A 72,089-nucleotide genomic window follows, 5' to 3' on the forward strand; every position below is an offset into this window, starting at 1 on the left:
AACACTGCGGTGACTAGTACAGATTACTGGTCTGGTACGGATTATCAAGAGAACACTGCGGTGACTAGTGCAAATTACTGGTCTGGTACGGATTATCAAGAGAACACTGTGGTGACTAGTACAGATTACTGGTCTGGTACGGATTATCAAGATTACACTGCGGTGACTAGTACAGATTACTGGTCTGGTACGGATTATCAAGAGAACACTGTGGTGACTAGTACAGATTACTGGTCTGGTACGGATTATCAAGAGAACACTGCGGTGACTAGCGCAGATTACTGGTCTGGTACGGATTATCAAGAGAACACTGCGGTGACTAGTGCAAATTACTGGTCTGGTACGGATTATCAAGAGAACACTGCGGTGACTAGTGCAGATTACTGGTCTGGTACGATTATCAAGAGAACACTGCGGTGACTAGTGCAGATTACTGGTCTGGTACGGATTATCAAGAGAACACTGCGGTGACTAGTGCAGATTACTGGTCTGGTACGGATTACCAAGAGAACACTGTGGTGACTAGTGCAGATTACTGGTCTGGTATACGGATTATCAAGAGAACACTGTGGTGACTAGTACAGATTACTGGTCTGGTACGGATTATCAAGAGAACACTGTGGTGACTAGTACAGATTACTGGTCTGGTACGGATTATCAAGAGAACACTGCGGTGACTAGTACAGATTACTGGTCTGGTACGGATTATCAAGAGAACACTGCGGTGACTAGTACAGATTACTGGTCTGGTACGGATTATCAAGAGAACACTGTGGTGACTAGTACAGATTACTGGTCTGGTACGGATTATCAAGAGAACACTGCGGTGACTAGCGCAGATTACTGGTCTGGTACGGATTATCAAGAGAACACTGCGGTGACTAGTACAGATTACTGGTCTGGTACGGATTATCAAGAGAACACTGCGGTGACTAGTGCAGATTACTGGTCTGGTACGGATTATCAAGAGAACACTGCGGTGACTAGTACAGATTACTGGTCTGGTACGGATTATCAAGAGAACACTGCGGTGACTAGTGCAGATTACTGGTCTGGTACGGATTATCAAGAGAACACTGCGATGACTAGTGCAGATTACTGGTCTGGTACGGATTATCAAGATTACACTGTGGTGTCTAGTACAGATTACTGGTCTGGTACGGATTATCAAGAGAACACTGCGGTGACTAGTACAGATAACTGGTCTGGTACGGATTATCAAGAGAACACTGTGGTGACTAGTACAGATTACTGGTCTGGTACGGATTACCAAGAGAACACTGCGGTGACTAGTACAGATTACTGGTCTGGTACGGATTACCAAGAGAACACTGCGGTGACTAGTACAGATTACTGGTCTGGTACGGATTATCAAGAGAACACTGCGGTGACTAGTACAGATAACTGGTCTGGTACGGATAATCAAGAGAACACTGTGGTGACTAGTACAGATTACTGGTCTGGTACGGATTATCAAGAGAACACTGTGCTGACTAGTACAGATTACTGGTCTGGTACGGATTATCAAGAGAACACTGCGGTGACTAGTGCAGATTACTGGTCTGGTACGGATTATCAAGAGAACACTGCGGTGACTAGTACAGATTACTGGTCTGGTACGGATTATCAAGAGAACACTGCGGTGACTAGTGCATATTACTGGTCTGGTACGGATTATCAAGAGAACACTGCGGTGACTAGTGCAGATTACTGGTCTGGTACGGATTATCAAGAGAACACTGCGGTGACTAGTACAGATTACTGGTCTGGTACGGATTATCAAGAGAACACTGCGGTGACTAGTACAGATTACTGGTCTGGTACGGATTATCAAGAGAACACTGTGGTGTCTAGTACATATTACTGGTCTGGTACGGATTATCAAGATTGCACTGTGGTGACTAGTACAGATTACTGGTCTGGTACGGATTATCAAGAGAACACTGTGGTGTCTAGTGCAGATTACTGGTCTGGATTGGTACAGATTACTAATCTGGTGGGCTCAGATAATCCACGGTATATGAAAATCCACAGAAGAATACTGACCATCATGGGGAAATCTCAGAATCAAAATAAGATACACTAGTGTTTTGCCAGATGAGAAGTTTATTTACTATTTTAATTCATTTTATAACAGTATCATTTATCTCTTTTAATTCCTTTTATAACTGTTTTAATTTCCCCTGCTTTTATTTTGTGTCTATTTTCTATGAAAAGCTCTATGAATTGCTATAGTGTGATTATTATAATTTTCTTTCTATGTAAAGCTTTTGAATAACGGTTTGAATTTTCCTTGCTTTTATTTTGTGATTCCTCTCTATGTAAAGCACTTTGAATTGCCATAGTGTGTGAAATGTGCTATATAAATACACTTGCCTTGCCTTTTTTTAATGGAGAAAAAAAAATGTCTCTCATATCCTTTGTTGTTGATGTCAAAGGCTGTGTGTCGAATCAAACTGTTTTAGTAAGTAGTGTAGTATTTATTTATAGGTCTTCTGAATATATTATGCATGTTATTCACACATTAACTGTGTTGAAAAATCTTGCCACTTCTTATGATAATCTTACTCTTTGTGATTTTAATATTTATTCCGGCTTCCCTTATAAACATTGTATTATGTAATTGACCTGAGTACTAACAATGAACATATGCATTTTTGTAAAACTAACATTAAAAAATATGAATAAATACTACATCAAATTAATTGCTCATTGTTAGTTAACGCATTGACGTTAATGTTAACACTTTACAATAAGGTTCATTAGTTAACATTAGTTAATGTATTAACTAACATGAACAACATTACAGTATTTATTAGTTGTTCACAAAAATTACAGCTGGTCATTGTTTGTTCATGTTAGTTCACAGTGCTTTAACTAATGTTAACAAATACAACCTTTGATTTTAACAATGTATTTGTAAATGCTGAAATCAATATTAACTAAGATTAATAAATGCTCAAGAAGTATTGATTAGTCTTAGTCTAACTAAGATAGTCACAACTAATGAACATTATTGTAAAGTGTCAGATTAAAAAAAAAAAAAAAAATTATTTTAGTATATGACATGACAAAATAAGATTCCATTATTCTTGCTTCTTCTAGAAATGATATTTCAACACACTTATAACTAGAGATAAATGTTAAGCATCTCATGTCAAAGTGATCTCATGTCACCTTTTTCACACAGGTGATTCTAACGGGCCTTTAATTACCGGCACAGTCACAGTACAGTCTCTTAACTCGGACCCACCTAATAGGTAAATGTAATTTCATATAGCGAGGATGAGTCACTTCAGTAACCCGTGTGTACAGAGACCCAAAATAACACAAGCCAGAGGGAACAGTTTAAACAGTTGCTTAGCAACCAATTACTTTCCGACAATTAAGGGTACTTATGATCTCTACATAAAATCTGGATAATGAGTGTGTTTAATATCCTATGGGAGCTGAACACACGTCTTAGTTTGGCTGCGGAGAAGAGCATGACGTGATGTTGTCTTTCTAAAAAGTGATTAATGAGTGTTAATGTCAAACGGTTGTTTCATGCACAGCCTGTGTTATTGGCTTCTGAACTTTGCAATTTACAGATCCGTTCAGTTCGTTGACCCGCCTCACATTCAGCCGGCTGGGAAGTTAGATATAGTTATTTTATGAGTAAACAACCCAATGATTAATCATGATTACCTTTCAGTGCTGTTCATATTACTCATATATGAGTTGCATTAATACAGCTCATAAAAGTGTAATGATTCCAATATTAAAGTAGTTTTACACAACGGTTACATTAAAGATCACAAGTTATTCTTGCTGGAAATGCAGTGACAACTATTTTTTATATGTTAAATAAGCTCGTCTCATTTGACCTTTTTCTCTTTTTGTTTTGACACAAAATAAAACATCAGATAATCCATAATAAATGAATGATATCATAATCAATAATAATAAATGGCCTCAGGGTGAAAGCAGATTTAACATTTATTCATGGTAAAACACGCCTGTGACGCAAATCAATTCAATTCCACATCAACACATCTAACGTTTCTTGGAAATCATAAAAAGCCCCACTTGATGTTCTTGTAATTTCATTTCTCATTTTGACCTGTTTTCAGTGTTTTCATCCCACTGTGTTTCTAAAGCAGCCCTTTCAGTGTCTCTCGCAGCATTAAAAAGACTTTAAAAACATTAACAACAATATTGATCTGACATCTTTTTGCTCAAAATCATGTTGAATCAGTGTTGTGCATTGCATTCAAACATAAAACTTAAATTGATTTGTTTGTGTTGAAAATGCATTGGTTTAAGTACATCTGTTTGTTTGTGTTTTTATCCCACATTTTCAACATTTCAAAATATTAAATAAATAAAATAATTGTATTACACTTTAATATAAGAAAGAAAGAAAGAAAGAAAGGAAGGAAGGAAGGAAGGAAGGAAGGAAGGAAGGAAGGAAGGAAGAAAGGAAGAAAGGAAGAAAGAAAGAAAGAAAGAAAGAAAGAAAGAAAGAAAGAAAATAGGTGCCCAATAAAGTTGTATTTTGTATTAATGTTTCATTTATGAAAACCAGGTATAAATCTCATCAAGTTAGTGATTTTAAGCATGTATTCCTTCAAGCATTAAACCTTTGATTTCCCCGAGCCGATCGCTCACCAAAACCCTCACAGTCATCATATTTACAGGCCATTTCAAGTTTGATTTTGATGAGACATAAAGCGCTGATATCTACAGTAAGTGGCTGAGTTGTTAACTTACTTTTAATTAGTCTTCCCATTAACGCAATCATTTCGTGCATTCAGACGGATTCACAAACGTGCATGAAAACAAGAGGCAGGATTTATCACACTAACCAATCATATCCAACCACAACCATTCGTGTCCAATCAGAGTGTGAGGAGGCATTGCCTCTTCTCACCAGACTTTCACTGCCTTTACCTCTGATATTCAAGCGTTGATTCTGCACTGGAGAAATCAGCATTATTTGATCTAATATATGCATATATACTGTATGCCTCCACAGGGCATCCAATCTATTCTCAAATTAGCTTCTTTAATGGGAACACATGGCTACTTTGTCAGAAACTGTCACTTAAATGCAAGATTTTCCGCTGCACGTAGAGCATTAAAGTGATGAAGGAAACTTCTTTGCTGAGGTCGACTGACTAAAAGTTCCTTTTCCAACCGCTAACAAGCCTTTTGTGTCCGGGGTCCCCGGGGACAGAATTATCCTCCCTACACACACCCCTACACACACCCCTGCACAGGCTCACTGAAAGCGCTCGGATCTGAGGAGGCCTAGTTTTGATGAATATATCCATCAGACAACTGCCACAATCTCTCGCCATCACATTTCCACCAGAGATCTCTGCCGGCCTTCATCACATTTTTTTTCTGCCAAAACTCATGTGTTGTTTTTGGAAGGAGCACTTTCTCTTTTTATTTCCCTCAGTGAGGTTCTGTTAGATCAAATAATGCTGATTTCTCCAGCGCAGAATACATAAATGCTATCTGTGGAATCAACACTTGAATATCATTTCAGTGAAGATAAATTAGGTTACAATGTGGTCCAACTTTAAAATCCATGTCAAATCAACCGAATTTCCAAACTTCCCCGGCTCAAATTTTTGATTGTGTCAATATATTTGTTCTGAAGAAAGACATAAATAGTGATGAAAACATATTAAATGTGATGCATTTATATGAGTAACCCAATATTTTGTAAAGGGGGGTCAAAATGACGAATTACAGGGGTGAAATGAAATTACAGGGGTGTAAAATGACGAATTACAGGGGTGAAATGAAATTACAGGGGTGTAAAATGACTTTAGAACGATGGCAGGCTCATTATTTTATTTTTACACAGAGGTCTATTAGTGAAATATGTCGACTTCAGCAATCTTTGTTGCGTTATATGCCAACAGTGGCCGTTAAAAAATGGGGCAAAAAGCACTTCTTTTCTTTTGGTATCTTCATTTTAAAGGCCCTCGATTGTTCAATCCCAGAGATATGGAGATCTTAATCCGGCTCCATCAGTAAATTGGTCAATTGAACTCATTTTCAGTGGCCAAAAACTAAATGTGGGTCACTTTGCACACAGCTCATACACTGTAAAATCAAATTAGTTGGATTTAAACCGATTGCCTTAAAACAAGTAAACAAGTAACAAGTAAACAAGTAAAGTGAATTAGTAATAGTATGTGGTACTGACAAATGCTTAGTTCGTATAGTTCACTTAAGAGTACTAGTAACTAAAAAAGACCTGTAGAGAGTACTTGTTAATTTACTTTAAATACAATATAATTGTTACCATTGTTGTGTTTTGCAGGCTGAATGTTGAAGTCTGTGTGACTCAAGCATGATCAATTGCAAGATTGTCACAAATATAGAGGGATTACATAAACCCAAGTTTCACAAGGTGTTTAAGTGTTAGTAACACAATTATAAAAGATCATATGTTATACATCATTCATTCATACATACATATACATGATGATAGATAGATAGAACTACAGAAGTGGAGGAAATGAGTGAAAAGTCCATTTAGATTTGTCCCGTCTCAAAAACCGCACTCAAACCAATCAATTAATCTTAACTTGGGTTTTCTGAGTAAACAAAGCATAGTACGTGAATAGTGCAGATTACTAGATTTTTACAAATAAGTTAAGACATTAAAGGGATAGTTCACCCAAAAATGAAAATTCTGTCAGTAATTACTCACCCTCATGTTGTTCCAACCGCGTAAGACCTTCGTTCATCTTCGGAACACAAATTAAGATATTTTTGATGAAATCTGAGCCTTGTCTCACTCCTCCATAGGCTTCTATGTGACCGAAACTTGCTGGCCCAGAAAAGTTATTAAAGAGATCGTTAATATAGTCCAAGTGACTCCAGTGGCTCAATCTTAAGTATATCAAGCGACGAGAATACTTTTTGTGCGCAAAAACAAACAAAAATAACGACTTTATTCTACTATTCATTTCCTTCTCTCTCGACCTCTAGTTGGTTCGCGTAGTGTTTTTGCGCAGCGCGTCTGTGTTACACGTCACCACGTAGGCTCACTATTGGCCGACGCCGGTCATGTGTGTGATGCGTGATGACGTGCAACACAGACGCGCAGCGCAAAAACACTACGAGGCCCAGAGAGAAGGAAATGAATAGTGGAATAAAGTCGTTATTTTTGTTTGTTTTTGCGCACAAAAAGTATTCTCGTCGCTTGATATACTTAAGATTGAGCCACTGGAGCCACTTGGACTATATTAACGATCTCTTTAATAACTTTTCTGGGCCAGCAAGTTTGGGCCACCTAGCAGCCTATGGAGGAGTGAGACAAGGCTCAGATTTCATCAAAAATATCTTAATTTGTGTTCCGAAGATGAACGAAGGTCTTACGCGGTTGGAACAACATGAGGGTGAGTAATTACTGACAGAATTTTCATTTTTGGGTGAACTATCCCTTTAAGTGAAGTTAGCTAAAAAGTGTTAGTTAGAATCACTATTGGATTTTACAGTGGACTATCTGAACAACAAATAATGTTGAAACTAGAAATGTATCTATTATTTCTTTTTTCTATCAACACAATTGCATGTAATACACCTGTCTGAGTGCCATACATTTTGATGTCTGAGTGCCAAACATAATGATTCTGCCATCTTACCTCATCTACAAAACAGTGAATTACTCAGTAAATATACATTCATTCAGCCTGATCTCATGAAAATGCGTCTCTATCGCACGCATTGTGTTTGTCGTGCAATTTATACGCAGATTTTTTTCCATCCTGATAAAGAAAAGAAAGAGAAGCTTAAGCCAGCTGGAGGTAGCTGGGACATTCAGTGTCAACTCAACTAGAAATTGATTTTGATATTGTTTTTTTTCTTGTGAAAGAAACACATACATATTTTTTGGCTTTCTTCTTCATTTGTGTGTTTCTTTCACAAGAAAAAAAAAAAAAAACAATATCAAAATATTAATATCAATACCTTCAGCTGGCTTAAGCTTTTCTTTATCGGGATATGGAAATATGCTTTAATAGAAAGCAAAAATCATTCTGCTCTCCTTATAGAAGATCTTCAGAGCTTGAAGCACAGAGCGTTAAAAATGATGTTAACTAATTTCTCAGTGAGCCATTAATGACTGATCATTATGAAAGATACTCGACTCCTATTTTCATTAATAATTTCTCAGAAGGGTTCATTATAGACACTTAGGGTTGTAAAAGCCGTGTTCGGATGTGCAGAACGTACATGTATCTGCTATTTCTGTTCTCCACTGTGAGTGAAGTGTTCTTATGAGTCTACGTTTTTAGATGAAAGAAATTGATTTTAATACAGCACAAGTAGTAGGACTTCAACCATGTGATGACCACAGCCTGTTACCATAGTTTCATATAATGGATTCAAACACTGGGTTATTTTACGGACTGTACATAGACTGTTTGCATGTGATATTATTAATCATATCAAATTTGTGCATATTAAGTACAAAGAACTCTGCTATTTTAAGTGTGTTCACATGTATTAGCATTTTCACGTGTTTCTCATAACGTGTGTATTACATATCACGTTTGCCATTTCCCCTAGAGTAAGTTCTCCTTCATTACTGTTTATTTTAAAGTTTAAATTGACTCTATTTCAGCTTATCAGACTTGCACATGCTGCACAGTCACTGCTGAAAAAAAAAAAAAAAAAAATTAAAAAAACCCTTAGACCAGTTTGTACCAAATTGTAAGATTGTCTTAAAGTGCCGGTCAGTTACTGTCACAAGCTTAACTCAGCAGTTATCACAGCTAAAATCAGCATTCGAGTTTGTCACCAACTAAACAAGCATATCCTTGTTTTTCCAAGCAGGGACACGGGTGAATAACTGAATAATCTTTGCAACAGTCATGAAAGTGTTTCTGTGAATGGTGAAAGCTCATATAGCTTTGATTGAGGAACAGATCCATTCATGGATAATCTTCCCCTCTGCCCTCAAATCTCATTTGCATGTGTTTTAAAATGCACAAACCAATGCAGTTTGGTCAAACCGGGCCAACATGCGATGCATCCAGGGGTGCAATTTACTAAATTGAACAAGTGCAAATGAGATGTGAGAGCTCTAATGCATTAAATATAGGCCTGTACCTGATTTCAGAAATCTAGTGAGTTGTACGGACTATGTTTGTGGAGCTTGGTGTTATAAATGTCCTTTTATACTTGTATTGTGGAAGACAGAAGCTCAACAGACACAACACATGTATTCTGTAAAACAGTTCGTGTGCATCAATGGTCTCTACAATCCACTTAAGTTGCGATGCTTTTGGGAAACACATCTCTGTTAGCCTGTATATGAATATGGCACTGATGTTTTCAGACGCTAATCACTGTTAGGATTATCCTACTTCTGGTACTTTATCGTTTTCTTCTTCTTGATAGCATTCAGATATTACAGTTGAATATGTACAGTACTTAAAGTAAGCAGATTAGTTAACTTCATATGTTGCTGCATGTCAGAGTCAGGTTATACTGCTGGTATACCGCCTTCTTCGACAAACAAATGAAATGAGAAAAGTTTTCCAGTTTGGTCATGTCATGCTTGACTCAAAGTCTGAAACATCCAGAGTAAACTTTCACCTATTAAATACAGTAGATGAGAAATCCACCAATAAAACCAGTGAACATCCTGTTGAACAAAGTACATACTGGCCGGTGTTACAAATCAAACTATTCAAAATGTATGTTTTTGGTAAGGGATTGTTGCAGGGATTATAGTTGAGAAAAGGCTTTGGCATTATGGAGAAAAAGCATTTTATAACACTTCTTCAACAAACATCCTTGCTTCTCAAATGAGAATAATCCTCCAGAGAATTCAAGGTGCAGCCGGCAGAGAGGAAGACTAAAATCATATTCATATTCATCCAAACCTGCTCCTGAAGAGAACATGTTGGGTTTGCAGGGAAAATCCGACTGGAATTGCGATATTCAAAAGTTTGGTGATGACTGTCTTTTCTCCTCACCTTACACTGACTCCAGCAACAAATCTGGGGCTTCATTTATAACCGTTGCGTCCGCACAACACAGGCCCTGACAGAGCCGTACGCCACTTCCGACGCATAAGTTGTGATTTATAAAAACAAATTTGACGGGAAAATGTGCGCACCTGCACGCAAACTCTGACCCATGCGTACGAACGTTTTGGAGACGGAGCAGTTTGGCGACACCGATGGTGAGCTGGAGTTAAATGTCTTTTTGGTCACTGTTAGACAGAAAATCTAAAAACATACAGAAAGATAATACAAAATATAATTTCACTCACCAAGCCTATCTCTTGAAGCAAATATCCATCCATTCTTAAATGTCCGCGCCAGCGAGCGCGCTGGCCGTTTAGTGAAACTGACGCAAATAACAGTTTAAATAAATAAAATAATGATTTAAACTATGTTTTACTTCTGATATAAACATTTAGATTAAATATGCCATTCAAATTAATGGAGTTTAACACTTAAACATGAAATCATTACTGAGAAGTTACAACATTTTTTTTATATTCAATCAATAGAAATATTTGTTGTGGATGCGATGTTTTTGAACACTTTTCCTGTGGCGTGCTTTAATGCTTTAACCACAGAGATAATTGCTTATCATGATAATACCAGATTGTCTGAGAAAATAGTTTCGTGCAAATAATGCTCAAGGCCTATCTGTTTCCATTAAACATATAAATCAATTAAAAATACAATTCGGCCAGTGGAAAAGATTGAGAAAACCTTTCTCTGAAATGTTTTTTTTTTACACTATTTGATTTATGTATTCAAAAACAAGGCAATATATAGGCAACTACTTGCTTTTTATTAATGTAATGTGTCTTGTACCGTTAAACATGTTATCACGTGGATGAATAATCATATGCAAATGATATGCAGATGAGGATATGCATAGTAAAACGTTGTAAGCTCCATATATGGTTATTTCGGGGTGGAGACGCATGTGCGCACAATCTTCCGCTGACTGGGGTTTATAAAGTGAATTCTGCGCAGGGTCTGGCGTACAAATGGTTTTATAAGTGTGGATATTTTTTTTTTGCGTACACCATTTTTGGCTTTCGGGCGCACATACACTTTTAGTAAGGATCCTACGCACAGTTTTATAAATGGGACCCCTGGTGACTTTTTGGATTGCTGGTTTACTTGTAGTCAGTCACTGTATCATACTTTTTTTTTTTTTTTTTTTTTGTCTGGCAGAGAATATGTAAATGAGAACTGCTTTATTGTACACTCAGCTTTACACTGTAGCTGTAAAAACAGATGTGAAGTGCAGACAGTTGATGCATAACATCATTTAGCAACTTTCCGAGGAGGCTATTTCTACTTTCCATTGAAAATAGTAGGCAACTGCATGAGGGTGAGTAGATGTTGACCAAATCATACTTTTTGGGAGAACTTTTACAGTGTTTTACAGTGTCCTTGTTGCATACTGTATGTTACATGTATTTACCATAGTAATAACAGTAAATTATGCATAATTACATGCAACTAACCCTCAACCAAATCCTAATCCTACCCTAACCCTATAGTAAGTACATGTAGTTAATTATTATTACTCAGTACTTAAATCTATAATTTGTAATGGAAATTTTTATTCTAGCCAGCTTATACCATACATGGTGTTAAAGAAACTGCAAGTTGCATATTATCTTCTTCCTTACTGCTGAAGAACGAGGTCAAAATGACATTTGCAGAAAGGACAGTTTGTTCTTTCTAAAAACAGATAAGCTCGCTTGCACTAAGAGCAAAGGTGTTGCATTGGAAAATCTATATTCAATTGTTTTAATGACATATGTGTGTAAGTGTGTGCGTATAGCCATGGGGTGTTAGACTAAGTGTGATGAGTTTTGTGTATATAAGCTGGGCAAAAAGGAGAAGTCGGGGCCCTTCTCATATCAGACTCTGACTGATGTGTGAACTGCCTTTCTTGCAAGAAATAAAGATCTTTATAACTTTTGAAATCTCCAGCTGTCTTCCAATTATCATTTAAAGTTGAGAAAGAATTTCCACGACAAATTACACTGTAACAGTGACACCTTAAAATAAAGTGTAACCAAATATTCAAAGTACCATCTGTTAATACATTAGTTAACATGTACTATGATATAAAGCTACATTATTTATTAACCTTTCTTAAGGTTAATTAATAAAAATGCAACTGTTTATTGTTTGTTCATGTTAATTCATGATGAATCAACTGTTACAATTTAGATTTAAAAACTAAAAAAACTAAATGTGTGCAATTTGATGCTGTTTGCTATCCCAGAAAATGATTGGTTGGCCTCATTGTATTTGCAAAGGCGGCATTACCCGGCTCCGTTCGCCTGGTTTTCGGATTAAGTGTTTAACGATCATGCTTACATGCAAAATGATAAGTTTGCGGCCTCTTCAATTTCTGACAATAAAAAAATCTGATACATCATTGTCCGAAAGATAAGCTTTGATCAAACACAAGCTGTTATTCATGCATTATTTTGCAATGTTAAAACAATTATAATAAAGAGGCCTCTGTATCTGCTCTTTATATAACCTCTATTCCTCAATTTCACCTCTGCATGTTTGACATGATTCATCCCCCTGTTATTTATCATATGCAACAGGAATGGCCATCAAGCATTTGTGAGTAATGGATTTGTCATAACCCAGCATGCCCGACTGCAGAGCGTGGGAGTGTGACACAGGCACTGAGGCCGTGTGTTTGTCAGCGTGTCAATGTGTCGACGGGACAGGGAGGTCAGGGTAGGTCTCTCGAAACCCGGCTGTACCTGTGAGTGACGACTGGCACTCGGGACGGGGTCACCACGGGGTCAGCGTACAGGACGGCTCAGGTACGAGTCTAGCGAAACCACTTGACCTAATTAGAGTGTCACACACAACTGCTTGTGAACACCAGTCACTGAAAGAGGTCGGAGAACTTCATTATTTAAGTATGAGATTGTAAGACTAATGTGACAGCACTGTCAGTCAGTTTCATTAGGCCTGGTTTATTCTCAAATGGCCCGATATACTCACAGCGAAGTCCATTCTGGTTCTTCACTCAGTGGTAAAAAGAAAGTCGAAATATGTGACCTTGAACCACAGAACCAGTCACATGGGTCAATTTTTTTAATAAATGAATAAATGAGCTTTCCATTGATGTGTGGTTTGTTAGGATAGGACAATATTTGGTCGAGATACAACTATTGAACATCTGGAATCTGAGGATGCAAAAAAATAAAAAAATAAAATGTAATTTAAAGTTGTGCATTTATGTTCCCGATTGTGCTGCATTCACTCACAAAAATAAATGTTTTATATATTTACAGTAAAAAAATTACAAAATATCTTCATGGAACATGATCTTTACTTAATATCCTCATGATTTTTGACATAAAAGAAAAATGGATAATTTTGACCCATACAATGTATTGTTGGCTATTGCCACAGATATACCCGTGCGACTCGTGACTGGTGACGTGATCCAGGGTCACATATGTGAGCAGAAGTATAATGTTAATCAACAATGTGAACGTTATCTTCCTAGACAGTAGAGATGCATGGTACTGAATTTCACCGCCGATACCAATACCCGATAACCGATAAAAAAGCATAATTCCCAGTTAATGCTGCAACCCTCTCAATTATACATTAGTAATATTAGAGGTTAAAATTACAGACTGAAACCAAACTATTATTAGGGGTTCAAGCATGAAATGCTGAAACCCTATTGTAATTGTAAGGATTCGTAAAACACATCGTGCAGGCCAAACCGTAAGGCCTAGAGACGTGAAACCTGGCCAGATGGTAGGCCTCAATTTGGGGACAACCTATCAGAGTATGACCCCGATTGGCCCATAGGTGGCACTACAGCAACCAAAAGTACAAAATCGCCCATAACTCTTTGACCGTTTGTCATAGACTCAAGTGTCTTACACAGTGTGTTACAGCACTGTGATCCCTGGCTCGAGGCGGACAAAATGGCTATCTCCAAATTCGATTTAGGCAGGAAAGATTTTCTTTTATGTCACATTTTGTCCAAAACCTACTTTTGCGAACTAGTCCTAGGTTTTTTGCCCGATTGGAACCAGACCAGTCTAGGACAATTCTCTGGACTCTCTAGATCAATAATTATCAAAAAAAAAGTTGAACTTTTGCATTTGGATGGCTGTAATAGGGTCATTTAGAAAAGGGGCGTGGCAAAATACACTAAAAAGCCTATAAATCCCAAATGAAAACTCAGAACGTCACAAAAATTGGTGAGCATATGTAACATAACATCATTAACAAGCATGCAAAACTTTATGGAGATCGGACGATAGGTGGCGCTATAACTGTTAAACAGTTTTAAAACCATGCATTTCCTATGGTACATTGCCTGTATTGGCTGTAAATGGTCTTTTCCATCTATTATGTCAGTGGTTACATGCTTGCTAAATACAACTTAATAACTTTTGATGCTTTTGTGCTTTAAGGCCTTAAAGGCTTTAAAGGCCTTAATTGTTTGAACCCCGATAAATGCTGCTTGCAACTTTAATATTAAATTGCTGTTGACTGCATTACACTGCAATACGAGTCATTATTTCTTTTTTTTGAATGCATGATTCTGATAACGTTAAGGTTTATCATACACACTATCAAAAGGAAAAGGTACAAAAGTTGTCAGTCTTTTTAAAAGGTATACTTTTTTTAAAATCTCATTTACCCCTAAAGGGTGCATTTCGGTTGCTTAAAGGTGCATATTATTACCTAAAGTGATGCTAACACACATGGACTAAAAAGCAACAAAAAATAATTAAATAAATAATTCCGTGCAGAAACATTGATCTCTTAAATTAGCAAAGTCCCACTCGAACAGCACTTGAATAATAAAACCACAGTTTCAGCCTTCGAGTAGTGGACTTCAAACCCTGCTCACTCCTACACAGCTCCTCTTTCTGTGACTGAACTAATATGAATATGCTTATGTGACCTGTCCAGCCTTCTCTATGGATCATTAGTCATCAGATCCTCTACTTCAGGTGTCATGATGGCCACGGGCTTTCTGACGGCAAATTTAACTGAGTTAAGAGCTGCTAAAGTCATGTTTCAATTTAATTTGGAAAGTGATGTCTGAGTGGGTGGGTTATTTACTCTGCAATTAGTCTATCCATTTCATCCAGTCCCAGGCATTCACGCCGGTGTACGAGCAGTTTGTGAGCATGAGAGGTGGGCAGGATGATCAGCCAGACATTACACAATAAACACAATGAACAGAGACACCGCCACATTCATCATTTCTCTCCACATTCATCTGAACAAGAGCTCAAGGGGAGATAAATACCTCCTTCCAAAACCTTTTATGATGGTGAACCCTGTTCCATGTGACCTTGCAAGTGAAGCAATTGTCATTACACAAAGTTTTGCCAGAGTCCGTCTACGGAGAGCCTGGCCACTCCCTATTAAGTCCTATTGTACCAAATTTTGGTTGTAGTTCCACCAGAGTTCCACTGGGGGCGTTCGCCCATGAGTGCAGACTGAATGGGAGTCTATGGGGCTAGACGGCTAAATGTGTCTCTTTCACCCGATTGCCGTTGAGAAATCTCAGATTCGATTGTAGGTTTTGCAAGTTCAACATGGGTTATAGGTCGAAAGTTGAATGAACGAGTACTTATGTCCTTTAGATTTCTTACAGGTTGAGTTGTTGTTGCCCATAACACGCTAGCATTCTGCTAATGAACGCTGATTGGTCAGTGAAGGACTGATTACGACCAGAGATACCGAAGCTATAGATTGTGAAATTAAACATTTCTCGTTGTTAGTGTGTTTTTTTATTATTTTTGACATATTTGACATCAACATATTTGAGCTTCAAACAACTACATTCTCGAATGAGAAACTCTTAAAACTACATTTCGTGACACAATAACAGGCGTATTTAAAAATTTCGCGGTCTTTCTCCTCTGCTATTGACGCAACTTGAGATTTTAAATATTAGCTATAGAATATATACAATTTACATATACAATATACAGTTTCATTTAATCATACCTTGCATATAGCAGCGGGATTTAGCATTCTACATAAAGTTACCACATAATAACACTAAAACAGCTCACGTCAGCTACAAGTTTTCGCGAGAACAGATTTAGATCAGGCATACTACTGGCATACGAATGGGGTCCTAAGCTCGGACTCATCTCTTCAATAGGACTCATTCGTTCACCACACCGGCCCACATCTGGTGTGTGTGGAATCCACATGTACCAGATGTGCGCCGGATCTGGGCTGAAACTATGTTGCTGTCTGGGATATCAGTTGCTAAAATGGAGACGGGTTCTGTACAGAGATTCCATGTGTTAGTTGTGTCATGTGCATTTTGAGTTCAAATGTTTTTTACAGTTTCTATGCATGGAAGCATGGTGTCCATTGTTTTCACCTTTTTTTGCTGTTTTGAGTACACTGGACAAAATTTTTTTTTTTTTTTTTTTTTTTTTTTTACTAGTCCCAGACTAAAATGGATGTTGAGCTGTTTTAACTGAAAGCAACTTGCAATAAGATATCTTAAATATGCCAGTGCCATTGTTTTGTCTCAATATGCACACCATGTTTTTCTTTTTCTTTTTTCAACTCTTTTTTTTTTTTCACAAACATTCATGTTTTGACCTTTTGTTTTATGAAGAGTACAAAGAAACACTATTGAAGCTCTGGGTTTTAAAACATGTTTTGTCCTTTACATTTGTTTATTTGTACGGGAAATAGTTGACAATACAGTCCTTTATGTGGAACAATATGCTTTTATTTGTTGGGTTGAAATTGTTAGGAGAATAAGCCACAAGTTAAATGCACTTTAATTTTAGTGCAGGCTACATAAAAAAGTAAGTTCACCTTACGTTTGTAATGATATTTCAGCTAAACGTTGTAAGTCCCCAGATTAGTTGGGTCAATTATCTCAACAAAACTTAAAGTTGAAATATTAAGTAAATTCAACTTAACTGAGTCAAAGCAAAAATATAACTCAAAAAGTTAAGTTGAGCGAACAATCAAAGGTTGCAGTATATGTGGCTTGAGAATATAAGTATATGGGTCAGATAATATCTACAGCATCTCAAAAGCCTCATTTTCTATCTGGGACAGACACGACTTGAGTTTGACAGAAAGGCCCTTTATGCCTCACACACACACACACACACACACAAAAGTTTTTACATTCGTTTAACTATGTTACGGGTCTGTCTTGGTTTTTGCTTTAGTCTGTGGCAAGGTGGCATGAAATTGTTTCTGCACAGCATGGGATTCATTTTTACCCTGACTTGACGACAGAACTACAGTATGTGTCCTGTCGTGGCTTTGCTTTGGGTATTTTTAGGCATGTTGTACTATGTGGGATACCAGTGTAATTGGTCGACGGGAATAGTTTTATTTGGAGAGCTGTCACACTACTCATATACTCCGCACACTTTGTGTCTTTATCATTTCTTTATCTGTCTGTCTTTCTCAGACATTTCCGCCTCCTTTCTCTCATTACGACCCATCAGATCATCAGCAAATAGGCAGAAATTCACTTTCCTCCTCTTCACTCCATGCATATCTGCTGTGTTTAATAACTACATTTTTACATTTTCTGATGGAAATGTGAATGGTGCTTGTTTGTGCAAAACTTGCTGGCTCAAGTCAGAGTCCGTCACCCTCGAGTCTGTTATATTCTCTAAATATGGCTCAGGTCCCTCATTCAATGTAAGTCCCCCTGTGGTGAAAATCCAGCTTTTAATGTTGTTCATATGTCTATGTGGTGTTTTTAATATGCTTTAAGACAAACCATGTGCAAATTCATAAGTCGACACCATTGCTGAGTATTTCCTCCTTAAAACTGCAGTGAACCAAAGACAGTCTCAAACACACGCTTTGAAATCGCTGGTGTTTCTGACGTCACAAACTACCTTGTAACCAATCAGATCAACGTGTGATCGTCAACCAGTGGATCTCTGAGCTGAGTGAGTGAGTGGAGGCAGGGCTCATTTGCATATTCATAGAATCGCGCATACTAAATAAGGCAAGGGTTTCGAGTTACATTCAAGATATTTTAAGCATGAATATTTTTTTTCCAAGGAAAAAACTTTTAAATATGTCATTTTGGTGATCAAAGATGAGTTTTAAGGGATAAATGGAATTATTTAATCTAAATTCACAGTTGTCAGGGTTATGTTTAGTTCAGGGGTGCGTTTCCCGAAAGCATCGTTAGCCAACAATGGTCGCAAGTTCCGTCGTTATCATCATAGTTCAACGATTTGGTGTTTCCCGAAACCATCGTTCCAACGAACGTTCGCAAACAGCGTCGCAAACTTGTGTGGTTGGAACGACAGCTCTCGAGCTGTGGTTAGAAGCATAGTTTCTAGTTTACATGAGATGTAGACTGAATAAATCCTTATCTTTAGCAAAACAAGCAAGCTGACATCCAGTACAACCCGTGTTATTTATTTATAATACATACAAATGTCATTTACGTCTTTTAGTTTGTCAAGAGATTTAAAGCACCATTTTTGAAGACTGCGCATGTGCGAACGTGCTCTACTATGTAAGAACGAGCCAAATATTGAGTCTGGTAATAAAGCAAAATAACTGAGAACAATTAGAAATGTTCTTCAGAAGCCATGTCTGTAACTTATATGACAAAATCTAGCGTTAATTCGATCTCAAACAGATTAATTAAAATAAGTTATTAGTCCACCACGTGCGAGACGTCATAAACCAACGTGGTTGAACTATACTTTGCGACATACGGTTTCGGGAAACAGTCGTGACTAGCTAGTTGATTTCTCCAACGATGCATCGTAATATGGTAGTTAAGCAGCGAGCTATATAGTTGCTGTATAGTTGTACGGGAAACAACTAGTTTAGTCACCCTGTTTAGTTTCACTGTGTTTGGTTTCGATGTCAGCCAGTAATTTGTTCCCGTTTTGCCTGTGTTCTTTGTGCCCTAGTTAGTTTCCCTGGTTGTTAATTAATTCCGCGCACCTGTTTCTGTTCAGTTGATTACCTCTCCACGTGTATTTAAGCTCTGAGTACTTTCTGTTCAGTGTTTGGCATGTTTACATACAGTATGTTTAAGTGTGGTTAGACTTATTATATCTCCAGTGGTTTTCCTGAAGTGATTATTGAGTTTATTAAATACTACTTCCTTGAATCTCTTTGTGCAGTGTGTGTTGTTAAGCCACACCGAATCGTTACAACAGTCTATTTAAATATATTAATTATAGCCTCACTTTTATTAAGTAGCCTCACTTTTAGCCTCACTTTTATTCTATTAAAATAGGCCTGTACATTGTTCATAAAATATGTTAAACTTTCAGATATATCTCTTTGACTGGGATTGTTATTTGATTTGTCATTATTCAACTATCAATTAAAATGTAAAAAATGCAGGGTGAATTCAGGTTGATTTGGACACAGCCATCTCAATGGGGAAAAGTGTTCAAATCAACCTGAATTCAACCCTATGCAGAACGTTTGATTTAATATTTTACATTAATGACACAAAGTAAACCGTAAACTTGCATTTTTGAAATGCAATACCAATACTTACAAGTTTGAAAAATAAACATTGTCTGTAGCTCAAACAGTAAAGCATGATGCAAGCAATGGGCCGTGGCTTCATGAACTGATGAAATGATTACCTTGAAAGCAATGAGAGTCGCTTTGGATAAATGCATATTCCAATTGCACGAATATAAATGCAATCAGGAGATTAATATTCTGCAAACACATCAACACTGGTGACTTTGGCCAGCACTGGGTATTCAATCTTCTGAGTCACCTGAACAAAGTTTTCTCATCTCTCATGTGAAACACTTGGTCTGAGATTCAGTTATTCTATCACGACCTCAGAGAGAGTTGATGTAGGATTACACACACTACTGTCACACCTCCAGGATGATTCACTATGTGCCGGGAGTCAGTGTGGAGGTTTACATCTGTACAATTAAGTCTGTAAGAAGTCTTTTTCTGTGAATTCATATAAACCAGGGCCGTAACCACCAAGACAATAGCTGCGTTTCCATTACCCTTCAAATTGTGCAAATTTAAATTGTGAATTGAAAATACAGGCAACGGAAACACGTCAATTCCGCAAAAACTCCCACATATTGCTGGAAAAAAAATTGCGCTTGCATGAGGTGGTTTTTCAGGCAATTTGAAAAAGGAATATTTCGCAAAACTGCGATGGAAACAGTTTTTGCGCATTTACAAGTCACCTGACATACATGGCGCGGTAGGTGTGGAAAGAAGACGAGACAAAGTTCTTTATTAAATTCATAACAGACAAAAGAATTGCGAGAATACTGGATTCTAAACCACAAAGAAATGCCACAATCAAGAACTCGAAGCAGATATGAGTGAGAAACACCAAGCAACACCTCATACGCGGCCACTCACACGTATAAGGGACTTTCCTTGCCATTCATGCTTGGATAAAATGCGAACGTCTCCTTCGATTAAAAAGAATGACTAGTGCGGTGGCTGGGATTGCAAATCTGTAATAGAAACGCAATTAATGAGGGGGATTAGAGCGGGATAATTAGAAATGGCCAAATTGTCTCCCATGACAACACGTTTTAAAAGTTATATTTTTTAGGCTGCTCTGCCTCAGTGTCTAAAGTCAAAATGATTGAGAAGGCCAATCAAATCAAAGAAGGCGGGCCTTACTGTTCACTGAATACGAGTGCGAATCCCAACGCTTTGGTTTTAGCAGTGAAAGAGATGTAAGTATCTAAACATTTAATTTTTGACAACTGTTCATCAATAGAAATGTTCAGCTACGGATAATAACATGCAATGATGCACACTACTTAACTTCAAGAAATTTAGCAAATTTTGCATTGAAGATATGCTATCATTTTACATGATTAATGTAATTCATAACTGACTGTGGTGAGACAAGAAATGTTTTGCGTTTCTGACATATTAGACATGTTGAACGGGCCTTTATGGAGAGTTTATCTTTTCATAAAATGACCAGGATTCCATGTTATTTAAAAGGTGGGAGGTTTTTGGAGAACATTTCTTTCATTAAAACATTATTAAATTCATCTTGTGACTCTAATAGCAGTGTGACCATATGCTCACTGATTTGTCGTTGTGCTTTACTGCTGTTGCATCTATGAGGAACATCAGGCTCTGGATGAATTCATCAGAGCAGATGTGGGAACAGACAACACCTCCAAAACACCATTTCACACCTCCGAACACTTTGTTTTCTTATTGTCGGGAAGCTTGTGCGATGCCGCATGGGTCTGAGCAGTAAAGGTGTCTGTGCAGCAGTTTGCTGTTTTTGCATAATCCGCAGACAGCGCGTTCTGGGCACAGCAGCTATTTCTGTTCAACAGTCTAAGCAGATTACCATGCAGCCCAAAAGTGTAATGTATTCCTTCATTCTGTTTTGGAAAACTAAAAAGCATTTAACACGTTATTTCAATGCATATGGGGAGAGTAAAATTGCAAAGAACTTTAAAAGGAGAGCTTTTGATTATGAGGGCAAATGAGTTTGATTAATTTCTGCATTTTCAGCATCATTACTCCAGTCTTCAGTGTCACATGATCCTTCAGAAATCATTCTGATATGATGATTTGCTGCTCAAGAAACATGTATCATTATTATCAGTGTTGAGAACAGTTGTGTTGCTTCATTTTTTTGTGGAAACCGTGATAGTGGTGTCCAAAACCATAGTGGATATTACCGAGTACACTAATTCAATCCCCATAATGCACTGCAATAATGAGTGTACAACTGATGCACGCTCAACGGCAAGATAATACCCATAATGCACTCCATCCATCCATCCATCCATGCAATAATGAGTGTACAACTGATGCACGCTCAACGGCAAGATAATATCCATCCATCCATCCATCCATCCATCCATCCATCCATCCATCCATCCATCCATCCATCCATCCATCCATCCATCCATCCATCCATCCATCCATCCATCCATCCATCCATCCATCCATCCATCCATCCATCCATCCATCCATCCATCCATCCATCCATCCATCCATCCGCCATGTTAACCAATCACATTACAGCCATGACACATTTAATTCCTGTCAGAGTTGTGCGACAGCCAATCGCTGTTTGCGGAGACCATAGAAATGAATGAGAAGTGCCATAAACTGAAGACTGTCAAAAAAATTGTCCCTGACTTATCGTATAAAAAAAGCTTTTTTTCCAGTGTAAACTCTAAAAATAGATCAATACAAAATGTTTCTGAGCAAACATGTAGAGGCTATCGATTCATTAAACGCTAAGCTGTTTTCCACAAAAGCAGTTTATTCAGCGTAGTGAAGCCTCTCCTCCGTTGACGTCTGCTCCTTCCCAGCGTAACGCAGTGTTACACTGTTGTTTTCCTAACATTGGAGGCTTGCCTTAAAGCAGCTTTGGTACATACATTATGCCGTTACTGTCATGTGACCTACCAGCGTCAGTTGCGTCGCTTCACTGCTGTTCATAAATCCTCTTTCGTGGCCTTATACACACTAAAAAAAGTGGGGTTGTTTTAACCCAAATTTGGGTCAAATATGGACAAAACCCAACCGTTGGGTTAAAAAATTTAATTAAAAAATGTAACCCAACGGCTGGGTTTGTCCATATTTGACTCATATTTGGGTTAAACAACCCTACATTTTTTAGAGTGTAAGATTTAATTTTGAGTTAATTTTGTTAAGTTCTCATCGTAGGCACATACTGTATGAAGTATTCAATATTGGATGCAGCCAGAAAGAAGCAATTGAAAAGCAGGGCTCAACACGTCACCCAGCAGCTGCTCCAGGCGGAGTTTGGGAACCAGCAGAGAGATCAGCGTGAGATGCTGTCTTTCCCCTGATCTCCAGAGGGAAGCCAAACATCCAGCGGGGAACGTGTCTTTCATCAGCATCCCTCGACTTTTAATAATGCCCTCGTTCTGTGTGATGTATCACATCCAGCTGCTCAGCCCATACATGATGTTTACTACAGTACAACTGTGGACCTTAATGGGGGATGAGAGCGGGAATCCATTCTTGATAGCAGCTGTCGTCCCGCAGTATGTCTGTCATTGTACATCAACCTTCAGCGCTGCCATGAGCTCAGGATCGGTGGAGATACCATTTACATCATCTGTCACCAAATGCAAATAACTATTAATTTAACAACGTTTGTCATTTCAAATAATTTTAACCGAGACATTTGTATAAGGCAGTGGTTCTCACCTTTGGCAAGGGACCCACATTTGCTCACACTGTAAAAAGTGATCAGTTGACTTAACTTAAAAAAAAGAAAAAAAGTGAGGGAACCTGTTGCCTTAAAAACATTCTGTAAATAAACTAAATGCTAAATTGATAAAAGGTTATGTGCAATTGCCAAGTTCACACAACTTTTTTTTTTTTTTTTTTTTTTTTTACGTATGGTTTATTTACTTAATAATTTTAAGGCAACAGGTTTCCTCACTTTTTTGCAAGTGAGTCAACTGACCACTTTTTACAGTGGGTCATTAAGCCATTTTTTTTTAAGGAATTTATATATATCAGCTGCAAAAACCAAGCAAAATGGTAAACACATTCAAGTACCATCTCACTTTACTTAATAGAATGAACATCATGCTTGCATGCATGCAAATCCTTCCCAGCTAACACACGAAGTACCAATTATGTAATTTATAGGTACTTTTTAGTAATTTCATGACTTACTAATGGACAACATAATTCTTTATTTAAACTGCATCTGACAGAAGATTCAACAGCTTTAATGCACGTGTTTCAAAACATGTCTCGCATCAGTGAAATTACGCTTGTTGTTGTTGTTGTTGACTACACACGCCACGACCTACCAGTTGAGAAACACTGGCATAATGCATTATACTAGTATTATCAATGCATTAATTATGCCTTTTAACGCACCTTATAATGCATTGTATGTTCTCATGAATAAATGCATCCAAAGTTATAATATATTATAATACTTATTCATTGTTACACCTTTAGAAGGCATAATGCATTTAACTTTGGTTACAATTATTTATGAAAAGCTATAATGCATTATGGCATACACCATGAACAGCTTTATAATGTAATTAAAGGCTTTAGGTAAAGTGTTCCCGAACTTTCTACATTACTTGTGCTTTCAGTAAATCAGCGGTCCATATATACTGCGTTACTCCAGGTATATTTCACAGATGAATCTTCATTGTGATGGACTTTTGCACATCCTTTTGAAAAGTTACTATCAAACTGATTTGTGTATTTTGATCAAACAGGATGGAATGTTTTAAAGTAACGAAGCAGCACAGAATTCACCCTAGCCGATGTTCGTTATGCTGTTTTCCCTCCAAAACGATGTCACATTCTGATGATGTCATTGCAGGAGCCCTTAGTTAAGCGAGTGATTGGCATGGAGAACAGGCATGCAGATTACACAGCCTGAGGACTGGATTAAGAAAACAGACACTCTTCAATTGCATTCATGTTTCCTGCTAACGGTATCACGGCTAGATTGTATTTAGGACATTTAAGCTATTTTTGCTGTTTGAGACACTCATTTGCAGGCTGTATATACACAGAATGAATCAGACAAACAAAATACAACTAAAATGATTAATACCAATTACGCCGCCGCACGCTACGTGCTGCATTATGCCATTTAGCATTGGCTTATACAAAATCACTGTACGTCACGTGAAAATGCGCGCAGATTGAATAAACCAGGTTCCCTTTTAGTTTATTATTTATTTATAATTAGAAAACTCAATGACTTTGGGAAATAACGATCAAAGATGAATGAGCTAATAAGCAGTACTGAGCCATAATGAGGTTTGATTTAGCTTCACTCAGTTCTGTCTGATCAACGGCAGCACTGCGTCAAACGCATACTGATTCCAGCTCTAGTATGGATGCACATCAAACAGGAATCAATATGAGACAAATGCTGGGGAAAAAAAAGTGATATCGGAAGCTGCTTGACTGGGTAGACAGCGAAGAAAAAAGAAAAAAAAAGCTTAAAATATTCAGTTGCAGATGACACTTGCCACAAATAAAGTATAATTGGGTTTCCCATCATTAAAATGATGACATCTGTTAAATTTATATTCAGTTCATCAGTAATTGTGTCCAACATTTTGTGTTGTGGCTGCATGATTTCTCTTGAATGTGGGCTTAATCCGACTGAATGTGTACTTCAAGTCTAGTCTAGTTATAGAAAAAAAAATAGCTGCAGAAAATATAATGTTAATGAAATATAATCCACTTAAGCGTCTCTAAAGATAATACACAACTATGTTTCCTAAAAGAAGTGCACTTATTTTGATGTGTTCACTAACATAATAAAGCACATGCAGTGCCTGATTATAGTTTTAACTATCGTGTCATATTCAACATTTACATTTAAATATTGCACATTCAGAAGGACACTTTAAACCTATTTCAAAGACAATAGAAGTAATTATGAAATTGCATATAAAGATGTACTGAAGTTCAGCTAACTGCATTAAATATAAATGTAAACTATAATACCATGCAATTAAGTGTCTGAAACAAATAGCATTAAGTTATCAGTTATAACAAGCAGTTCACACTCAAGTATCTACTTTTAAAGTAGGCTATATAATTTTCATACTCTTTAAAAAAAAATATGCCGTAGCGCACAAGAGTTCCCTTCACTACTAACAATGCAACATTTATTTATATGGTGATCATTTCTATTCTTTCTGCAGAGCACAACTAATCTCATTCCTATTTTCATTTTCATTGTTTCATTCATCCCTGATACAACAGTTATTGTAACAAAAAAATAAAATAAATACTTTGCCTCACTTAATGGGAAGAATATACATGTATCAGTAACTACAAAACAACATTTGGTCCCAACCTAGCTAAGAAAAAAATGAGTTTAGTTTCTGAAACCATGCCTTCAAATGCATTTTTAAGGATGTTTACTGGATAACAAAAGAAAGATAAACACATAAAGCAAAGTTATAGTGTTGCAGAAAAGTGCCAGCCTCCAGTAAAATGAATAAAACACAAAACAGTTTTATTTTACTAGTTTAATAATGTGACCTCCTGAGGCTGATAATCCAATGTTTTTCCTCTTTTCACTGAGCACTTGTTGAGGAAAAAAGAAAGAAAAAAAAGTATTTTTGCAAGGCCCTATTTCGTTCCCTGCTCACAAACAGCGTCAGATGGGACATTTGGCACAGTCTAGACCGACAGCCTGGCCCGGAGACACGACTAAGCCCATCCAAGGTGTAAAGATGAGTTTGGGAAATTTTGTTCACTTTTATAAAATGTCAATGTTTCAAAAATGACACGTCTGCTACACATAATCAAGGAAGATTTTCGGAAACCAAGCCTTCAAATGCAGGTGTGCAAGTCATTTTTTAAAATGGTTTTCAAGATGAAAATAAAACAAAGATAAACATTATAAAGCAAAGTTGTAGGGTTGCAGACAATTGCAAGCCTCTTGTAAAATAAATAAAACACAAAACAGTTCATATTTTATTTTCTCTAGTTTAATAGTTTGACCTCCTGAGTTTGACAATCCAATGTTTTCATGTTTCAAAAAAGACAAAGATAGATTTTCTGAAAGCAAGCCTTCAAATGCTGTTATGCAAGTTAAAAAAAGAAAGAAATGGTTTTAAAGATGTTTACTGGAAACCAAAACAAAGATAAACATTATACAAGTTTAATAGTTTGACCACCTTAGGTTAACAATCCAATGTTCTTCCTCGTTTCACTGCGCTCTTGTTGAGAAAAAAGGCCCTGTTTTGTACCCCGCTCACAGACAGCGTCGGCTAGGAAAGTCTAGACCGCCAGCCTGACCCGAAGACAAAACCAAGCCGATCCGAGGTGAGGTCATCCTCTCGCTGGGAGTCTCCGAGCTGCCCAGTACGAGCTCGTCCCGGAGAAACACCGGGTTCTAGTGTTGCATGGATTAACAGGACGGAGTAAACATCCCCAATCCAGCCTGCAGGACAAAAAAGCTCCTATAAGCTGTGCACAAACCCCCATGTAAGCCGCGGTGGGATAAACAGGTACGGCGGATTCACGGCCACGATCGCAAAGCAGTCAGGCTGCAGAAATAGACCAGTCGAGCAGAACGGAGAGCGGATGAGAGATGTCTGGAATAGCACGCAGACTCCACTAATCTCCCACTCTGGAGTCCCAGTTTGGCGAGGGGAACGTGGACATCATTCTTATTCTTAGCTGGGGGGTGCGAGTCGAGGGCAGAGGGGTTTATTCCCCGGCATTCTCTGGCTGTCAGCGGACACACGCACCTCTGAGCGAACAGAGACTCGACAGACCGCAGTATTTATAGAGTGCTGGGTCTTAAAATGAGATTGATGGGAGTGAGGAAATAAGAGGCTCTTTTCACTGGGATGTCGAGAGCGTCTGAGCACTGCTGGGATGGAGTGATGACAGGCGTTATGGAAGCAGATCTTTTTGCAATCAAAGTGATTTACTGTTTCTCAACTCAAGTTTTTCTTTCAATTATATTTGGGATAAAAAAAAGCACAGTGTGCGTTTGTGGCCTGGCTTTTGTTACTCATGACTCCTGTTGGTTACACTTTATTTTGATGGTCCCTTTTGACTATTCTGTTGGCTATAAGTAACTTTGCATCCACACGTCAACTTATTCTTAACCCTAACCCAGTCTACTAATGCTCTACTATCACTCTAATGCGAGTTAGTAGACATGTAGGTGTAAGGTTACGTCAACAGAATATGTTAAAAGGACCATCAAAATAAAGTGCAACCCTCCTGTTTTGTTCAGCACAAAGCGTAACATCCACAGATTAGAGCCTTGGGTGTTCTTGGGCATGATGTGCATGGGAATGCAAGTTGTTATAACACTGCAGCGACATCAATATGCAAATATGAAGTTTATCAGAACGTTTAATTCACCTAATTTGCAAAACTAGCCTGATCTCATGAAATGCGTCTCTAGAACGCATTGTATTTATCGTCCAATTTATACGCGAAAATATTTGTTTATGTGCGTCCCCTACACCACTAACCTACCCAAGAGGTGTACAGAGCGTATCATATGCACGTAAAAACTCATTTTTGCGTATAAATAATTGCACAATAAATACAACGCGTGCTATAGAGACGTAACAGTAGCCCGTTTACATTCACCAAGCGCTTACAGAATGTGCATCACAGGAATGTGATTATTCAACCCGATCTCACAGCAATTCATACTTATTTTACGAGTTGCCCAATTCGTATGAATTGGTACGAATGACCTACCCCTGACCCCACCCCTAAACCTACCCATCACTGGGGTTTAGACAAATCGTATGAATTCGTACGAATTTGCCACCTCGTAGAATACATACGAATTGGTCGTGACCAATCACAGACTCGCACCCGAGTGTTGAGTGCTGTATCAGGTGAGCTTCAGAGCAAGTTTACTATAGCAGAAAAGACACACACATGGAGCTGCTTATCTGATGCAAAAATTAAAATGTATTAGTTTACAAGTCATCCACTATGATAAAAGTGTTTTGACCTCTCGCGCGAAAATGGAAGTCTTTAGTAATCATTAATATGCATGTGTAATCATATTTTATGTGCAAATAAATAAAAGTTGTTGGTGTTTTACTGCCACTAGATGTTCAGTTCAGCTCAAAAGTGCATTGAATTGTGTGTACAAGTATAGGTAGATTTTTCCAATGAACCTATATATGTGTGTGTGTGTGTTACCTGAAATTCATGCACTAACATGTTCATGTTGCACCCATCCCTAAATAAAGCTTGCTGCAGACTTCCGGTTTGTGGCAACAGTCACAGAGGTTAAGTGTGACGAGAACCTCTGGGACACGTTCAACTTTTAAAGATCCACTCCAGCTCAATGGCTCAATACCAGACGGAAATTTGTGCTTTTCTGAAATGCTCCGAACACGCCGCTCTCTCAACCCCGACAGAACTACAAACCATGACATGAGGAAGCTTCCACTTACCAACATCCCCGAATTACATTGGCCTTTAAAGTGGCCCGGATCAGGATTCAGAGATAGAGACAGAAGCTTGAGATGCGGTGTGGAAGAAGTCCGCCTCATTTCAACCCACAGCGACGCTTTACCACGTTGTAAACTGCATTATGCTTTGATTAATTTCAAATGGCTTGTCTTGCTTCAGTAGACTGTGAAATGCACTTTCATTTCTGTAATTTTTCAAATTCTATTATTCCAATCAGGATGAAGGAAAGAGACAGGAATGGCAAAAAATGCAAATGAGCAGCACAATGTTCACATGCAAAATTAAGAAAGTAAAGTATTAATGCAGGAAAGAGGCTCCAATTGATCATTTACACGCTTAATTACATTGTTTGTAGATGTCCGTGAAACAGTTCAAGCTATGCTCATTTGTTCATTATGACATGACGATACGAGTCCTTCCGTCTGGTGCAATGAGAGAAACAAAACAAGGTTTTGTACATTTTCTCGTTTTGAAATGAGCGTGCATTTAATTCGGTATTGGTGCAATGAAAAGCCATCATCCTCTACATGGTAATGATTGTGTTTTCTTGATTGGTAAAGCTGCACTGTAATGGTATTGTTTCCTCAGTCATTGTTAAATTGAAATGCAATCCAAGCTTTTCTTTGTGAAAGTGAGAGAAGTAAGCATCTTACATGGATCACTGAGTTGCAGTGTACCTGGATTGTTAACGACACAATTCTGAAATGTATATAATAATAATGTTATTATTAACGGTCTGCTGTGCCATAAGAAAAGCTTATGCATTTATTGGAAAATAATGTGTTTATGTATTTTGGCAGACCCTTCCATAAAGTTCATTTTGGTTTCAATGGGATCGATTCTCTGCATGGGGACAATATTTTGGAATTATTTGTACCTTGCTCTATTTTTATAGGTACATAAATGCCTTTTTGCATTATAGGAAGTGAACCGTTGGACACTGTACAGGAGCCTGAGATGTCTTCATATGGCTTCAGATGTCTTCATTAATAAAAACCGTCTGCTTATATGTTGAGAAATAGTGTGTCAAATGGATTCACAGACAACTCCTGGATACATTACCGTAATTAGAATAAGATTTTTTGTTGTTGTTGTGTTACATTAATGAGAATGTGGAGTATGTCTGGGGAATGGGTTTAAAGGTGCATTATATAGGCCCATTAATAACATTTTACACATAGCACTTTTGAACAATATTTGGGAAATGATGTACATATAAAAGCTGTTTTATTTTACATGAAGTGGGTTGCTTCACGGGAGCAAAAATATGAGCAACCAAACACTGCTCGCTTTATCTCAGCCTGTTATCAAACACTTTCACTCGACAAATACATGAATCGTCGCCGACTGCTAATGCCGTTGACACACTGGCTGATTTTCCAGATGATTTCTAGTTGAAAGCATGTTTAAACTGACACTGAAGGGTCAGAGGTATAAGCGCATCGGCATCTCCCAGACCTCGGCTGAATAACTGGCTTTAGTGAATAGAAATCCTAGAATTAGAACTTACATTCTGTTTGAAATCATCAAAGGCAGTCGGTGGACTCATTAGAGTATTAGTAGACTGTTAGGGTTCGGGTTAGTAGAATCATTTGACATGTAGGTGCAAAGTTACTTATAGTCAGTAGAATGTGTGTTGAGGAGCATCAAAATAAAGCGTTAAGTTAGAAGATATTAAGCAGACATTCTGCAGACTAATATTGACTGCTAGCTGACATCAAAATGAAGTGAAAACAATGGTGTGCAGTGTGAACCTGTAAAAAAAAAACACACACACACAAAAAAACACTGTTTAGACGTTGAGTAAGATCATTGTAAAACTCAAAAATAAACTTTAAGTTTATGCAACAAGTTAACAATACGGAAAAGTTGTTCTAACACAAAATTTTGTGGTGAAAAGTTATTAATACAAAAAAAAAAATGTCGGTAAATCTGCTATATTGACCAGTGCACCTTTTATTATTGTAACTATAACGTCACAAGGCTACGGAAGCGTATTGCATTCACTTGAGGAAAAATAATCTACTCTGTTTTTCTGAATTAACGAGTTAATTATCTCAGAATTACGAGATAATTTTTCATGAATAAAAAGTTTTTGCTCTGTTTTTCTGAATTATTGAGTTAATTATCTCAGAATTATGAGATCATTTTTCATAAAAAATATTTGCTCTGTTTTTCTGAATTAATGACTTAATTATCTCATAATTCTGAGATAATTAACTCAATAATTCAGAAAAACAGAGCAAATACATTTTATTTCAAGAAAAATTATCTCATAATTCTGAGATAATTAAGTCATTAATTCAGAAAAACAGAGCAAAAACTTTTTATTCATGAAAAATTATCTCGTAATTCTGAGATAATTAACTCGTTAATTCAGAAAAACAGAGTAGATTATTTTTCCTCAAGTGAATGCAATACGCTTCCATACAAGGCAAATACATATGTTTTCAGTTTTCTTAAACTAAACTCTCAACTTCAAACATTTCATTTCTTTTGATAATGGTGTGGAATCTGACTTGGACATGTTCTTGCACTTCGGGTCAAATATGGACAAACCCAGCCGTTGGGTTACATTTTTTAAATTACATTTTTAACCCAACGTTCAGGTTTGTCCATATTAAAACAACCCACCATTTTTTAGAGTGTGAGATGCACCCCATAGTTCCTTGTTAGAAAAAATACAATGAACTAATTCTATTAAAGTGTCTGCAATCATGCTGTGCAACTTTGCACATTAAAAAGAACCATAAGCTGCTGTCAGAGTTAAGAACTAACTCTACTACGTTTTTAGTAGCTCAGCTCCTTTTAAAACAGTGTACATTTTCCAGTAACAAGCTACTTTATCCCACGAGAAGCCCTGTAGCCCAACACAACATCACACCGCTGGGTTTGTCACATTGTATTGCATTTTACTTGAAACTAAGAAACTGAGGCAATAATCAAACTGTCCTAAAATAGCCTCTCTCTCATTTAAAGTGTTAGAAAGTCTGATTCATTTTAGTGCATTCAGGGTAAATGTATCTCTTTAAGTTTAGATAATGGATATCTGTATCATTTCTAGTGGTAGATAAATGCTGGAGAAACAAATCATGACACACAATGTATTTTAAGTCTCATATTGTATGACATATTGAGAATATGGAGCTCATTCTGGAGAAAAAAAAAAAGAAAAGAAAATTATTCAGAGGAACAAAAATAAGTCACTGATGTGTACAAGGCCAGAAAGTAAGATGCAATTCTGATGCTTGTAATGTAAATCAATGACATATTTTAAACAGTATATAATATACTTGCATAAAATGCGTATCAATATCTGCCAATAATATGTATTAGTAACATGATATTTGAATGTTTTTTATGATCAAAGCTCTGTAGTTTGAAAAAAAAGTGTAGAAATGTGTGTATTAAATATAACACAGCAGGCTTTATAGGGTTAAACAGTTTGAAACTAAATTCTAACTAAACTACAGTAGTCAATATTTGAAGTGGATCAAAAAAGTTCATCAAAGTTATTAATTTAAAGGCTTTATAATTTAAAGGCTTTAGAAATGTGTGTATAAAATATAATACAGCAGGCTTGATAGGGTTAAATAGCTTGAGTGTTGGGAACCACATCAAATTCTTGTAGCTTGACGAACTCAAAGTATCTTCCCTGTGAGTGTTTCCAGCACAGGGGTTGTGTGTGGGCCAGCTGTCAGTGGTCTGGCCCCAGTGTGACCGAGATCTCGTATGTGTGTGTGTGTGTGTGTGTGTGTGTGTGTGTGTGTGTGTGTGTGTGTGTGTGTGTGTGTGTGTGTGTGTCTGTGTCTGTGTCTGTGTCTGAGTCTCGGGATCAGCTGCTCTTTTATTAGAGCTCCTCGGCGTCCTGCTGAAATGTCAGCATGAACATCAGTGATGTTCTTCTGCGCTGAGATCTCCTGAACCCTCAGCTGCTCTCCACACGTCTCAGATCCAGAGCCCGCCGGGGACTCACACACACATATAACCTTATCTCTGGGCTTAAGAGCTGTGTGTCTGGATGGACAAAACACCCACATATAACTGTGAAAACTGTGGAAACTCTGAGTGAGTGAGTGAGTGAGTGAGTAAGTGAGTGAGCGAGTGAGTGTGTGAATGAGTGAGTGAGTGAGTGAGTGAGTGAGTGACTGAGTGAGTGAGTGACTGAGTGAGCAAGTGAGTGAGTGAGTGAGTGAGTGTGTGAATGAGTGAGTGAGTGTGTGTGTGTGTGAGTGAGTGAGTGAGTGAGTGAGTGAGTGAGCGAGTGACTGACTGAGTGAGCAAGTGAGTGAGTGAGTGAGTGAGTGAGCGAGTGAGTGAGCGAGTGTGTGAATGAGTGAGTGTGAGAGTGAGTGAGCGAGTGAGTGAGTGTGTGAGTGAGTGAGTGAGTGAGTGTGTGTGAGTGAGTGAGTGAGTGAGTGAGTGAGTGAGTGAGTGAGTGAGTGAGTGAGTGAGTGATATATTGAGTGAGTGAGTTAGTGTGAGTGAGTGAGTGAGTGAGTGAGTGAGTGAGTGAGTGAGTGACTGACTGACTGACTGACTGAGTGAGCAGGTGAGTGAGTGAGTGAGTGAGTGAGTGAGTGAGTGACTGATAGATTGAGTGAGTGAGTTAGTGTGAGTGAGTGAGTGAGTGAGTGAGTGAGTGAGTGAGTGTGTGAGTGAGTGAGTGAGTTAGTGTGAGTGAGTAAGTGAGTGACTGACTGACTGACTGAGTGAGCAGGTGAGTGAGTGAGTGAGTGAGTGAGTGAGTGAGTGAGTGAGCGAGTGACTGACTGACTGACTGACTGACTGAGTGAGCGAGTGACTGACTGACTGACTGACTGACTGAGTGAGCAGGTGAGTGAGTGAGTGAGTGAGTGAGTGAGTGAGTGAGTGAGTGAGCGAGTGACTGACTGACTGACTGACTGAGTGAGCGAGTGAGATTAGTTCATGTTCATCACACCTCTTTCTGTTCTCCCTGATTACTCCACATGTAAGCCTTGAAGTTTTCCTTTGTTCATGGTATGGTGTTATACATGTGGCTGCGTTATCAGTTTCTCCAATGATCTCCTGAGCTTTCTGTTTTGGATTTATTAAAGATGGTTTTGTCTTCTACTCCGTTTGTCAAGTGCATCATCACATCCATTGATTCGTGACACCCGAAGTCCGTCGTTACCAACACAATTCAACGGAACTTGCGACCATAGTTCGCTAACAAGGCTTTTGGGAAATGCACTTCTGAACAATGGAAACAAACTTGGTAGAAAGCTGAAAACAAAAAGCATTTTTCCCAGTGCTCTGTAGCTTTTGTTATGCAGTTAAAAGGATTATTAAGGCATTTTGTAAAATCCTCTGTAAATATATAAAAATAAATAAAATAAAGAGCCTTTAATTGCTTCGTGTTCATGAAAGTCTTGAAGCACAGTTGAATAGACTCTGATATGAGCTTGTTGTTAAGATGGTGACAATACACAATAAGTTTAAAAATACATAATATTTCTCTCAACTCCATCCAATCTGGACAACATTGTCAATGTATCGGGGGATATGCAAACGTCTTTGCTGAATTTGGGCAAAACAAAGTATCAACGCCACACAAACCCATCATTTCGCCAACAAATGGAAGTTGTATCAGAAAAACTAATCAGAAAGAAATCACTGAAACTAGCAAGATCACAAAACAAACATGATTAAAGTGGCATTTGTTGATATTTTTGATGTTTACTTAAAGATTTAAAACCCAAGCATATATGTTTCACCACAGTTTTACAATATTACGTGATACATTGATCATAATTAATTAATTTGTGTCAAATCTGCAACACACATAAATAATGTGCTATTTACCATTATTTCACAAAAGAAAGAGGACACTTATTCAGCCTCATCGGTTTCTGTTTATTTGTTGTCACAGTACAGTGTTTATATCATATTTAGAAAGAAGGATCATTTCTACAAGTTTTCCACCAAAAATACGACCAGAAAAGAGAACAGAGGAAGCTCCCGGAAAACCAGAGTTGCTTTATTGTATGTCAAATGCAGAGCTAAATATGGATATCAGACAGTCCGGTATAAAGAGACGAGTCGTACTGACAGATAAAATAAATACACGATTGTGATAGCCTTTATGATTTGTCTGATTTCTTCAAGCGGTCGTATTTACCATGTTTACTATGGTAATGGTTAGTGCGCATAGTCTTTTGCATCGCATGTAAACCTTTCTGGGTAACACTTTATAATAACTGCATGCCCATTTAATCCCACCGGTCACAATAGTGACTGTAAAAAATTTTTTTCATTCCTAAGGCTATAAAAATGTTACTGAATGATCTATCAATGCATTTCCAGCACATATTGAAATAATAAAGGGTCTCAATGAAATATGTGCAGTGTCGCATGTTTACTGTAAATTGTCACATGACCAGAGCTGTTTACTTCCTGTTTGCACCAAGAGAAGAGGATGGCAGCAAGAAAGCTCCCAAAGAAAAGGGTGGTAAAGTATGTTAACATAAATATAGGACATAGATTTTTGGTACACATCATGTTTAAGGTGTCTAGTATTGATATATGCATTTGCAATTACTCAACTTTGTTTAATGTGGTCATAGAACTCACAAACATGTCAACGGCAACAATAGTGACCGGTGGGATAACCCATTGTATCTACATGCTAATACACATAGGCTAACTGTTCTACCTTACTTTCTACCTAATTTTACACACAGACACACACACACACACACACACACGGTCACATCTCTTCTGATGTCTGATCTCCACAGACACACACACACACACACACACACACACACACACACACACGGTCACGTCTCCTCTGATGTCTGATCTCCACACACACACACACACAGAAACACACAGAAACACACACACGGTCACTTCTTCTCTGATATCTGATCTCCACACACACACAGACACACACACACAGAGAAACACACACAGAAACACACACACACACACAAAAACACCATCACAAACACACACACACACTCACACATGGTCACGTCTCGTTCTGATGTCTGATCTCCACACACACACACACACACACACACACACACACACAAACACACACACACAGAGACACACAAAAACACACAAAAAACACACACACACACACACACACACACACACACACACACACACACACACACACACACACACACACACACACACACACAAATACACTGCACAGGTCAAATAGACCTATATTCAATCTGTACAATGGTTGATACAACACAGTATCCCACCGGTCACAATTGTGACCGATCATAAAACACACTTTTTCACACACTTTTCCATGAAAATTTCTAACAATTATGATTGATTGTTTCAAAGGGATACTAATGACACATGATTTGGATATTTTTGTGTCTGGGATTAAATGGGTTAATCATTAGTTCAGCATTAGTAAACAGTTAATTCATCATTTATAAAGCATTAATATACATTAATAAGCAGTTTATAAATACAGTTATAAATGCTTTGTTCTTGATTTATGAGCATATCTATAATGTGTTTAATAATTGTATTTTCATACTTTATTGATCAATTTATCATTTCTAAATGAAGTTTAGCATTATTTACACACCAGTTATTTAAGAGTTGTCAGTGGTTCATAAGATCACTTGGAAAGTGTGATTAAATGATTAATAAATGAAAATAAATACATATTATTATTCAGATATATAGTGATGGTTACTTAGTGTGTTAATAAATGGTTTATTAACATGTATTTCTACTGTAATTCAGGGTTAATTCAGGTAGTTATAAAGCATTTAGTAGTGGTCAGTTCACTATTTCTGTGAGCTGATCTAAAGTGAGGACTAGTTATGCCTTGTAAAGCTTTTATAAAGGAGATTTAAAGACCCAGATAAATATTTCTATGTTCTGTATCACTGTGTTGTTTGTTTCCTTTTTCTGTTTAGAAGAAAACTGAGTCTTTAAATCTCCTTTGTAAAAGCTTTACAAGGTATAACTAGTCCTCACTTTAGATGAGTACCTGAATCTACTACATTTACTTACATTTTATAAGTGATCTTATTAATCAATGACTACACCTAGTTTGTAAATAATGTAACCGGTTTGTAAATAATGATATACTTCATTTAGAAATGATAAATTGGTCATTAATAAAGTATGAAAATGCAATTATTAAACACATTATAGATATGCTTATAAATCAAGAACAAAGCATTTATAACTGTATTTATAAACTGCTGATTAATGTCTTAATGCTTTATAAATGATGAATTAACTGTTTAGTAATGCTGAACTAATGATTAATAGCGTTCAGTTATTATAAAGTGTTACCTTTTTCTGATTAGAATCCACATCAGATCACAAACAGATGTTATTTTAAGCACTCGCTGATGTCTGAAAGACAGTTTTGAGCTAAAATGATTTTAAAAGTCGTTAATGCTGATGTTAGCTGGTATGAAATCATTAATGACCCCGAACTGGCCCTCTTTGGACCAAAAAACCCTGACCGTTGGCCCGAGGAAGCCCCGGAAGTGACGGCAGAAACGCGGCTAATGATAGCGAAGCATCTCACTAGATTTCCAAACAGCGGTCTTGTGTCTCCACTAACTCACACTCAACATTCACACCAAAGCCACAGTTTAACAAGCATAGACAAGCTGTCGAGCCACGCCGCCTCTGCTGACCTCGAAGATAACATTGCGCTCTTAACCCTTGAGCTCAGATATCCAGTTTCTCCGGGTAAGAGATTGAGACGGACCAGTGTGATCAATAAAGGCGGAGGTAAATGAATAACGCAATTATGCGAGACAACTGTTTGACTGCCTCCGTCAGAAATGATGAATTGCATGGTGTGCAAAAAATGATAGTCGCTGCAATAGATTAGCACTTCAAATCGGTCTCATCCTCATATGCCCTCGCTCTTACAGATGAAATAGATCAGGTTCATTAATTCATCATTTGCCAATTGGATTAAGGAGAAACGAATGTATGAGAAGAAAGCAGAGGTCATGACCTTGTAACCATTAATGTGTAGTCCATCAATAAAGATGAAGGCACTGTTATAAGTGAGAGCATGAAGGGTCAGAGGTCATTGATCTGGGGCAGTTCCTGTGAAAAGGTCGCATTGACCTGACAACATCCATAAAAACATCAAACTTCACACAGACACACAGCGGTCTCGATTCCAGGGTTCTCCAATACGGTCCTGTAGTGTATTGACTTCAGATGAAATCGAGAGCTGGGGCCGGTTGCATAATCTTAGACACTGTGTCTTAAAGTCCCCCTGTAGTCAATCATTTTATCCCTTAAAACTCACCCTTGATCACCAAAATGACATATTTAAATATTTTTTCTTTGAAAAAAATGTATTCATGCCTTAAATTTTGCTTGACTGTAACTCGACACCCTCATTTAGTATACGTGGTTCTATGAATATGCAAATGAGCCCCGCCTCCACTCACTCACTCAGCTCAGAGATCCACTGGTTGACGATCACACGTTGATCTGATTGGTTACAAGGTAGTTTGTGACGTCAGAAACACCAGCGATTTCAAAGCGTGTTTACTTTCCCTATTCGAATTAGACCGATATACCATGTTATGTAACTGACTTTAAAAAGTTAAAGTCAGTCTTGATGAAAAACTTTAGATGACTCTCTTTTAAGACCAGTCTAAGCTGTTTATGCAACCGGACACTGTTTGTGCAAATGCACTGCAATGAAATGGGAATTTAGGAAATGTGACAAACAAACAAGTTTATGGGTTAGTTCACCTAAAATGAAAACTCTGTCATCATTTACTCGCCCTCAGACTTCCGTTCATCTTTGGAAACACAAATGAAGATATTGTTAATGAAGTCTGAGAAATTTCTGTCCCTGCATTCAAAGTCTATACAAAAACTAATCCTTTAACGTATATCTAATCATGAAGACTGCAGACAGCATCATACATGTATACGTTTACTATTTTGTGTGTGTGTGTGTTATCTTGACACACCAATTTATGCCATTTGATCTGGTTATTTGACGACTTTCGAGTGGGATAATCTCTTCATTTGTGACGAGAGAAAACACCAAATCCTGCAAAATCATAATGTCATTATGACTTTTAGTATGTATGAATTAAGGATGGACATTATGACTACAATTGTATATGAAATGTGCAATTTTGTCTCATGCTAACTGTCAACAAAAATATATATATTTTGTAAAATCCGGTGAATTAAAGCAATATTAAATTAGTTACAATGTATGAGATTTTTTTTTTTTAAACATTTTGATGATATATATATATAAACTGGTTATTGTTCATTTAGAACACTTTCAGTGTTTTATTACAGAAATCTGACCAGTTTTAATTATGTATGACTGATGAATATTCATCACACATTGAGTTTATTTGTTTAAACTGTGCAATCCAAATGAATGGAAGTTTTATACGCAATTCAAATACATAAATCTTACATTTTGGCCTAAATAGTCGAAAATAAAAAGAAAATCTAAAAGTAGAGTTAAACCTAAACCCTAAACTCTGATTGAATGCAATTCTGAGAGCCATTTCACAGCCACTATATGCACACCATCACCACATTCTCTGATGAACATTCACATACGATCAGTACAAAACTAAGCCAGCCAAACGCAGCAGTGATTGTGAAACATTCGTGTCCTGTATGTTTGTGTGCATATTCACCTGTTATCAGGTGTGATTAAACAGCTCAGATATCGCATCCAGCAGAAAGAGTTTCCAAAAGAAAGCTTCAGATCTTTGCGTCGCAGCGTACGTTGATTAGAAAGATTTCCTCCTCGCAGCACATTTTCCCTTTCATTGCTCTCCACAGTGGACGAGCTCCACTGCACATTGATTAACCTTCGCCCGATGAAGAGAAGATTCAGAAGGACACTCAGTGGCTCTCATTTCCATCAAGCTTTGTCATCTCATTCTAGAGGCGCACTGAATCATTTCCATGTGAACAAAGAACTGCAGGTCCCTCATCAGCAAATAAATATTTATGAAGCCTTTAAGTTGAAGAGCACAGGGGAAAGTCTACCCGGTTACATAACACACATTTGGCCACTATCAGCACTCTCGCTGTTGTCGCTGTTGTACATCTGAATGCGGTTTTGCATTTTGATGAAAGCAAATGTGTGCCGGCATTATCTGATATTAGAGGTGACTTTGTTGAGAATAATATAGATTGCTAGGTGCAGATGAGCAGGTGCTGGATGCTCTTAAAAGAGTATTTCAGTTCCATCATTATTTGCACTCATCTTCATGTTGCTGCAACCTGAATGATGCTATTATTATCATCATCATCATTTTTTTTTTTTTTTTTGGAACATAAAAGGAAGAACCTTCATGCAGCTCTTTTCCATGCAACAACAGATGACTGATGAAATATATAAGGTGCATGAGTCGCACAGACTTTAATAAGTGCTTTTCTTTACTTTTGTTTTTCATGGTAAGAATATCAGCATAGCAAACAAAAAAACAAAAAAAAAATATTTTGGGATGAACCATCCGTTTAATATGCAGTGCTGCTCTTTCAGGCAATCTCTTTTAATGTGGTTTTGCAGTAATTCATATGATAGAACATATGGCATTTAAATGTGATACTCCATCTTTCTAAATATGCTCATATTTCTTGAGAAAATGCACTGGAAGGATTTTCACACTCTCGTGTCGTATGGTGTTTGATGGCATATTCATCCATATACGCTTTGAGTGAAATGTGTCTTCAAGGAATACGTAAATATCTGTAGCAATGACTGATTTCGACACACCTTTGAGACATCCATCTGGCCTCTGCACTCCGTCATGGTCTTATATTGAAACGTATTTGATTGCTCGCGGTGTTTGCTCAGAGGACAGAACGCAGCGTGACCTGATCTCATCCGAACAGCTCTTGGAGTTGAGTGATTTAACTCACTGCTGGGTCACACACTGTCCGTGTTACTCAACAAATGCATGCAATCAAGTGAACATCATTTAATCGTGTTCTTTCTGTGAAAAAGGTGCAGTGTGTCCTGATATTATGTGTATAATATAAAAGTTTGCTTCAATTGCAGTTGCAATGTCAATATCATTCAAATTCACCTGCAAACACACAGTATATACTATATTGCACAAAATGTATACTAAATAATCAGACAGCTCTATATAAAGTTGGATATATTGTATAAACATACATCATACACAAGTAGAGGGATATGCACTATATAGCAAAACTGCTTGATTGTTTATATTAACACAAAATGTGAACCTAAATTTGAATATATCCATCTTTATTCGCATGCATACAGTACAGTACAGTTAACTCATGTTAACTGCTTGATTGTTTATATCATCTAAAATTGTGAACTGTATTATCTGCTGAATGCAACTATAAGGACTGCATATATAAACATTAACATCATGATTTTCTGTAGAGCTGCTTTGAAACAGTGTGTATTGAGGAATTGACTTGCTTGTCACATTTGACTACTGTAAGTGGATTGATGACAGAATTCAGTGTTACAAACCAATCCAGTAAGGACATTTGCTGCTTGTATACACTCAGATGGCCAAACCAAACACATTCCTCCTTATATCTCAGGCCTTACACAGCTTGTTGTTAAAGTCCAGCTGTCACACACTCCCTCAATATACTAACTGTTGTTATATTTGGCCTAGAATTGATCCTCGGATTAAATAAGATACAGGTAACAATATACTTGAAATTGTTAAGTTTTACTTGTTTGGTAAAAAAACATTTAATTTAGCCTTATAGCTAGCATTATATTGCAGGAGTACAGACCGACAGTGATTATATCTAAATATGTGAACATATTCTGACACGCATCCGATGTTTCAGGAGATTCAGGATTGAGAATGCTTGGATGGTTGGTTGTTAATACAGGCATTGCTCATGAATGAGATGTTCAGTCTGTGTAAACCCAGGGCTTTGAAAGGAGTCTCTCTGTCACTACCAGTGGCAGCTGGGAACAATAGCTCATTGTTGACGCCCAGGTCTATTTTGGATTTCTTCCTTTTATAGTGTGTTATAGGACCTGCTTGTCAGGCTGATCTCTCCTCCCTGGGGTCAAATGATATAAAAGCTTTAACCGACAATCTGCCCTGAGCTGCTCCCTGCCATCCATTCTGCTGTTCTGACTCTCCCCACTCATCCAGGAGACTCCTCACATCAGCAACATGGCTCCCAAGAAAGTCGAGCCCAAGAAGCCAGAACCCAAGAAGGCTGAACCCAAGAAAGACGCCGCTCCGGCTCCAACGACCCCCAAACCGGCTCCTCCGCCAGAGCCCGAGGTTCCCATCGAGCCCGCATTCGATCCCAAGTCCATCACGCTGGAGTACAGCGCGGACCAGATCGAAGAGTTCAAAGAGGCATTTCAACTGTTCGACCGCACGCCGAAAGGAGAAATGAAGATTACGTACGCCCAGTGCGGGGACGTGATGCGAGCTTTGGGCCAGAACCCGACCAACGCCGATGTGCTGAAGGTCCTGGGAAAACCCAGACCGGAGGAAATGAACGCCAAGCTGGTGGACTTTGAGACCTTCTTGCCGATGCTGCAGCATATCTCCCGCTCGAAGGATCAGGGCAACTTTGAGGATTTTGTGGAAGGACTGAGAGTTTTTGACAAGGAGGGCAATGGGACCATCATGGGGGCCGAGCTTCGGCACGTTCTGGCCACGCTGGGAGAGCGGATGACCGAGGATGAGGTGGATCGACTGATGGCCGGACAAGAGGACGCCAACGGCTGCATCAATTACTCTTCATTTGTCAAACACATCCTGTCAGGTTGAACTGGATTGGACTGAATGGATGGTGTGGGTAAATAATCAGTGTGGGTGAAATAAGAAAGCTATTTATAATTTCATTTCCCTGAAATGTATCGGTCACATTGTTTGAATAATAGCATTTAAAATGTCAAACATTGCGTTTTCACAAACACTCTCTTCGCCTTTTTTTTTTTTTCTATACATTCTGACTCATGTGAATATGATGGCATATGTGTTATACAATAAAAACAAACAGACTGACATGGATTTTTTTTTTAAAGAAGGCACAAGATTGTCTACATTGTGCAATGGTGTTGGATGCTGTCAAGCTAAAAAAAAGGTGATTTATACTGTATTCCAAGTCTCCTGAAGCAATGGTTTTGTGTGAGGAATTGATGGAAATTGAATATTTGCCATAACTCTTCATTCTTGTTTACACAATTGAACACGTGGCCGATCAAGATGTGCCACACTAGCTTTGAAATCAAAGGCACACAAGAAAACTATTTATAATTTTATTTCCCTGAAATGTATCGTTCACATTGTTTGAATAATAACATTTAAAATGTCAAACATCACAGTGACGGTCTGCGTTTTCAAAAACACTCTCTTCGCCTACAAGACCTTTTTTTCTATACATTCTGACTCATGTGAAAATGTTTTGCAGATTTTGTCCAATGGCAAATGTGTTCAGTCACAAAACAATAAAAACAAACCGATTGGCATGGGCTTCACTTTATTTTTGTATAAAGAAGGCACAAGATTGTCTACATTGTGCAACGGGGTTGGATGCTGTCAAGCTCAAAACAATTTGATTTATACTGTATTCCAAGTCTTCTGAAGCAATGGTTTTGTGTGAGGAATAGATTGGATTTTTGCTCATTGTAAATTTCCTTCTGCTTTTAACTCTTATTCTTGTTCACACACATTAACACGTGGCCCATCAAGATGTGGCTTTGATATCAATGACACACAAGAACCAATATTATTTGATCTAATAGACATGGCTAAATATAGTGTTTGAAAGGAAAGTGACCTAGTTAATTATGGGCGAACTATTGCTTAAAGCTCCAATTTTAATGCAATTCAGTGGTTGCATGGTAATGAGGAAACACAACATTTGCTTCCACTGCCCCAAACCACTAGACGTCTGATCTTGACATATGGAAAGTCTACAATAGGAGAGAAAAAAAAGGTGCTCTGAGAATGTTCAATTAACAATCACTTGCAAGCATTTTGTATTAAAATGGGTCTCTGTGCTATTAGTACAATGACACATTCTTAATGAAGTTTTGATTCACTTCCATAATGAATCACATTTACCTCTTGATGTGAAAGCAGTCTTGCCGAACATAACTCATGCAGCAATCCTGAGCTTTTGAATCTGTGACCTTTTCCCACACAGCCTGCAGAGTCTGGGCTGCTTTTGAAGACATCTTGGGATTTCACTTTGATGAGGTATGGAGCTTCCCTCTCTATACGAAGGCCAGGCACATGGACTGTGTCCGTGCATCAATGGGAATGTAGGCTATGTAATCTCGGCTCAGGAGAGCCAGGTCTTCCAGCCGTGTACTTAGGAAATGCAGCTATCTATGGGATGTAGGGAGAGAGAGCGCACTTGAAAGGGTGGCCAGAATCGCAGGAGAGGAACAGGGGGTGATCTTTAAACACTATCCTCCTGTCATCAGGCTGACAGCTGCCCTAGGTCTCCCGTCTGTGATCCCCGGAGTGTCCCACTTGGCTCGGCCTCCACGGCAGACCATAAACATCAGTTTCACACCTCTGAGCACAAACACTGGTGGTGTGAGAGACGTCAACGCTTCTCCAGGGCTCCTCGACGGGACACGACACTCCTGTGATGTGGATCCAGGCCTGAATCGGAGTCCGTCCAGGTTGTTCTGATTGGGTTGGTGAAACAGTGCTCATTTGTATGCAACAAGATGGGATGCAGACTGGCAGATAGCTGGATGTGAAGGTTTAAGACAGAGATTTAAAGAGTTTTTGGCAATCCTATAAGATCATTAGAAAATCACACTTCTAATAAACTTGGGTATGGCATGTATGCAGACTGTATAATGATGACACCAATTGAATCGTAGGTGACACAAGTTAGTATAGAAGAATAAACATCATCATCGTGCGCTAGTGGTGAACAAATAGTGCAAGATGAATCGCACTTTGGCAATTGTGGTTTTTATGTGCGCTGAAAAAAAGGAGGAAGCGAAAGAGGGGAATATGGCTAGGGAAAAGAGGCCAACTCGGCATGTCAATTTTTTAAATGGAGCTTGAGGTACAGTAAGTGGTTTTAAGTTTTAGTGCCATGTCGCGCTGATTAATACGCCATTTCATGTTGCATTTTTATTGGCTAGTCAGTAGATGCAGGTCGTAGAAGCAAACACACTGTGAGATGATCATGACACTGTCAGAAAATTGTTGGGTTACACTTTATTTTAAGGTGTCATTGTTACAGTGTTATTATACATTTATGTGCTGAGTAATATTAATTAACTACATGTACTTACTATAGGGTTAGGGTAGTAATCCTGTAGTTAATTAATATTACTCAGCACATGGCTTTGGTTGAGGGTTAGTTGCATGTAATTATGCACAATTTACTGTTATTACTATGGTACAGTAAGTACATGTAACACATGTAACAAAGACACTGTAAAATGAAGTGTTACCAATTATTGCAGGCTTTCTTTGATCGCAAGTCCGGTCGTCTTTGGCAGACCTCTCTCACAGTATAACATTTAGGAGCCACGACCACAGAAATCTCCACGATTGGTCATCTTTCATCTTGGACAACACAAAACCATACAATGTGTACCGGGCATTAGAGCACTAGAAGAGTAGCTCACCCCAAAAAATAAATAAAAAATTCCACTTCCTTTCTCTGGAATACGAAAGCAGCAATTTCAAGGAATCAAAGGATCATTCAGTTGACACAAATAAGGAGCATAAAAGTAGTTATGTATCTGTAGGCCTTTTGAAATTATACACTCTCAAAGAGAAATGGTAAAAAAGCTGTCACTGGGGAGCTACCCTTTCAAAAGCTACACCTTTATACCTTATTTACCCCTAACAGGAGCATATTAGTACCTCAAATGTACGTACTAGTATGTTTTGAAAGGGTACCACCCCAGTGAGAGCTTTTGTACAATATTTACCGAGAGTGTTTTTTTGTAAGGAACATAATGAAATGAAATTTTTTATTCAACTAATAATTTTGCTTTTTCATTTAAATGACACGGAACAATATTTGTACAGATCATATTCAAACGCATTTCGCAAAGTTTAGATTTGGAAGTGCAAATGAGATCTGAAAACTAAGAAGAAAGATTATCAGTGACCGGATTAAATATTAAACGCATAATCAGTCTCATTAGTGAGAGTCCGAAACAGCTCTAGTTTGTGGTTGCAATTGTAACACAAAGATCTGTTCACTGATGTAATATGAATTCATTAAAAAGGTGTGTTTTTTTTTGTGTGTGTTTTTTTTTGGTGTTTGGCATAATAAACACGCAGGTCTCTGGGTTAGGGAAAAATTATGACATTAAATTGTGAATGTCTAGTTTAAAGCCAAAAACAATGAAGAAAGTTTGAATATTGTCTAGTGCACATTCATAATAAGTTAGCTCTCCATGTCAAATTTGTCTTGCTCTCGATATTTACTCTACAGTAGCAAGGATGAAATATGATATTTCTCAATAGAGCTTTATTGCCTCAAGAGTTCAAGAATATGGTGGATGTTTCCATGGAAACTATCAGCAAGTAAGAGAACTTTATTTCCTGTGTATCAACAGTAGAATTCTGAATTGCAGGTACCTGAATTGACCTTCACAGTTGTTAAACTCTCAGCATTTCTAAGCTCGATATGGCTCTTTTTATATTGTGAATTGCTGTCTAGTTTTTATTTTTTAACTGCACTTAATTTATGCATCACATTGACACTCAGCAATCACTCCTGCTACAGTGCAGCAACACTGAAACAAACCTGCAGTCAAAATGCATTATTTTATCAAAAGTATTGTTGAACCTATTCAGTCTTGCTCTGTGTCTCCAGGCGTAATGTTCTCCCTGGGGCTGGAGGATGACAGTGGCCTGTGATGATGTTATCTGGCTGTCCTGGTTCTCGGCTCAAAGTTACTGCGACTTACCAGCTTTCCTTTCACTTTTAAACAACTGGACAGTGGTGCAACTGTCCTGACAGCACTGCTGCCGAGGAAACAGTGTAGCTGACGAAATGTCATGGTCAGGATGGAGTGAGACATCGGTGTATGTGGAAAAGTTATGATTCATTTAGTATGTTTAACTCTTTTTTTTTTCTTTTTTTTTTTGCATAAAAACTTGCGACTAATATTTTGCGAACAAAACCCAAGCACAGATAGTGTTGCGAAAAAAATACAAATAAAAATCATAAACAAAAATGAGCAAGATAACGAAACAAATTATCCCGAACTCAGCCAACAGGACTGGTAAACAAACACCCAAGAGAGACCAAAAATAACACAAGGAATCCATAGACACCGATATTATGATTTTCTGAGAAACTGTTCAAAACTTATTGGCAAAAATAGCCATTTTTCAGATCTCATTACTTGTAGGTGGCACTGTTTCTAAATTTGGCATGGACCCTTAGAAAAGTGTACTAATTTTCATTTCGATTGATCAAAGTTTGGCTGAGATTCAGCGTCAGAACCAATTTGGTCCAAAGATCATCTGAGTCAATTTTCATAATTGGGCAAAATTGTAAGGAGTAGCAAAAAAACCCTGAATACTGTACTTTTCAAGATGGCCGCTACTGTAATGAGCGGAGTCTTAATGTAAGATGTTGATTGTGGTCAACACGAAGAGAGGAATCTGGTGAATTCATTTTAATTTTTCTAGAACAAAGGGTTCAAAAGTTATAACCTTTATATGTGAATTTTCAAACTGGTGGTGGCGCTATAGAGTTGGTCCTAGAGACTCCAAAATTGGTCCAATTGCTATTCATGACAAGCACTACAAGTGTGCCAAATTTCATAATCATAATAAAAAAACAACAACAACTAATACACAGCAAACAAAAGGCAGGCACTGATCACAACAGACAGCCTTATCAAACAGGAGGGAATGAACCAGTACAGGACAGAACACACTAGGAGCATTAATAGGGCATGGGAGAGCAGGTGGGGAAAATGAACAAATAAGAAATAAGGGGGGCGGGGGATAAGATGCGAGATAGAAAACACAACAAAAGACATACCAACATGACACGACCCAGACCACATGCACAAAGAAAACAATTCAGAAGAACACATGGCGAGTTAACAACACAAGCCAAACAGGGCTGTAAGACTTCTCTCACAAATCATCAAGAAATAGACTACAGGCTACAGGAAGACTGTGGTTTCACTGAGCAAGAGCTGAGTGTTACTGTCTGTGCAAAAATAATTAACTTTCACATATTCAGTGGTATATTAAGCATGTGAATATGTGCCATATTACCTATACTGTGAAATTAGTTGAAAACAGAACTCCCCTCCATATGGAATCAGTGTTATGCAAATGTTAACACTATGTTTCAGTTATGAAATATTTATGCCACAACCTAAGATATTAGTTGAAACGTGTGTGTGTGTGTGTAAATACTAAACATCATAATGGTTCTAAAAGTATGCTTCATATAGAGTCTACACTATATACGCTTCAGTTCTCTCTCTTACAGTCTATTCTGCTTCGTTGTTTCTTGCAGGAATAAATGCTAAATTGCAAGGTTAAGCCATTCAGAATGAAATTAGATTGCAGTAGCAATGTTTTTTTTTTTTTTCTTAATGTTAAGAATTGCCTTTCAGCACCAAAGAGCAAAAGACAAAACAGTGAAACAGTTGCAGACCATTATCTCTGCATCTTTAATTGGCCCGAGGCACACAGAGGATGTTATGAAAGGTGCTCAATACACATTACACTCATGGAAAATGAGAAAGAGAAACTATCCTGAGGCGAAGGCTATTCAAAGGTATTACCAAAAGAAACTGCTATTAATTTAGAGTTTAGAAAATCCTACTAATACAAACCAGAGTTTATGGGATGCAAGTGCATTAATTAGCCTGTGGAGCTTAATGCTAAAAATAATAACACCAGTGGGTAGTTTTGGTTCAGAATTTCAGTTTATGCACATAAGGTTGAGATTTATGAGCAACTTTATTTTATATAATTGTTTGATGAAACATTATCTGTGTTACTGAATATTTACATGGACAACTGTATATTTCCAGCGCTGCGTAGATGGTTACAAATTGTAGTCCATTACTGAATGCAAATTACATGACAACAATTTTAATATTGTAATCGATTATGTTTCACATTTTAGGTATTATGATTTGATTACTTTTAGATTACCTTTGATCTTACTCATTTATCACATTGATTTGAATAGGGTAATCTTGTATACTAATATAAATGACAAAGAAAACATATTCCATCCTTTGTTCTCAGCAACATGAAGAGTATTAAACATTAAATTATTTCAAGGTTTCGTGCAGAACATTCGTAAGTTGATGAAAATATAATGATTCAATCATATATATATATACATATATACTGTATGTATATGTTTACCTGCAAGTCAAGTGACCATTTAGCAACACAAGTCATCAAGCATTTGTTAATATGATATTCTATATCATTCAACATTTTCTTCAAGCTGCTTCCAATTGTTCTTTTCTTTTTATTGCAATAAAATGCAATATGTAACAAGGACACTGTAATGTATCCATGTTCTGTCATCATTTGGGAAATAAATCAATTGGAAATGAATGTCTTATTAAGGCCCTCTCGTTGTCTAAAATAAACAACATATCTTGTGATGCTAAATTAAATCATAATGAAGTCAGACGTGAAGTCCTGTGGATCGGAAGGAGAAACATGCAAAATTGATTTGAATTTTTCGCCGTAAAATGAGGTTCAAATAAGCCCAGTATATCGAACTGAAGTGTGGCAGAGTCGATGTGTGGAGTAAACATATGATAAATCATACATAATGTGGACTCGTACAGTTTCAAGGAAACCAGTCCACAGGCATTCAGTGGTGAGATTCAAGAAAACACTGAATAAATGAGCAGTTACTCACACACAATCGATTAACCTAGCATGTGGTTAACAAAATAACATTAATTGGCATTAATTAAGTTTCCTTTTCTTTCATCTTTGGAGTTGTCTCTAAAAATATGTATCTGTAAACCTGAGTGAGTCGGACAGAGTGAAATATCCCTATTATGTACTAGAAGTTGTGTTTTACACAGATTAAACTGGAACGTTTTTTTATTTATTTGCTGTCTACATGTGATACGTGTGATACTCACTCGTGCATTGGAAGATGTGTTTGCATCACGATATCTATGCGGTTAATTGAGTTAATGTTATTTTAAAATACCTTGATCTGTAGCTCTAATTAACCATCTTAGTTAACTCAGAAAACTGAAACTTTATTCTGAGATCTACTTGCGTTCAAGGCCAAGAAAAAGTTTAGAGAAGTAATTAGTTGAACGTATTTGAGACTTAACATTGCATTATGAATTAAAACTGAGGTTTATAAAAAATACATGACCATAAATAAGCGGTTTTATTTATTTACTTTTGGCCAGCAGAAACCCTGTAGAAATTCCAGTCAGCACAGCAAGGTCAGTTTCTGAAACTCTTGCTGATATTACCATTCCCAGCCAAAAAAAACTTGGCTAACCTTTTAATGTTTGAACAAAAACCCAGTGAATGACTTGCCAACTAAAGTGGTTTCAGTTTAAGAATCCTTGAAACTACAGGCATACTTGTTTCTCCTTTGAAAGAATACACAGACGTCAGAACTAATTTAAGAATGAATGTTTATTGAGTGTCATGATGTGTGTATGGCACAGGCATCTTCTATATTATTATTTACCTCCGCTATTTGTGACCAGCTTTAATTCATCATGTGTCTCTTATCTAATACAGTGGTTATCTGTATTTCATGCAGGTACAGTGGCCAAAAGTGATGTCCGGTTTGTTTATAATTACCATGCAAGTTCAAATAAACCATCTAAATGTGAGGGATATATGTATTTAACATATTTTAAATATGAGGGAAGAACAGCAACAACAAAACTTGATTAAGGTTTTTATCTGACAAAATGATTTGCCACAAAATACAAACTACAGCTACAGGTTTTAGTTTACTACACTAAAAACATAAAAAAATTAAAATAATAATAAGTAAATAAATTCTTAAAGGAAAAAAGCATGCATTGACCACAATATAATGGTTATTAATATTTTGTTGGTTCTAACTTGTTTTTACACGTGTTCATAATTTCTTTGTATGACAGCCTGGCCAAAAATAATATGGCATTTTGGCATGTTGTATTGCGTTATTATCACAAATAAAACAATCGACTCCAACCACAAAACATTTAACACATACAAAAAAAAAAAAAAAAAAAAATTTGAATAAAGGGTGAAGATATCAATATTCCTAGGCTGGACATCACTTTTGGCCACTACTGTACAAAACATACTTTAATACTTTTGGAAGGAATATTTACATTATATCAGTTAATGAAATATACTGTTTTTTTTACTGTGAATTTAAGTTAATTCCCGTAAAACCTAAAGTAATACAGTTTCGAAAACCAGAACTGCCTTTCTTTTTTAATCACTCAATATTTTTTGTTTCAATTCAATGTTTTACAATAGAATCTTGCTAACTAAACTAAACTTTAAATACATTTACCCAAGTGTAACGGATTGGATTCATCCTGCGATCGCCGTTTCATAACAATGGGATGGAGTCTTGTTTTATTTTTGCATGTTTTCATACTATTTGTATTACTGTTGAAGTGTGGATTCTGGAATCCACTGCTGCTTCAATATATATCTAATGAGTGATTATAATCAAGGTATTAATCAATATGTTTTTCCTTCTAAATATCAAATGAGTTGAATGACTAGGCTTGAGAGATTTTACTTTGTTATTGAAGTTACCAGTGTGATTACTGAAATGCTCTTTTCATGTATTCTCTAATGTCTGTATTATATATCTGAGAGGTGACTGAGGTGTCTGGGCCAATGCCAGGAATACAGTAACAGTGCTTGCTCATTTAGCCCTGCTTCCAGAGATGAAATATGGACTTGTTTAGTGTTTGAGAAAGGTCTTCAACTTGTGTTAAAACATAAAAGGGTCATTGGAACCAATTTAAGGGACCATTTCTTTGTTAAAGCTTTACTCTACTGTGTTATATTAAAGTGTCCTCTCCTTGAGAGAAATAAAGTTAGATTTGGTGACGTACACACCCAACTCAGAAACCGAAAAAAAACGTATGATGAAAAAATGCACTTGCATGGTGTCAAAACACTCTTTGTCCAGAATCTTCAGGAAATCATATCAAAACTTTCCACAAATCCGCGGGAGACTGTCTTCTGGCAGCGAGAGACAAAGAGCGGAAACACAACAATGCTTGACTCTGACTGACTATGTAAAAGGTATGTGTTACATTTAACCCCGCGTTAGGCTGTGCCCCGCGCTCTCCTACTCTCCTGTTTATAGTTAGATCCTGGCTAAATCCAACCCTGAAGAAGCTGTGTGTCGGTGTGTGTGTGTGTTAGTCTTCTAGGTTAAAGGTTAAGGAACCACTGGCATTATTGGAGATTGACTGAGTTGTTGTTCTGAACATGTTGGCGCCCAGCAACACAAATCTGCGACCTGAAAGGTCACGACATGGCTAACTTCAGGGTCCGAGTGTCATCTGCATAATCGATGGAGATATGCCTCAGTCTATCTGTTTAGGTGTGGAAAATTACTATGTTTATCTATTTCTTAGCCAGTCAGAATAATTCAACCTGAAGCAAAGCGGGTCCATTGGGGTAAAAAAAAAAAGGTTGTTGATTGTGGCCTGTGGAATGTTGATCCACTCCTCTTCAATGGCTGTGCGAAGATGCTGGATATTGGCAGGACCTGGAACACGCTGTCGTATACGCCGATCCAGAGCATCCCAAACACATTAATTCATGCTGACTGCAGGAATGTCCACCAGAGCTGTTGCCCGTGAATTGATTGTTCATTTCTCTACCATAAGCCGTCTCCAAAGGCGTTTCAGAGAATTTGGCAGTACATCCAACCAGCCTCACGACCGCAGACCACGTGTAACCACACCAGCCCAGGACCTCCACATCCAGCATCTTCACCTCCGAGATCGTCTGAGACCAGCAACCCGGACAGCTGCGGCAACAATCGGTTTGCATAACCAAAGAATTTCTGCACAAACTGTCAGAAACCGTCTCAGGGAAGCTCATCTGCATGTTCGTCGTCCTCATCGGGTCTCGACCTGACTGCAGTTCGTCGTCGTAACCGACTTGAGTGGGCAAATGCTCACATCCGATAGCATCTGGCACTTTGGAGAAGTGTTCTCTTCACGGATGAATCCCGGTTTTCACTGTCCAGGGCAGATGGCAGACAGCGTGTATGGCGTCCTGTGGGTGAGTGCTTTGCTAATGTCAACATTGTGGATCGAGTGGCCCATGGTAGCGGTGGGTTATTGTATGGTACAACTTTTTTTTTTTTTTTTTTTCTGTTTAAAAGAAAATACTTATTTTCTACTCAGCAAAGGTGTTCAAGAAATGAAATAAATAATGGTCACACGCCACTCTCAGACCGTAAACAATGATGAACCCAATCCATTATTTATCATCCCTACCGAGTGAGTCTTAAATCAACATCAGCATGATTGAGGAAATAGATCTCTTATCAGTTTAGCAGGAGACAGACGAGGACGGGGAACTCAATGTTTTTCGGGAGAAGAGCGGGTCAGGGGTCTCCGTTCCACTTATGTCTGCATGTAACGCTGGATAAATTGGCCCGGCAGAGAGACGAGCAGGTCAGTGTTGTTTGTTTTGACAGCAGGTTTCAGACCAGTCTTGTTTTAAATCTGGCCTTGATGTCACAGTGAGCAAGAGGCTCGGATTTGCACGGCTAAATTAGTTTTATATCTGTTCTCTACAAGAGTTTTTGAGATGAAGCATAGACTGAATTTTTTTTTTGTGTTGTTCTAGGTTAAATGTGAGCATGCATCATCTTACAGATACAGTATTCCTCAAAAACAATAAAAACAGTCAAATGCAAACTCAAGAGTATTATGCAAACCTGTAAATATAAAATTACATAAATGTACTTTATATATTTACTCTCACTTTATTAACTGATGTCTTTGCTGCTGACTTTTGATGATCCGATTCAACCATACTAATTAGCAAAAATTACTTTAGCTAAACATCACATTTGTGTTTCATTTTTTAAATGATTATTATTGCTGAAGTAAGAGTGTTGAACTTTTGAACTGCTGTCCAGAATGGCAGCACATGTATACAGTAACGGCCAAGCATAATGGTAATTCAAAACTATTTTATTAAGGTGTCAGAGTGAAAATGTAATATGTGGAAAAAAAGAGAAGACGGAAATGAAAAAAGACCAGACATATTTACAATGCCGTTTCCCACCTCAATAGCAGTTCAGAAACTGAATTATAATTTAAAAGACATTCACAAATCAATTGTGAATGATGCACGACCCTGACGGTGTCTGAAATACATGACTGGTGTGTGTGTGTAGATTTACACATTTGGCCATACAATGATAAATTATTCAGCTCAGTCTTGCTTATATTTCATTGCTAAATCACACAAACACCACCTTCACCCTTAATAAGCATTTGGCATGCTACTGTTGGCAGAATGAATTTTGCTGTAGGACTAATAAAGCTGAAATCAAATAACGCACTCCGCAAATGTGCAAACCCACTTGGAGGCACCATTTGTAATTTCCATAATGATGCTACTGAGCAAAGGTTTTCACCAGAAGACTGCAGAGCAAACCTCCATGTGTGAAGATGCTCAAAAGCAGTGTTCAACACTATATATCATGTTGATTGTTTTCTTTGTTTTCAAATATTTTAAAATCTGAGTGAAGAATAAGACCCTAAACTTGGTTAAGGTGTATATCTGACAATGTTATTTAGGCAAACTACCTACAGGTTTTTATTTTACTAAACAAAAATACAAAAATAAAAAGAATACATTGACTACAACATCATCAGTCATTCATATTTTGTTGGATCTCTGTTGTGTTTGAATTTGTTCCTAATTTCTTTGTATGACTGCCTGGACGAAAATTATGTCGGCACAATCTGCCATGTTATTATCACAAACAAAACTGGGTAACACTTTATCATAACTGCATGCTATTAATGATTAGTTAAGCATTACTAAACAGTTAATTCATCATTTATAAAGCATTAATATACATTAATAAGCAGTTTATATTTGATTTGATTTGATTTGATTTATTTAATTATATCAAGAAGCCTTAAACATAAAACAAAAAGGCATCAGCTTTTTATATAAATATAATACATATTATATAAATACATATAAATACAGCTATAAATGCTTTATTCTTAATTTATAAGCATATCTATAATGTGTTTAATAATTGTATTTTCATACTTTATTAATGATCAATTTATCATCACTAAATGAAGTATAGCATTATTTACAAACCAGTTACATTATTTACCATTATTTATAAACTAGGTGATGTCATTGATTAATAAAATCACTTAGAAAGTGTAAGTAAATGTAGTAGAAGCATGCGCGTAATTTGCACGGGGGTTACGGGGGTCATGACCCCCTCAAAAATCAGATCCAGCTAATATAACCCCCCCAATATCATCACATCATTCAGATTAAAATAAATATGAAATATTCCGAATTAATACTTTTGTTCGTTTTCTTTATTAATTTCATTTGCCAGCAAGAAAGATAGTATCATATTTTAAAAAAATCTGTAATGTACCCCCGCCCACCGCACCGACTACTTGGTATTACCCAACCCGCTTTCTCTACCAAGTTTGTTAACTATTTTGCGCAGTCGCTGGGATGAATGGTTGGAGAAGCATGCTAACGGATGGAAAGATGAAAAGGACACTGAAAGGTAGCCAGACAACGATTTTTCATTGTTGGTCGACACCAGCCAAAAAGAGGAAAAATCCTGACCAAACGGAGGTACCCCTATATTAGCTCGGCGTTTCTCAAAGTGTGGGGCGCGGGCGCGGCCCACTGGTGGGAAATAGAGACATGACAAGTGGGGCGCGACCAGTCTATGGGCGCGACAAACAGGATTTGTGCCCAACTTTTTAATTCCTTTATTTATTGACCATACACTCAAAACAAAACAAAGACACGTTTAAATGTAAGCCTTACTTAACCTTTACACACGTAAGTTTAAAAGTTTTTCAAGGCGACCGTTATTGATATATCACTTTATGGTTCCCATGGAGACGCGTCATTCATTGCTTGTCACACCGCAGCCGCGCTGAATGACTGATGATCTGCTTTTATTTCCTTTTTTATTCAAAATTTCACAAATTTGTTAGCTATAGCAGGATATATATGATATTCCGATTGTCAAATATGTGCAAGTGGATGTGTTTTGTTGTTCAAACACCTTTATAACGATCGCGTTAGTTGAGCTGTATGCGCAACGTATTTTAGGTAGCTGCTATCTTATTAAAATACCTAAAAAAAAAAAAAAAATTACGTACATTATTAGGAATTTACCACCTCCGGCTCAATTTGAGATTATTATTATTTAATTTTTTTATTATTATTATTATTTTGTTCTTTTTGCATGGAGTTTGCAAAGTGACAAAATGAATCAAAGCACAACTAACGTTAGTCCACACTTGTATTTTCTCAGTTTCTGAATTTGATGTTATCAGAGGCTAAATGCAAACACACATTTTTTTTTAATCTACTTTTGAGTCTTATTTCATGCAAAGTGATAATATAATTGCACTTTCATTTTCTCTATTTGAAAGTTTTTAATGCTGTTATTTGATGTAAAGTTTTTAAAATGTGATGTTAATAAAATACATTTTAAGAGTTAAACTTAAAGCCTAGTTTATTAACATTTTGTTGGGGTGATTGGGGACAGGTGGGGCTCGGAACCCTTTCCTACCTCCGAAGTGGGGAATGGCAGAGAAAGTTTGAGAAACACTTAATTTAACTACTGTGTCATTATGGCATACATAGTCAAGTGAACAGCTGCATTTACATTAAGTAGCCTAAATCAGTAAAAGTCTCACAATGTATTTCTAATACAGGAACGGCAAATTAGCATGTTACCTTTTACACAAGAAAATTATTCAATAAATTAATTAATTAATAAATATGCCGCGAGTTTAACCCCCCCAATGGTAGACCCAAAGTTACGCCCTTGAGTAGAAGCAGGTAGTTATAAAGCATTTAGTAGTGGTCAGTTAACTATTTTGTGAGCTCATCTAAAGTGATGACTATTTATGCTTTGTAAAGCATTTACAAAGGAGATTTAAAGGCTCGCTGATCTTCTAAACAGAAAAAGGAAACAAACACAACACAGTCATACAGAACATACGAATATTTAACAGCCTTTAAATCTCCTTTGTAAATGCTTTACAGGGCATAACTAGTCCGCACTTTAGATCAGCTCACAAAAATAGTTAACTGACCACTACTAAATGCTTTATAACTACCTGAATTAACCATGAATTACAGTAGAAATACATGTTGATAAAGCATTTATTAACACACTAAGTAACTATTACTATATGTCTGAATAATAATATGCATTTAAACAGTTTATTAATAATTTTCTAAGTGATCTTATGAACCACTGACAACTCCTAAATAACCGGTTTGTAAATAATGCAATACTTCATTTAGAAATGAGAAATTGATCATTAATAAAGTATGAAAATACAATCATTAAACACATTATAGATATGCTTATAAATCAAGATCAAAGCATTTATAGCTGTATTTATAAACTGCTTATTAATGTCTATTAATGCTTTATAAATTAGTAATTAACTGTTTACTAATGCTTAACTAATGATTAATAGCGTGCAGTTATTATAAAGTGTTACCCAAAACGGACTCAAAGCACAACTATGCAATATGCTTACAAATTTTTTAACAAAATTGTAATAATATTTGAATAAAGGGTGAAGATGTCCATTTTCCTAGGCCAGACATCTCTTCTGGTCATGACTGGATCCTTACACAGTTTCAAGAGTTAAAATTATAGAGCAGTGCAGAACGATAACTCAATATAACTGGCCAATTTTATGCATCACTCAATAATATTCCCGCTTGACTGGTCATCAGAAAGGGAAGCTCTACATTATGTCAGATTAGATTAGCTAGTCAAAAAAGAAAAAAAAAAAAAGAAAAATGCTGTTAATTTATTTATTCAGAAATTATTAAGCATAATTCGGTTAAATTGTCAGCATGTCAGTCAAACAGGGGCAATAACACACACACACACACACACACACACACACACACACACACACACACACACACACACTCTCTCTCTCTCACTCTCTCTGTCTCTCTCTCTCTCTCTCTCTCTCTCTCTCTCTCTCTCACACACACACACACAGAAGAGCTTGTTTGAGTCTTATATGATCTACACTATGATCTGATCTAAACAGCATCATGAAAAACAAACATGACATAAGAGCTGACATTTCACCCAGGGCAGAGGAATAGGTGTAAGTGTATGTGTGTGTGTGTGTGTGTGTGTGTGTGTGTGTGCGTGTGTGTGTGTGTGTGTGTGTGTGTGTGTGTGTTGGCCTGCAGTTGAACAGGTGTTGATTGATGGCAGGGCTGAGGCGTCATGCCTCACAAAGCTTGTCAAGACTTTAAGCTGAAAATTGCCTTTTCCAAACAACTCTGGAGTTGAGAGGTTGTTTGGGGGGTTGAAAGTGTGCGATGCTGTGTGCATGCGATATATGAAACTGTATTAAATTGAAATTGATTGCTGTGATGTGCTGCTGGGATATGATAATTTCTGACACAAGGAAATTATTTGTGTGTGTATGTTTGCTTAAATTGATTAATTTAGTCATTAAACCAATCCATATCCTCCACCCTTCATATAGTGCAAGATATGTTGACTAAGAATATGAATAAGACTGCAAATACATGCACTATTAAAAAAAAAAAAAAAAAAAAAAGTGTAGTACAGAATAATTAGCACTTTGAGTTAAACATGCCTGGTTTCACTCATAATCATATTCTCACCAAAATTATCCTTTAATGATTTTACATTTACTTGTCATCTTATTTAGTTTCTTGCTAAAATCTTCCTTTAATTAATCTCATATGATTATAAAATAGAATGTGCAAAGTTATGAAGTCTTTTACTGTACAGCATTTCTGCAAGAGATAGTTATTTGAGTTGCTGTGATGCTATAGTGATGTAATGCTATAGATATATATGGTGGCGAGATTATATTTCTACACAGTATTTTTCAGAAATCCTCAACAACGAAATACATAACTAGGAAAATAGTCTGCTGCTATTAATCTTGTAATGAATGTCATTTCAGTTCTACTTTCTGAGTATTAATTTATCATATGCAGTAAAATACAACAATACACAAGCACTGTAAAAAGGTTTTGCCACAAACAGATCTAGTTCACCAAGACCAAATACATGTACATTAATATTGCCATATTCAATAACATGCTAAAATTATTCATAATTAGGTAACACTTTATTTTACAGTGTCCTTGTTACATATGTTACTTGTACATACCATTGTAATAACAGTAATTTATGCATAATTACATGCAAGTAATCAAATCCTAATCCTACCCTAACCTTTAGTAAGTACATGTAGTTGCTTAATATTACTCAGTACTTAAATATATAATTACACTGTAACAATGACACCTTAAAAATAAAGTGTAACCCATAATTATCATAATTTAAACTTTTGTCAGATATGTATATACCTTAACTTTTACGGTCATCAAAAACAAACATCCACCCTGCACATCACTTTTGTCCTTCCACTGATTAGTTACACATTTACTCTTCCATAAGCATAGCTAGACAATAAACCCTCTTAATAAACCCTGACAAGTTCAACATTGAAATATGATGATAGAGACAGTGACAAAAACACAATGCAACCAAGCCCAGTGTAGTGGAAATGGTTTCTCGCCCTCTCCGTCCGGTCCTTTTGATCCGTGTTGGGAAAAATGAGTGCACAGACCATTTGCTGGGAGGCCTTACCTCAAATGGGTCTGGGCAAAGAACCCCTATATCCACCTTTCATTTTCCATTTCAATCAGCAAATGCAGTCATTACCACACTCCATTTGCTGCTGCATTATGTTGACAAAATAGCCTATTACTAACATGAAGTTGGAGAAAAGCAACAGGACTTTTTGCCTGAATTAATTCCAGGCTTCAACCAGAGCTAGAATTATGACTTCAGAAATGTTGCATTGCAGGCCTCATTTACCTTCTGCAAAACACGGGCCATAAAAAGAACTTGGAAGTGGAAATTCTGTTCCATCTCACATTCACACATTCATCTTTTTATGGCTTGTGCAGGCCAGTGTTGAAGACAGCATGAACACGACTGTACAGAAGCAATGCAGCTCAGAAAGGCACGTGAACACAAACAAATCATTTAGATTTAAATAAAGAAGGACATGTCGGAAATGTACAGTAAGGAAATGGAGGAAAATAGTGTGAAGGTGTCATGTCGTTTGTGTCCATTATAAACATATGCGATGACCATGAAATATGGCAATGACTAGTAAAGGCTATGAGCTGTAAAACAATCAACTTTTACCATATCCCAACATATAGTAAAATGTTTAAAGGGGTTATATGTAGAATTCATATCCTTGTTTTTAGCGACACCGGTGGCTGTTAAGTGAACGGCAGCAGAAACGTATTACATTTTACATTTACATTTTATGCATTTGGCAGACGTTTTTATCCAAAGCGACTTACATTGCATTTCAAGGTACACATTTACATTATTATCAGTATCGCTCATGCACACGTAACGTACAATAGACTGAACGTGATTCAATGCACTGATATACTCACAGCAAAGTTCTTTTTCATTCTCCGCTCCGCTCATTCTCCGCTCATTCTCGTCTCCAATCAATGTTTAATATATAGTCTACCTAACTAACTTGCTTCCCTAACTAGCTTTCTTCCTGCGCAGGAATAATGTCCTTTAAATGCTTCAATCACGGCCGGGGGATCTCTCGAGCAGTTCTCAGAGAATCTCCCCCAAGAAGAAGCAAGGCCGGAGGATCTCAGACAAATTCCATTGAGAATCCCACCAGCTAACACGAATACAACCGTTTTTATAGAAAAGGGAGGTACGGCAAAATTATATGAATTTGAGAAGCAAACATGAAAGCAAACTTTGTTTTAATGATTACTTCATTGTTAAACACAAGGTTCAAATTTAGTCATCTGTCTAATTTCAGTTCCCATATTTGTTATTTTTACACTCACACAACCAAAGCAAAAGGGGTATGGCAACACAACATACAACATTCAAAAACACAGGACAGAACGTTTTAGTACATTGTGTTTCAAAGTGTTATCACGTTAGGCCTGAAAAAGGAAGTAAGGTTAGATGTTAGATACATGGTTAGTTTAATATACAGTTTACTATTTTATCTATTAAAAATCCACCACACACTGTTAACTAACATTCAGACGCCATCTACACTACTGAGAGCGACGCTGCTGAGCGTCAGTTCAGAAAGCATCAGGGGCTTCATTTATAACCGTTGCGAACGCACAAAACAGGGCCTGACAGAGCCGTACGTCACTTCCGACGCATAAGTTGTGATTTATAAAACAAACTTGACGGGAAAATTCGCGCACCTGCACGCAAACCCTGACCCATGCATTACGAACATTTTGGAGATGGAGCAGTTTGGCGACACCGATGGTTCTCTCTTTTAGACAGAAAATCTAAAGAAAATTATACATATACAGAAAGATAATACAAATATAATTTCACTCACCAAGCCTATCACTTGAAGCAAATATCCATCCCTTCTTAATGTCCACGCCAGTGAGCGCCTTGGGCCGTTTAGTGAAACTGACGCATAAATAGGCCTATAGCCTATCTAACGGCAGATTAAGGAAAACCGTAAATCTTCATTATGAGTCCTAATCATAAATACAGTGCATGTTCACAATAACAGTTTAATTTAAACTATGTTTTACTTCTGATATAAACATTTAGATGAAATATGCCATTATCATTAATGGAGTTAAACACTTTACATTAAACTTCACACTTCAAACTTCACTTCATACTTCATTAAATCATTACTGAGAAGTTACAAAATATATATATATTCAATAAATATACATATTTATTGTGGATGCAATGCTTTTGAGCACTTTTCCTCTGGCATGCTGTGTTTTAATGTTTTAACTACAGAGATAATTGCTTATCATGATAATAGCATATTGTCTGAGAAAATAGTTTCGTGCAAATATGCACAACAAGGTCTGTCTGTTTTCATTAAAAATATAAATCAATTAAAAATACTATTTGGCCAGTGGAAAAGATTGAGAAAAAACTTTCTCTGAAATGTATTTTACACTATTTGATGTATTTATTCTAAAACAAGGCATGGATAGGCAACTAAATGATTTTTATTAATGTAATGTGACGGCACATCCGTATCTCATATTTTCGTAATGTCTTGTACCGTTAAACAGGTTATCACGTGGGTGAATAATTATATGCAAATGATATGCAGATGAGGATATGCATAGTAAAACTAGGCGTTGTAAGCTCATATATGGTTATTTCGGGTTGGAAACGCATGTGCGCACAATATTCCACTGAGTGGGATTTATAAAGTGAATTCTGCGCAGGTTCTGGCGTACGAACGGTTTTATAAGTCTGAATATTTTTTGCCGTACGCCATTTTTGGCTTTCGGGCTCACGTACACTTTTAGTAAGGATCCTATACAGTTTTATAAAAATGAGATCCCTGATCACAGTGATGTGGATGTTTGCACCACCTCTCATCATGTCGACAGAAAAATTACACTGTTATGTTAATTTGATTAGAACGTATATTGTTTTGTTGTCTACACACATGGGATTCTCTCTCACCTTGGCTTTCCTCTACAGATATTTCTCAGTTATGGTGATGAGCTGCCTCTGGTAAGACGCTTCATTAGTAATCATGTTTGTAATACTACCCTGAAACAACAATGGTGGAGGATTTCCTTTGAAACAATTTTCACTCAGAAATGTGTACAAATACACGGCAAGTACCGCACTGAGTAGAAAGACTGATGTATTCTCTTGTAAAACACACTCCAATAATGTTTGTTGTATTTACAACTTTGAAACATAATTTTTACAGTCTAGTAATATTGCTTGCAAGACAGGGTTATTAACGTGAAATAAAACAAGTAAATCATTTTTGTTAACAGTAATAAAGCTGAAGCATACAGATTAGATTTTGACTGAAAGTTGAGGCACTAAAATTACTGGAAATGAAATAAAAATAAAAGGAAAATAAACCAAACCTAAACAGTAGTATTAAAAAACATAAAGCTAATGAAAAAGACAAAAGCACATTACATTTTTATTTTTTATTTTTATTATTAAAATAAAGGCTGAAAGTTTAAAATTAAAAGTTAATTCAAAATATGAATAAAAACTACAATCATTATTGCAAGAAACATCGGTAGCCTCATCAGATGTGTTTTACTCATCAGTTGTTTCATACACTCGCTTGTAGAAGTAATGTACTTCGCTCCACTTTCAGCAGGAGATCTGTCCTTGTTTTCCATTGCTCTTCTGCTTTCACACACTCGATGATCTTCTTTTGTGGGTGCTGGTGTTTGTTGACAGCCGTGGCTATGCTGTCCACTATTGCTTTGAGCTCTTTTGACTCTATCAGCTCCAGCTCATGTTATTTGCACAGCCTTTGGCTTGAAAGCCATTTGTGCTATGGACATTAATATTTTTTTCTTTCAGTACAGAAGATTGCTATTACTTTTCCAGGGCAGATATGCATAAGTAGTTGTTTGGACGTTGCTATTTTCTAGTTTTATATGGTTGCTAGTGTGTTGCTAGATAAACTAAAACACTCCTGTGTATTATATACAACCCAGGCTCATTGGAAAACATGGCTGTGGTGACATTTCACAAGTGCAATGCTTTATCAGGTGAGCGTCCAAGCAAGTTTACTACAGCAGATTAGACACACATATGGAGCTGGTTATGTGATGCAAACATCAAAATGTATTAATTTACAAATCATGCACTATGATAAACGTGTTTTGAGGTTATAATTGTCAGGGATATTCAGTCATTTTCTCATTTAGTGTCATTATCATGGACTTTTAGTTTGTTTCTCATAATTTCATGTTGTCTTTGTTTATGTTCTCTTACGAGAGGTTCTCTTGTATTGCGTAAGTTGCTTACGCTACGGGTAAAGTCATCTTTTCTCGAGTTATTGAAGCCAAAAATTATTCTTAATTTTGTATTTATTGTCAACGCGTTGCAGCAGCTAGCAGACCTAGAGCGGGCTTACTAGCGCACTCATTGGCTGCTCTGTGGCAACTGCAACAGCCTACCACTGAGCCCTGCGTGACGTCACGCTTCGCGCCCCCACGCGTCATAGCCCGCCAGAATGGGCGTGGCTTGGCGTATATAAGGACGGGCTGCTTACCTGATTTTCATCTCTTCAGCGAAGCTCTCCACATCGCTGGATCTTTGGGAAGAAGCTGACGCCGTTGACTCAAGCGACAAAGCACGCCCAGGACAGCGCCTGAAGAAGCCGGACGATTCTCGCCGCCTTCAGCCATCTGTGCCTGCTATGCTATCCGGCGTCACCTCCGGAATGTGATCCTGTTCGTGATATAAATTATACTACTTAAGCCTCCTAGGTCTTCCTAGCCCCCCTAGGAAGGCACTGATGGCTAAGTCCCGGTGCGGCCGGACCACCATCGAAATCGGCACGACTCGCTCTCTCAGTCCCCTCAGCGGAGGCGATTCGAGGAGTGTATTCAGCAGCCAACGAGCCGGTCTCTCAACTCGCTCGCCTGCACACAAACACCGTTCTCACCGATACTCACATAAATCTCAAAAGAGCATTATGTGTGGTCATATTCCGGCTCAGGCCGAAGGTGTCTTGAGTGTAGAAAAAGTGCCCGCTTCCCAGTGTTCACCCCTACACACAAGCACGGTTCCCCCTGTGTCATTCACTCATTCTGCATGAGTGAATGACACAGGGGGAACCGTGCTTGTGTATGCAAAGGGCCCACTCTCGTAGAGATGGCACATGCCGCTCGAGCGTTAGATGTAGGAAATGTGCCCACAAAACAGTGCCCACACCTACTCACTGCCCGCTCTGCTACACCTTTATCCCAGGGGACAAAACCTATAAAGCCGACACATGCCGGCTATGTTGTAAGTCCTGTGTCCGCCCGTGAGTGCCCACGCTTACTGATAAACACAACAAGCCCCGCGCTACTCGCGCGCCCCGGGCTGTTCCCCATGAAATGTTCCCCGCTCAAAGTTACCGGGACGTTACATGTAAACCGGCTTTCAGCGCGGCGCTGTGTTCAAGCATCGAGAGCGCGCTCACCGCGCCGATACCTCAGACTCAGGTTCGCGAGCCCACGCCGTGTGGCGACCGGAACCGAGAGGCCATTCTACCCCTAGCTATGCACGCAAAAGCCTGGGAAGCTATTTTGGGAGTGTCAGAATGGGTGCTGAACACAGTAAAGCAGGGCTATTCGCTGCAATTCGTTCGCCGTCCGCCGCGCTTCCTAGCACGGACCGAGACACAGGTGAATCTAGAAGTAGCACACCTACTTCGCGCAGAAATAGCAAAGCTGGTATGCAAAGGGGCCATAGAACCAGTACCACCTTCCCAGAGCGAGTCAGGCTTCTACAGCCGGTACTTCGTCGTCCCAGAAGGATGGGGCTCTCAGACCTATCTTAGATCTGAGACATTTGAACAAAGCTCTCTTGAAGCGACCGTTCAAAATGCTCACGACCAGAAAAATCCTCGCGCAAGTTCGCCCGAGGGACTGGTTTATCTCTCTCAACCTGAAAGACGCATACTTTCAGATTCAGATAATACCCCGTCACAGGCCATTCTTGAGATTCGCCTTCGACGGTCAGGTATATCAATACACCGTCCTCCCGTTTGGCCTGTCCCTAGCACCCCGTACATTTACGAAGTGCATGGACGCGGCTCTCGCTCCCCTCAGAAGTCAGGGCATGCGAATATTGAACTATTTGGATGATTGGTTGATCCTAGCACAGTCGGAGACAGAATTAATATCTCACAGGACGTTGCTTTTCAGCCATCTGGAAAAAATGGGTCTCACGGTCAATTGGACCAAGAGCTCATTACTGCCCAGTCAGATAGCCTCTTTTCTGGGGTTAGAACTAGAATGACGGCCCCCCTGTCGACACAGCGCGCACGCCGTGTTCGACTCCTGGCCGCTTCATTCCGGATGGGCAGCCTTGTTCCCCTGAAAACTTTTCAGAGAATGTTAGGCTGCATGGCCTCAGCTTCAGCAGTACTTCAGCTGGGCTTGCTGCGTATGCGCCCGCTACAACGCTGGCTGAACGCACGGGTACCACACCGAGCTTGGGCCTCCGGCGGTCTGCGTATCAGGCTGACTCAGAGCTGCGTTTCAGCTCTGAAGCCTTGGATAGCAGCCGAATGGTACCAATCGGGAGTGACAATGGGTGCTATCTCGTACCGGAAGGTTATCTCGACAGACGCCTCCAACCTAGGTTGGGGCGCCCTTTTCGAGGGCAGACCGGTCTTTGGCCAGTGGTCAGACCAGGAAAAGTGCCTTCACATAAACTGTCTGGAGATGATAGCGGTCGAGAACGCGCTGAGGTACTTCCTCCCACGCCTACGGGGCCACCACGTGCTGGTCCGCACGGACAATATGTCAGTGGTAGCCTACGTGAACCACCAGGGCGGTGTTAGACCCAGAAATCTCAATGCTCTGGCGGAACGCCTCCTCGTTTGGGCTCAGCACTCCCTGCTCTCGCTGAGAGCCGCACATGTGCATGGACGCCTAAACGACGGTCCAGACAGACTGTCCAGGGACAACGTTCCCCCGGGAGAATGGTCCCCGCATTCCCAGACAGTTCAGCTGCTGTGGCGCCGTTCCGGCAAAGCGAAAGTCGACCTATTTGCGTCGAAAGACAACGCTCGTTGCCCACGGTTCACGGATGGGAAAACCAAGCCTGGTTCCCAGAGCTGATGCAGCTGACGGACTTAGCCCCATGGCCATTTCCGGTGAGAAGGGATCTCCTCTCTCAAGCCGGCGGCTCGATTTGGCATCCTCATCAGCTGGTCTCTGCATGCATGGATAATCAACGGATACCCGTTGTCCTGCCAGAAGGGGTGGTGAACACGATCACGCAGTCTAGAGCTCCCTCCACAAGAAAGCTCTACGTGTCGAAATGGTCTGTGTTTACTAGCTGGTGCGCGGGAAAAGACCTGGACCCACAAACCTGTGGGGTCTCTGAGGTGCTTGTTTTCCTTCAAGAGCTGCTGGAAAAGGGCAGGACCCCTTCCACGCTCAAAGTTTACGTTGCGGCCATTGCGGCGTTCGCAGAGTCGACGCGCGGCCAGGCAATAGGAAGTAACGAATTCGTCATCCGCTTCCTTAGTGGAGCCAGAAGGATGAATCCCCCACGACCTCCGTCCACTATATGTGGTTGATGCTGGCGCGCACGGCGTTGACAAGGGGTTCCCATAGCGTAAGCAACTTACGCAATACGAAAGAACCTCTCGTAAGAGAACGTACTCGGTTACTAACGTAACCCCGGTTCTCTCTAGAAGAGGGAACGAGTATTGCGTAACCTGCCGTGCCCGCCTCGAGCTGGTATCGCTTCAGTCGATGAAAACCAGGTAAGCAGCCCCCGAGCCCGTCCTTATATACGCCAAGCCACGCCCATTCTAGCGGGCTATGACACTTGGGGGCACGAAGCGCCCCCATTGGGCGTGACGTCACGCAGGGCTCAGTGGTAGGCTGCTGCAGTTGCCACAGAGCAGCCAATGAGCGTGCTAGTAAGCCCGCTCTAGGTCTGCTAGCTGCTGCAACGCGTTGACAATAAATACAAAATTAAGGATAATCTTTGGCTTCAATATCTCGAGAAAAGCTGACTTTACCCGTAGCGTAAGCAACTTACGCAATACTCGTTAGTAACCCAGTACGTTTCCCGCTATCATTAGTTACTATGGCTGATCATCACACCTGTTAGTCTTTTAGTTTGTTATCAGTGTGTATTTAAGTTCCCCATTTCTCTGCCTTGATTGTCGGTTATTTTTTCCACATGCTGTTATGTTACTTGTGGAATATCTGAGTTTGTTTGATTTAATACTTTTATTTTTTAATTCATCTTTATCTGATCTTCTTCTATGGACCTTGCTCACTGCGATCGCGACAATAATATAGCATTGTGCAGGAAACCACAAAGTCATCAATAATCATAACTTGTGAAACAACAAAAGTTGTTGGTGTTTTGTCGCTTCTAGTGTTATTTTCAGCTGGAAATTGCAGTGACTGTTATGTATAGGTGTGTTTTTGGTGTTTTGCAAAAATGCAGGGATAGCCATGTTTTTTCTAATGAGCCTATTTGATTTCAACATCACCAATGTACTGTCAATCAATTATCAGTTGTGACAATCTCCAAAGATTCCAGTACACATCTCAGATGTGATGAGTTAGTGAGACTACATTAGAAACAATAGGAAAATACATCAGGCATAAATCAATGAACACAAAAAACAGCTGAGCGAGTTAAAATCCAGAAGGCCATGCTTGCACGGTGTAGGAAATGAAACCCTGAAGGCAATAGAGTGGTTTGCAGGTTTTGATGCTTGGCTGAAGTCAACCTTTCTTTGAAGTAGCCAGGGCCACCTTTACATTGTGCTAACCTCAGTATTAAATGTCACGCCTTGAGAACTTTTAAAGTATTTTCTGTCAACCAGAAGTCAAGGGTTGAGTGCTTCAAATGTGCCATGGCAAACAAAAAGATGCCCTTTTGCAATAGTTACAATATAAACCTAAAGATTTTCCTTTTTTTAAATTTAATTATTTTTATTAGGACATACATTTCAGTTCTTTCCTGAATATATATGCTATATGTGGTATATATTTGTGATATAAATACATATTATAAATTGTGATGTTTACACCTGGTATTATATATATGAAGAGTTCAGATGCAAAAGCCTCTAAGTGCTATCTGAAATTTTCTTCTAGAATGATCATTTTTACCAAGCTCGTATATTTAAATTCAGTAATTTCCCTTAAATGGCAATGAAAATGACCTATTTATTGTGAAATTACTGAACTTAAATACACAAGCTTGATAAAAATGATCATTCTAGAAGAAAATTTCAGATGGCACTTAGAGGCTTTTGCATCTGAACTCTTCATATATATATATATAATACTAGGCGTAAACATCACAATTTGTTAGATTGCACAAGCAAATCAGTGTTCAGTATTTGGGTAAATCAGTTACTAGAAGTATTTAGTGTATTTATACTAATATAATTAGTAAATTAGTAAATAAAAAAGCACTTTGAATTACCATAGTGTAAGAAATGTGCTTATAAATAAACTTGCCCTGCCTTGCCTAGAACTGCTACAAAATTGGCAGATAATTTACATTTTAAATCAAACAGGATGATTACAGACCTGCAATTGTTGGGAGAGACATTCAAAAAGGTTTCCTCGTAATTGTAAGTCCTGTCTTGCTACGGTTCTCTGCGTTCTTCCTGTTCAGCTTTCACAAAATAATCAATCCAAAGCGTTTAATTAAAGGCCAAACTCATTTTAAAACCTTTTCCATTATAAAAATGGAGTCTGACTCTTTGTTTGCCATGTCGCTATCTCTGGGGGGGAAAGACTTGGCACTGCTGGCATTTGTTTGGATGTGTGACCTTTTAAAGATTCTAAAAATCTACAGCCATCTTGTTTTCCCTCCTGAAATTCCCCAGATGTGTGGCTGGAGGGAGACTGACTCGATGGAAAAATCACCTCAAGGTCATGTGTTGTTGGGTCAGCGTGTTGAGCGCGCGACCGCTGCTTGTTTGGCTCAGAAAAGTGCGTGCTGTCAAAACAAAACTCTTGTTTGATGTGTGTGATTCAAATTTTGAACCTGGTAAAGGTTGTTGTTTAGGAACAAAATGAGAGCAAACGACCGACACTCATTCATGGGATCAGATCTGGTGGGCAGGTTTGCACGAATGAAACCCTCAAAAAGATTTGGTGCAAAATAAAAGTGACTAAACCGAATAAAACAGCCTACCCTTCATCGTGACCATGTTTGGCATATTTCATGCTGTAATCTTTACAGATTGTGCACAAGTGAAAACATCAATTCGTTTTTTCAAGTGTTAAGTCTTTTCAAAACTATAGATAATAATTAATGAATTATTGAATGAATGAATACTCTGGGTTCGGGCAAACAATTCCCATCTCGGATCCCTCCCCCCGGACAGCACGTCTAATTTGATGTAAGTGTGAACTCGTGAAGTGCATTAAAGACACAAATAGCACATGCAGATCGCAACATTATGCACTGCAAGAAAAAAAAAGAAAAAAAAAAAAGAATGCTTTTCTTACTTAGTATTTTTGTATTGTTTCTTGTTTCCAGTCCAAATATCAAAAGATTCTTAAATTAAGATGCATTTACTAAAGTCAAATGATTTTATGTCTTGTTCTTTTGGGCGGAAATAAATCAAATTTTGAGTTTTTGCTTAAAACAAGCAACATTATCTACCAATTGGGTAAGACAAATAATCTTTCCGTTTGAATTAAGATTTTTTTTTTTTTTTCATAACCCAATTGGCAGATGATTTTGCTTGGTTTAATTTTGATTCATTTCCCCAGAAAACAAGTCATTCGATCTTATGGTATTTTACTCATCTACTGAATGCATCTTGATTTAAGAATGTTTAGATATTTGGACTGGAAACAAGACAAAAATACCAAGTAAAGCATTTTTGCAGAGTGTGTCATTCATGGCGTCATGTCTAAGTGTGGGTCTGACCTAAAAGGTCAACAAATCTCTAGTTCCTAGTTTCTTTTCTTTTTTTTTTTCTTTTTTTTTCATTATAGTGCCAAGATCTTGAAGCCAGATAATTGTTACCGGTTTCTTCAGCACTCTTAACAGACAAATGCCCTTTAGTAGCTCTGAGCTTTGGGACATGACATGTGACCTTTAGACAAGGACACAAGCACATGTGGCCAATAGTCTTTCGACTCCTGCTCTTCCTCTCAGGGTTTATTGGATCGTTCTATTCACTCTTGTTAGATGTGGCATGTTTCACGGTATCTCATTAGAGCCGTGTGCCGGTTGGCGAGTGGAGGTGGGAGTGTGTGACTGGTTTGCCCAGCAGAGACGTCACTGATGCAGATTCCCAGTGGCGGTAGAGCTCTGGCACGGCAGATCGATTTAGTCTCTGTTAATGAGAGCTTTTGATGAATGGGGAAGTCAACACTGTTGGCTTTTCTCTCGCCCGTTTGCTCTACCCTCTCGATCAACGCAAACGTTTTGAATGGAATTTCGAAGGTAGCAATTATCTCTTAACGTCCACATAAAAGCGTGTTAATGGCGGGCATAAAAGTTCTTTATTTGCAGCGTAAAGGGCTAGAGGGAATATATGATAAGGACAGTAGAAAGAACATTATTATATGGCTATGGACTAGTAAAATGACATGCATGACCCTTTGCGGTCATGGTTTCCAATCAATACTGAGTTCAGAAGATGCTTGGACTGAATGATAAAAAAAAAAAAATTTGACAAAAACTATGAGTTGCATGTAATCCCGGCGGATCATGCAGAAATCTAGAATGCACATTAGATGATTACTCACTGAATATAAAAACCAATCACATTGTTGCAATTGTGTTTTCTTGTCTTAAGGACAAACCTCGATAAAGTCCATTAGATTAATGCTTAAAAAAGTCAAAAAAAAAACATGTTCAAAAGGAACTAATGACTGTCTTTGCCTGGTTAGTGATGACAAATCTTTGAAAGAGATTCATATTTTGTTTTTCATGCACGAAAATAGGCAGATCAGGCAAGAAAGAGGAGATGACAATCCAAAGCAGTTAAAACGTTCATTAAACCACTAAAGCAAAGAAGGCAATAATACGAGGGGGGGAAACACAACAGCTTCACACTGAATGCAAAGAACAGGACTTGAATACACAGGAGATAATGAGCAACAAAACTACAAACAGCAACAAACTGGAAGGAAATGAGAACATACAGACTATAAAAGTCTATGGAACATAAACTGAAACTGACACTAAGCGCAACAGCAGCACATAAACTGAATATCTACAGTTTTTCTTGCAAATTTGTAAAGTGACAAACCGAATTGTTGTTATGTGCCATTTATGGATGGAGCTACAATACCGAAGATCTACACACTATTT

The 72,089-nt window shown here is 38.0% G+C and overlaps 1 protein-coding gene across 1 annotated transcript; it reads left to right on the forward strand.

Moving 5' to 3' along the window:
* The first annotated feature begins 42,078 nt into the window (after window positions 1–42,078).
* Window positions 42,079–43,456, forward strand: LOC311293403 (myosin light polypeptide 6). Its single transcript, XM_084413642.1, has one exon. It carries the CDS (start codon window positions 42,146–42,148, stop codon window positions 42,755–42,757), a length of 612 nt encoding a protein of 203 aa, XP_084269768.1. The 5' UTR covers window positions 42,079–42,145; the 3' UTR covers window positions 42,758–43,456.
* Window positions 43,457–72,089: the final 28,633 nt, after the last annotated feature.

The sequence above is a fragment of the Rutilus rutilus genome (genome assembly GCF_951802725.1).
Source record: "Rutilus rutilus genome assembly, chromosome: 7".
In the NCBI taxonomy this organism is placed as follows: Eukaryota; Metazoa; Chordata; class Actinopteri; order Cypriniformes; family Leuciscidae; genus Rutilus; species Rutilus rutilus.

Coding starts and splice junctions, on each gene's coding strand:
- LOC311293403 (XM_084413642.1), top strand. CDS start 42,146: ATGGCTCCCAAGAAAGTCGAGCCCAAGAAGCCAGAACCCAAGAAGGCT.